This window comes from Sorex fumeus, unplaced genomic scaffold, assembly GCF_029834395.1.
Source record: "Sorex fumeus unplaced genomic scaffold, SorFum_2.1 ptg000006l, whole genome shotgun sequence".
In the NCBI taxonomy this organism is placed as follows: domain Eukaryota; kingdom Metazoa; phylum Chordata; class Mammalia; order Eulipotyphla; family Soricidae; genus Sorex; species Sorex fumeus.
Window position 1 is genome coordinate 60,633,814 of NW_026606063.1, and position 69,115 is coordinate 60,702,928.

At 41.5% G+C, this 69,115-nt stretch overlaps 2 protein-coding genes and 1 pseudogene across 2 annotated transcripts; all 3 read left to right on the forward strand.

The window, feature by feature from the left end:
• LOC130035676 (40S ribosomal protein S2-like) overlaps positions 1–348 on the forward strand; it is an 885-nt pseudogene extending 537 nt beyond the window's left edge.
• A 26,696-nt stretch (positions 349–27,044) lies between these two features.
• IL36RN (interleukin 36 receptor antagonist) lies at positions 27,045–30,250 on the forward strand. Its single transcript, XM_056128596.1, has 4 exons — positions 27,045–27,073; positions 28,860–28,945; positions 29,692–29,819; positions 30,026–30,250. Exons 1-4 carry the CDS (start codon positions 27,045–27,047, stop codon positions 30,248–30,250), a joined length of 468 nt encoding a protein of 155 aa, XP_055984571.1.
• Positions 30,251–41,286: 11,036 nt separating this feature from the next.
• IL1F10 (interleukin 1 family member 10) lies at positions 41,287–44,412 on the forward strand. Its single transcript, XM_056129824.1, has 4 exons — positions 41,287–41,318; positions 43,549–43,634; positions 43,836–43,963; positions 44,200–44,412. The coding sequence occupies exons 1-4, from the start codon at positions 41,287–41,289 to the stop codon at positions 44,410–44,412; spliced, it is 459 nt and encodes a 152-aa protein (XP_055985799.1).
• Positions 44,413–69,115: the final 24,703 nt, after the last annotated feature.

The following is a 69,115-nucleotide window of genomic DNA, read 5'->3' on the forward strand; positions in this document are numbered from 1 at the left end:
CTGCCTCCTGCAAGGTGACAGGCAGCTGTGGGTTGGTGTTGGTGTGCCTCATCCCTGCACCCTGGGGCACCCGTGCCCAAGATGCTGCTGCTGATGGCTGGGATCGGACTGCTACACCTCTGCCAGGAGCTGCACTGCCACCCTGGGCAACTTCGCCAAGGCCACATTGGATGTCATCTCCAAGACCTACAGCTATCTGACCCCAGACCTCTGCTCTGGAAGGAGACCTTGTTCACCAAGTCCCCGTATCAGGAATGCATGGACCACCTGGTGAAGACCCATACCAGGGTCGCCATGCAGAGGACCCAGGCTCCAGCGGTGGCCATCACATAACCTTTTAAATAAAGGCAAATAAAACGACAAATAAAGTGACTAAAGGGGACCAAAATAAATAAATAAAAGTTCTACAGGGGAAGCAGAATATTTTTATTTATTTAATTAATTAATTTATTTTTATTGAATCGCTGTGAGCTACAGTTACAAAGCTTTCATGTTTCAATCATACAAAGATCGAACAACCATCCCTCCACCAGGGTACAGTTTCCATCACCAATGACCTCAGTATCCCTCCCCTCCCATCCCCCATCCAACCTCTCCCCTTGCCTCTATGGCAGACAATTTCCTCCATACTCTCTCTTTACTTTTGGGCATGGTAATTTTCAATACAGACACAAAGAGGACATTATGTTTGGTCCTTTATCTACTTTCAGCATACATCTCCCATTCTAAGTGATCCCTCCAACCATCATTGACTTAGTGGTCCTTTCTCTATCTCAGTTGCCATCTCCCCCAGCTCATGAGACAGACTTCCAATTATAGAGCAATCATTCTGGCCCTTGTCTCTACTGTCCTGTGTTAGTCTCATATTTTGACATTTTATATTCCACAAATGAGTGCAATCATTCTATATTTGTTCCTCTCTTTCTGACTCATTTCACTTAGCATGATACTCTCCATGACCATCCAATTATAAGCAAGTTTTATGACTTCATCTTTCCTAACAGTTGCATATTATTCCATTGTGTAGATGTACCAAAGTTTCTTTAAACAGTCGTCTGTTCATGGGCACTCAGCTTGTTTCCAGATTATGGCTATTGTGAACAGTGCTGCAATGAACATATAGGTGTAGATGTCATTTCTACTGTGTGTTTTTTGTACATTCGGAATATATTGCCAGAAGTGGTATTTTGGAGTCAGATGGAAGTTCAATTTCTAGTTTTTTTTTTAAGGAATGCCCATATTGCTTTCCAAAAAGGCTTTATCAGTCGGCATTACCACAAACAATGAAAGACAGTCTCTTTCTTCTCACATCCGCACCAGCACTGGTTGTTCTTGTTATTTTTGATGTGTGCCAATCTCTGTGGTGTGAGATGATATCATATTGTTGTTTTAATTTGCATCTCCCTGATGATTAGTAATGTAGAGCATTATTTTTTCTTTTTTGGGTCACACCTGGCATTGTGCAGGGGTTACTCCTGGCTCATGTATTCAGAAATTACTCCTGGCGGTGCTTGGGGGAATATATGGGATGTTGGGAATCGAACCTGGGTCAGCTGCTTGCAAGGCAAACCCCCTAACCACTGTGCTGTCACTTCAGCCTCCTTGTATTTCTTTTTTGAGGAAGATTCTGTTCATTTCTTCTCCCCATTTTTTGATGGGGCTGGAGTTTTTTTCTTGTACAGTTCTACTAATGCCTTTTATATCCTGGATATTAACCCCTTACCTGATGGGTTTTGGTAAATATTTTTTTCCCATTCTGTGGCCTCTCTCTGTGTTTTGGTCACTGTTTCTTTTGAAGTGCAGAAGCTTCTTAGTTTAATTCAGTCCCATTTATTTTTGTTTGTTTCCACTTGCTTGGTCTGTGGTATTTCATCCTTAAATATGGCTTTAACTTCAATGTCATGGAGGGTTCTGCCTACATTTTCCTCCATGTACCTTATGGATTCAAGTCTAATATTGAGGTGTTTAATCCACTTTGATCTGACTTTTGTGCCTGGCACTAAATAGAGGTCAGAGTTCTTTTTTTTTTTTTCAGGTAGGTGTCCGGTTTTTGCAGCACCACTTGCTAAAGAGGCTTTCCTTGTTCCACTTCACATTTCTTGCTCCTTTGTCAAAGATTAAGTGATCATATACTTGAGAGTCTGTGACAGAATATTCAACTCTGTTCCATTGGTCTGTGGGTCTGTTTCTAGCCCAATACCATGCTGTTTTAATTACTACTGCTTTGTAGTACAGTTTGAAGTTGGAAAAGTGATGCCACCTATCTTCTTTTTTTCCCAAGGATTGCTTTAGCTATTTGTGGGAGTTTATTGTTCCATATGAATTTCATAAGTGTTTTGTCTATTTCTTTGAAGAATGTCAATGGTATCCTGATAGGGACCGCATTAAATCTGTATAGTGCTTTGGGGATTATTGCCATTTTGACAATGTTAAGCTTCCCTATCTATGAACAGGGGATGTGTCTCCATTTTCTAGTGTCATCTCCTATTTCTTGAAGTAGTCTTTCATAATTTTCTTTGTATAAGTCCTTCACCTCTTTAGCTAAGTTGATTTCAAAGTACTTGATTTTCTGAGGGATTTTCTGAGAATATATATATTCTCTTTCTTTTATTATTTGTATATAGGAAAGCCATAGACTTTTTGGTGTTGAATTTGTAGTCTGCCACTTTACTATACACAACTATTGTTTCTAGAAGCATTTTTGTAGAGTCTTTAGGATTTTCTAAGTAGGTATGTAGTATTTCATATCATGTGAAAATAGTGATGACTTGACCTCTTTCTTTCCTATCTAGATGCCGTTGATTGTTGGAGTACAAGGAGCTTAGGTTTATCAGGTTGCACCCATCATAGTGCTCCCGAGTCACTCCCATTACTTTGTTTGTCAGTAACTACTTCTTTGTGCTCTTTTCCCCAACCACTTTGTAAGGTCTCATCGTTCTTGGACATTGAACTTGTACTGTAAGTTAATATTGCCTTTCTCCTCTCCTTATGTCTTTTGAATAGTTTGCTTTAATGCAATGTCCTTTTTGTATAGATACAGGAAGACAATTAATATTATGCTTTATAACTTAGGATTTAATTGGCTTTGAATATTATTCACTCCCGGGCATCTGTTTTCTCAACCTAAGCCTCAGTTACCCTCACTTCCTAGCACCCCAAAAGCAGGGTCCCGACGTGGGACTGGACGGAACCAGGGCGAGCCGGTAAGTTATGTGCTACCCTAGCTTCGAGATGGGCCAGGCCAACGTGCCACGATTCTTAGCTATAAGTTAAGAGTTTGATCATAGGCAAATGCTGTCATGATCCAAAAGTAACGACGAGACTAGGACCCTGCTGCTAGGAATAGGAAAGATATCTGGCCTGAGCACTGCAGTCTGAGATTGAGATGGCCCTGGGAGAGCAATTCTATAAGCTCAAAGTATTTCTTACTGTGTCCATACAAAATGATTTATTTTATGTATGCTTATATGTCGGTCGGACAAGGAGAGGAGAAACACATCCAGGGAAATCTATTCTAGGGTCGGTTGATCTGTCCTAGAAGCAGTTTTCCTATGTGTCCTGACTAGCTTGGATGAGATTGAACCTTTCTCCCCTTCAAACTGCCTTCAGTAAATGATTTCAGTATATTGAGGCAGTTTCCCTTATCTCACAGGAACATAGCTGGTCTTAGGTAAGCAGATCTCAGGTGCTAAGCCAGGCCTGATCTTGGGGATGTAGATACATGGCTCCAGACAGGCTGATCTTTGAGATGTAGTCTTTAAGCTCTAGCAGACTGGTCTTTGATGTGTTAATCCAAGTAGCTTGTAAAAGGTGAGGCCAAGATTACTGGACTGCGGATGTAAAGAAACAATGTAGATGTAAAGAAACTAGGTATGTTTGTTGCCTCAATGTTCTTTCTGTAACTCCTTTTGATGACATCACTATATTGGCCCTTCAGAGGTACCATGATGTATATAAGGGGATTTTCGGGGCTCTTTGGGGTTCTCTCTCAGGGTGCATGTGCTTGAGGACTCCTGAGGCCTCCATGACATACATTTCTTGCATGTAATAAACTGCTGCTAAAACCAACCAGCTTAGCCCTTGTTTCCTTCCTTCGCCTGACCATCGCCATTGACCTCCGTGGAGTGGGGAAACGGCCTGAGACTACCGAACGAGGGCGGCGGGAGAGATAGGCTGCTGCCCTCCCCTTAGCCAGTCCTTTTTGTGTGTTTACACAGTTGATATATTTTTCTTTCCTAACTACTATGACTAGAACTTCCAGTACTTTATTGAATAGTAATGGTGAGAGTGGGCAACCTTGTCTTGTCCCTGATCTTAGAGGGAAGGCTTTTAGTTTCTCCCCATTGAGAATGATGCTTGTCGTGCATGGGCTTGTGGTAGATGGCTTTGTCTATATTGAGGAAAGTTCCTTCAATGCCCACTTCGAGTTCCTTCAATGTTCCTTCATTATAAATGGGTATTGGATCTTGTCAAATTCTTTTTCTGAGTGTATCATAATATTTTTTATCTTCTCTTTTATTGATATGATGAATGATGTTGATTGACTTGAGAATGTTAAACCATCCTTGCATCCCTGGGGTGAATCCTACTTGCTCATGGTGTAGATCTTTTTGATGAGTCGTTGGAATCTGTTTACCAGGATTTTGTTGAGGATCGTTGCATCTGTGTTCATCAGGGGTATTGGCCTGTAATTCTCTTTCTTTGTGGTATCTCTGTCTGCTTTTGGTATCGGGGTGATATTTGACTCACAGAAACTGTTTGAGAATGTTTCTGTTTCTTTAATATCCTGGAAAATCTTGTAGAGAATTTGGAGTAAGTCCTCTTTAAAGATTTGGAAGATTCACTAGTGAATCCATCTGGGCCAGGAATTTTGTTTTTGAGGATACATTTTATTACCATTTCAGTTTCCTCGATGGTGTTAGGTGTATTCAAGTACTCCTAGTCCTCTTGGTTAAGCCTTGGAAGGCTATAGGAATCCAGGAATTTATCCATTTCCTTGAGGTTTTCTTGTTCCGTGGCATAAAGATTCTCAAAGTAATCTCTGATGATCCTTTGAATTTCTGTAGCTTCTGTTGTGATGTCCTCTTTTCATTTCTAATCCTCTTAATTAGGGTTTTCTCTCTCCCTTTCTTTGTGAGTTTTGCTAGACATTTATTGATCTTATTTATTTTCTTAAATAACTAGCTCTTCGTTTCAGTGATCTTTTGGATTGCTTTTTCAGCTTCCATCTTGTTAATTTTTGCTCTAAGTTTTATTATATCCTTCCTCCTGCCTGTGTTGGGCTCCTTTTGTTGGTCATTCTCCAAGATCTTAAGCTGTGAGGTTAGGTTACTTATGTGAACTAACTCTTACTTCTTGAGAAATGCTTGTAGAATTATAAACTTTCCTCTTAACACAGCTTTTCTGTGTCCCCTAAGTTCTGGTAACTCATGTCTTCATTCTTGTTTGTTTCCAGGAATCTATTGATTTCCTATTTGATTTCCTTTCAAAATCACTCGTTGTTCAATAGTGAGTTGTGTAATTTCTAGGTGTTTGATTTTATTTTCTGTTTGTGTCTGTGATTCACTATTATTTTCAGTGCATCATTGTCTGGAAAGATCGTTGATATCTCTATCTTCTTAATTTTATGGAGATATGTTTTGTGGCCCAGCATGTGATCTATCTTGGAGAATGTTCCATGCACACTTGAGAAGAATGTATATTCATATTTTTGAGAATGAAGTGTCCTATATATATCTACAAGTCTCCTTTTTTCCATTTCTTCCCTCAGATGAAGTATCTCCTTGCTAATCTTGAGTCTGGTTGATCTACTGACAGATGATAAAATAGTGTTGAAATCTCCAACTAGTATTGTGTTGCTATCGATGTCTTTCTTCAAGGCTATGAGTAGTTGTTTTAAATGTTTTGCTGATCCTTTATTAGGTGCATATACACTTAGGAGTGTGAGTTATTCCTGATGTACATATCCCTTGATCAATAAGAAATGAGCTTCCCTGTCTCCAGTGACCTTCTTCAGTCTAAAATCAATGTGGTCTGATGCCAAAATGGCCACCCCATATTTGTTTGCCTGTAGAATTGTTTTGCAGCCTTTGACCTTCATCTGTGTTTGCTCTGACTGCAGATGTGTTTTTTGCAGGCAGCATAATGTTGGGTTCAATTTTCTGATCTATCCTGACAATCTCTGTCTTTTAATGGCGTGTTTTAGCCCATTGACATTGAGAGAGATTATTGTTATGGGGTTTTGTCCCATCTTTCTACCAAAGATTTGTGTATTTGCAGGGCTTGTCTTGTCTTAGAGTAGCCCATTTAGTTGTTCTTGTAACCATGATTTTGAGTCTATGAAGTTCCTCAGTTGTTGTTTGTCTATGAAACTGTGTGTTGTTCCTTCTGATATGAATAATAGTGTAGCTGGGTAAAATATTCTTAATGAGGCGTTTATTTCATTGAGTTTTTTACTATATCTACCACTGTCTTCAGACCCTGAGAGTTTCACCAGAAAAGTCAGCTGTAAATCTTTTTTTTTAATGTAGCAGTCCTGCAATTTATTCAGCCACTGATTAGCTGATTGAATTGTGCATGAACTCCACATTACTTTTTTTTCATTTTTTATAATCTTATTTATTGAATCACCGTGACAACAGTTACAAAATTTTTGGGTTTAAGTCTCAGTCATAAAATGAAACGCCCGTACCTTCACTAGTGCCCATTCTCCACTCCCAAAAGCCCCAGTACACCCCCATCCCACACCCTCCCCCTACCTGTAGGGCAGATGGTTTCCACATTACTCTCTCTCTACTTTGATTACATTCAATAGTTTGACACCAGCTCCACCCCCATCCTTTGAGGCCCCGTGTGTATTGTCTCTGAAGGCCCAAATCTGACTTCCCAATGGCCACTGGAGGATGGTAGCCACTGAGCCAACTAGGGCGAGCAGGCGGAGGGACAACACCCTTTCCTCCCTGGGGTGTCCCAGTGACAGTAACCTACTGCAGCTCCAGACGCATTTCTGCCAAAAGCCACTGGGTTCCGAGATTTGTTTCTGAGTCTCTGGGATCATGGCCATTAAGCAGCTTGATGGGGAGCCAGAGAGGCTGTTTGTAGGTGGCGACTTGGGATCTCGTTAAGGTGGGGAGAAAAGGGCCGGCTCCACCACCATTCTGTGAGGCCCCACATGTCTCGTCAGTGTGGTCCCAAACCCGATTGTCCAGTGGCCTCTGGAGGATGGTAGCCACTGGGTCGTAAGGGGGAACAAGCCAAGGCACAAAACCTATTCCCACCTGGGGTGGCCCAGTGCCAGTAACCTATTGCAGGGACTGGACGCATTTCTGCCAAAAGGTGCTGGATTTCAAGATTTGTTTCTGAGTCTCTGGGATCATAGCCAGTAAGCAGTTCGATCAGGAACCAGAAGGCCATGCCTCCAATTATATAGCTGAGCCAGAGGTGGTTTGTGGGTGTGTCTCCCACGTACCTAACTTTTGGCTGTTTAATTTCTTGGCAAACTTTGCCCCAAGTTTTTGGGAACTGGCCAAAGTCACAGCAGCAATTTTGGGGTATCTGGAAGTCTGAAGTGCTGATGCACTCACCTCACAGGTACAGATTGACCTGCTGGCGGCACCATACCCCTTCAGCTGTAAATCTTTTTTTTTTTTTTTTGGTTTTTTTATCACACCCGGTTATGCACAGGGGCTATTCCTGGCTCATGCACTAAGGAATTACTCCTGGCGGTGCTCGGGGGACTATATGGGATGCTGGGAATCGAACCCTGGCCAGCCGTGTGCAAGGCAAATGCCCTACCCGCTCCAGCCCCTCAGCTGTAAATCTTAAGGATGCTCCTTTATAAGCCATTTCTTTCTTTGAACTTGCTGCTTTCAGAATTTTATCTCTGTCTATGATTTTTGTCATTCTGATAAGGATGTCTTGGAGTATATTTATTTGGTTTCTTTTAGCTGGTACCTTTCGGGGTCCCTAAATCTGCTTACATGTGCTCTTCAGCTCTGAGAATGTCTCAGAAATTATGTCTTTAACATTTCTTCTTCATTAGGGTTTTCTTCTTCTCCCTCTGGGACTCCAGTGATTTTTATGTTATTCCTCTTGGGTTCAACCCGATTTTCTCTTGGCATCTGTTGGTTTATTTTGACACTCTTTTCCATTTTTCTGCTGTTGTCTGGAGATTCTCTGTATGTCATCTTGGAGCTCACTGATTCTTTCCTCAGCAGCTCTTACTCTGTTGCTGAGGTCTTTCACTGAGTTGAAAAACTCAGAGTCCCATAAAATAAAGGACTTAAATTCATTCTCTCTCTTTCCTCTCTCTATCCTCTCTCTGAAAAGTTCACTTATCAGGTTTTTCTGATCTGTCATTTCTGTGTTTAATTTTGTTTGAATTTTTCTCATTCCTGCTCTCAAATCCTCTTGTATTTTATTGGCAATGCATGGTGAGGGGTAAGTTCCCTAACCACCTCCACCACTCAAACGCGGCACCATTATAGGGTCACCTAGTATTAGAAACTGGGGTGGTGCCTCCCTGTTGTCATTAATCTACCATCTATTGAGTGCTGACTACATCAAAGAATGTATCCAATAGGCTTTATTCCCTAGAATGTACATTTTTATGAGGCGCCTTCTCAGAGAAGGAGACCTTGGTATTCCAGACCTGCCTGTTACTGCGTATGAGGATTCTCATGCTCTCACTGTGTTTCATTAGACAGAATCCCAACCATCACCCATTCTGGAAACACCAGTACTCCAACTTGGCGTGTGCAATTTCTTTCCCTTTAGTTTTACAACACTGTTTTGGAACTGCTTCTGTGTGAACAATCCCTATTCTGTGTGTGTGTGTGTGTGTGCATGTGTGTGTGTGTGTGTGTGTGTGTGTGTGCAGGCACATGTGTGTGTACATGTGAGAGAGAGAGAATAGAGAGAGGAAAGAGAGAGAGAAACAGAGAGAATGAATTTAAGTCCTTTACTTTATGGGACTTTTTCGTGCTCTTTTCCCTCTCATAATTCTTTTAAAAACTTCCTACTTCACTAAAAAAAAAAACCTTCAAAACTTTTTTTTCAAGTAGGAGTACTGCTTTATTCAGCGACTGATTAGCTGATTGAATTGGGCATAAACTCCACCTTACTTTTTTTTCATTTTTTATAATTTTATTTACCCGCTATTCAGGTCTCTCAAAGAGGAATAGAAAGAGCTATGCTTGGAGTATCACGCTTCACTTAAATGAGAGATAGAATCCGGAGTTCCGACCTCCGTCAATGCTCAAGAATCAGGGATGCTATATCAATTGACAAGGCATCGAAAAATCAGATGGGCTGGACACGTAATGAGATTTAGAGACGACGCTGGACTAGAGCAATTACTGACTGGATTCCATGGGACCTCAAAAGATTGTGTGGATGCACACCTACGAGATGGTCAGACTTCTTTGTCAAGACCCTGAATGATTGGTTTGAGACTCTTCATGTTCCTAGAACGAGCAGATGCCATTGGGCTATGCTAGCACACAACAGGGATGAATGGAGACGTTACTGACGCCCAATCGAGCAAATTGATGAGTAATGGGGTATCAAGTGATCAAGTGATAATTTTATTTATTGAATCGCCATGGCAGCAGTTACAAAGCTTTCGGGTTTAAGTCTCAGTCACAAAATGAAACACCTGTACCTTCACCAGTGCCCATTCTCCACCACCAAAAACCCCAGTATACCCCCATCCCACACCCGCCCCCTACCTGTGGGGCAGATGATTTCCACATTACTCTCGCTCTACTTTGATTACATTCAACACATTGACACCAGACCCACCATCACTATTTGGGATTTTACCCCAACAGTCAGATCTGCTGAAAAGGCAACAGTATACAATTTGTTTTCTATTGCTGATTATGAATAACATATATGTTGCGTGGTTACAGTAGTAGCTGTGCGATTTTGAAATTCCTAAATTTTAGCAACTAAATCTGGAGGGATTTCTGCCAAAACCTGCTGGGTTCTGAGATTTGCTCCTGAGTCTCTTGGATCACGGCCCTTAAGGAGTTTGATCAGGAGCTAGAAAGGCCTTTTGTGGGCGGCGACTTAGGGTCTCGTTGGGATGGGGAGGAAAGGGCCGGCTCCAACCCAATCCCATGAGGCCCCACGTTCTCGTTACTGTGGGCCCAAACCTGACTGTCCAATGGTCTCTGGTGGATGGTGGTCACCGACCTCCCAAGGGGGAGCAGGTGGAGGGACAGCACCCTTCCCCCCCTGGGGTGGCCCGGCGACAGTAACCTACTGTAGGGACTGGACGCACTTCTGCCAAAAGGCACTGGGTTCCGAGATTTGTTTCTGAGTCTCTGGGATCATGTTCGTTAAGCAACTTGATCAGGAACCAGAGAGGCTGTTCATGGGCGGTGACCTTCAAAATATTGATATATGAAATAACAGTTTCTCTAAAATATCAACTTAGACAATAAACAAGAAAAAATGAAAGTTTTTCTTAATTGGTCCATAATTCATGTGAAAAGGAAAGATGCTACTATCCCCTCTCTAACTTTAAAAATGTGGTAAAAGTCTAATTCTTGTACAATTTTGCCAGGATTGTTGGTACTAATGAACGTGCTTCTCCCAAGATAGACCAGAGAGACCTAGTATTTATGTTTAGCCAAAAATTACAAATAACACAGTAGTCAAACAGTGCTGGTAAACAAACTGGCATGCTAACAGAGATACCAATAATCTAGGTCAACTGGAAGTAACTAGGGGGCTGACATAGTTCCCCTCTTCAAGATCAGTATATCTAGATGTGTGGTCTGTGTAGATATAAGCTTAGTTCACACCTAAATTCCTTCACTGTCCTTCTGATCCACCCCTGCCAACCCTGGGTAAGCCCTGTTGTGAGGAATGTGGTCTCACCAATTCGCTGTGAGAAACAGCTATCTGAGTCTAGCACAGGCTTTGACCCTTCCCAAGGTCAAGGGCAGACCAATGATGAAGTGCTGAGTCTGGGGTTAGAGCCAGCAGCTCCCCAGGGATTCAGTCACGGAGACACCTCTGAGGAATGGGGTACACATGCTCTCATGTGCATAGTGGTCTTTCTTCCAGCAATGTGGCCCCTAGTCAGCTCACTCTAGGTCTCTGGGTCTCTGACCAAAGAAGCAAGTGGAGGCTCTGCTCCCTAGAAAGTTGCTTCCAGGTGAGACTTTGGGCGGGGTCATGGCAGCTGCAGCACAGGTTGGACTACTTAGAGCTAAGAAGTCAGGGTGAGAGTAAGAAAACATAGGACACAAAAGAACAAAAATATCTTGGGGTAGTGCCCTGAGTCAGAGGCCTGAACCCTGTTCTGGATGAATATCCTGAAAGCTCCTGGCATCATAGACAGTTAGTCCTGGGGCTGAATGAGGGGTTATTGCTGTAAAGTCTTCCCACCAACTGGTCCCCCAGTAATTCAGAGTCCAGGTAGGCCTCCTGTCCTTGAAGACCTTAAAACCCTCCATCAGGAGTCCAAATGAGGGACACAGGTGTGGCTATGATACATGTTTTACCAGAGCCAGCAGCACCTAAAACCTGAGAATGTAGCAGAGCTTTGTGAGGACAAAGGGGCAAACTCCCACCTCAATGCAGAACTCTGAGCTACTTGATAGGGGAGAAAAAAATTCACAGGCTTTCGTGGGGAGAAACATGAGGGTGGCAGGAGACTTGGGACTCTGAGATTGTCTCTGAGGGGCCAAGGGGACCCATGATCAGAGTCCAACCCTGGAAAGAGAATAAACTTGGGAGCTACTAGAGTCCCTCAGAGGGTCCTTAAGGAGGGGGAGAGGCAGGCTAGTGTGACAGGAGTGGTCACACTCTTCAGCAACTCCATACATGTACCATCTAGAAAGGTCAGACTGAACCAGAGAGTCCAGAACACCTTTGCAAACCCAAAGCCTACCCGTACACTTTGTCCCTGTTCTTAGGGACATTAAAAGGTGGGGTGTGGTGGGGGAACAACTTCCTGGAGTCCCAGTATACCTCCCCATTCCTCACTCTATTCCCAGCAACTAAGTTCCAAATAACTCTTTGCCCTGAAACAAATGACAAGAAAGTTCTGACTTTGTCTGGAATGTTGTTATGGGGCCTGTGGCCCTGTGAGAAAGATGACAAGAGTACATAAATATTGCAAGTCACTGCTGAAGGAAAAGAAAGGAGAAAATAATAGAAGTTTGGAGTTCATAGTTAGAGAATTTGGGTTTTTTTTTAAATATGCCAGAAGGGGAAGTAGTTCAAGAAGGAAGATGGCCAAGAAATCATATAGGATGAAGGATCAGAGAGAAATATGGGGATTTCTGGGGTGATATGATCTCTGGGCAAGAATACCTTTCTTGACTCCACATGAGGATCAGGCTAAGTGAAAGGTATTTCTCAGGGGGGTGTGAATGGAAGATAAGAAGACTTTGTACTCATAGTTACACATTTTAAAATTCTATCTGACTTCTGAAAGCAAGCTCTGTGTATCATTATGATAGAAATTAGAATGGATTTTAAAAGATAATTTTTTGTTTTCAGCTTACTCGTGTGAAAAACTCTTTTCTAGTAAGGTGAAAACAAAGTCTCCTAGAATAAGACACATATGGAAAATCCAGGAGGACTTACTAAAGCAAGAAACCATGACGTCTTTACTCTTTAGAAAAACCGTGATAACCTGTAACTTTCAAATCCTGCTCCCAGAAGGGTGCATTTCTGTAGGCATCTAAATAGCTTGATTCCTGGATGGGTCATCCTGAGACTTTCAGAGGCTCTGGAATCATAGATTATAAAATTTTCAAATGCGTAAACCCTCAACCCTTCTCATATTGCCTCCTCCTGATTTCTTAGCACTGTAGCACTGTCCTCTCATTGTTTATCGATTTGCTCGAGTGGGCACCAATAACGTCTCCATTGTGAAATTTGTTACTGTTTTTGGCATATCGAATATGTCACGGGTAGCTTGCCAGGCTTTGCCGTGCGGGTGGGATACTCTCAGTAGCTTACCAGGCTCTCCGAAAGGGGTGGAGGAATCGAACCCAGGTCGGCCAGGTGCAAGGCAAACACCCTACCCACTGTGCTATCATTCCAGCCTGATTTCTTAAAATGGAGAATCAAGGGATTCCTTTCCTGATTTACTCTAAGTGGCAATGTTGGAATTCCAACCTTAGTAACTCAGTTAATTAAGGGAGACTATATCTGGGGTGCACTATCCCTGTCAACTGCCCTACCTGCCCTTTTCTATATTTCTCCAGTCTTTAGAATGGAAGAGAATCACAGTAACTATAGCAACATGATTCAAGTCTGTCACTGTCACTGTCCTCCCGTTGTTCATCGAGCGGGCCCAGTAATGTCTCCATTGGAGACTTTGTTGTTACTGTGTTTGGCATATCGAACACATCACGGGTAGCTTGCCAGGCTCTGCCATGCGGGCGAGATACTCTCGGTAGTTTGCCGGGCTCTCCGAGAGGGGCGGAGGAATCGAACTCGGGTCGACCATGTTGACTGTGTGCAAGGCAAATGCCCTGCCGCTGTGCTATCGCTCCAGCCCTGATTCAAGTCTAAACCTGAATATAGTGAGTTGAGAAAATCTTAGCTTAGAATTTCTCCCTCTTACTTGTTAGCATGTTTAAAAGTAGAAAATGAAGACCAAGTTTCATCTCCTACTATTTCTTTGCACAAGGAGCAGGGGTGACTGTGACTCTGTGACCATCTGGAGGTGTCTCTGGCACTCAAATTCTATCTTGTCCAGGTCATTTTCTGTCATGGGCTCAAAGGATCTATCAGTGTCAAGACTCCTTAATGTTACTGGGAGTTCTCTTGACATTCATCTGGGATTCCCCCACAGCCCAGAGTTTAACCTTGCATTCTTTAGAAAATACCATTCCTGTGAAAAACTCACCTGGTTCAATGTCTATGGTTATCTTCATTATTCAAATCACTTTAGGAATGATGAGATCCTTCTGTAACCTAAGTGTTTCATTTTTTTGTGTGTGATTTTGAACACATAATAAGCACTTTTTATGTAACTGGCTTTAGTACAAAAACATTTTATAGAAGTTAATTCTCATCAGAGTAATATAATGAATTTTATATGTTGATTTTATTATAGATCTCATTGATTAAATTCACGTAGATAATTTTATGTTTCTTGGTCTATATTAATTTATGCATCATAATTAGAATAGTATGTAAAGAGAGAACGCCTTTGGGCATTTTCCTTCTAGAGAGAATGAATAAGGAGAAGGTTTCAGAGAGTCTTTGATGTTGAAGTATTTTGTTTTGAAGTTCAATAGTTCCTCGCCAGGGCAAGTCTTCCATTTCCTTTACTAGAATTTTAGGTGTGGCTCATCTATCCTGAGAGGATAGAATGCACTGAATACTTGGGTTAGAGATAACTTTAGATCTAGACTTTGTACTTCCCAAATCAAATAGATGCTTTTATTCTTACCACAAGGTTGTGAGTGATAGCACAATGAGTAGGGTGTTTGCCTTGCACATGGCTGACCCGCATTCGATTCCTCTGTCCCTCTTGGAGAGCCCAGCAAGCTACTGAGAATATCCCGCCTGCACGGCAGAGTCTGGCAAGCTACCCATGGCATATTTGATATGCCAAAAACAGTAACAACAAGTCTCACATGGAGATGTTACTGGTGCCCACTCAAGCAAATCGATGAACAATTGGAGGACAATGCTACAGTGCTATGAGCACCAAAGGACAATACAAAAGAATAAACAAAAGAAAAGAATATATTAAACTATATTAAAGTCACTAAAATGTTCTGTGAATTAAAAAGTAACCCATTGATTTGGATTAATATACCTGATATTAATATCCAGAACATGTAAAGAACTACAACTCAATAAGAAAAAAAGCAAACAACCTACCAAAAAATGGGTTTGGGCTGAAAAGAGTACAGCAAGTAGAGCACTTGCCTTTCATGCAGCCAAACCAATTTGATCCCTCGAAACTAGCAAGGATTCCTGAGCACCTCCATAAGGATTCCTGAGCACATCAAGGAGTGATTTCTGAGTGCAGAGCCAACAGTAACCACTTAGTCACTTACCATTCCCTGTTGTGCTCACCAAACCAAACAAAACAAAATTAAAAAAAAAAAACCCAAACCAATAAACAAAAAGCCTCAGAAACACCAACTACAAAATGGGCAAAGAAATTAAATAGATGGGACTTGTTCACTAGGCCTGCTCTCCAGATTCATAACTAAAATCTTTGAGGAGATGTAAGCCCAGGCGCTACAATTAATGGATATACTGGTCTTGTGACTGAAAACTCTGAGGCATCCTTTGGAGGAGAGTGGGCTGAATCCTGTCCTGACAAAGCCCCAGCTGCCTCTCCCACAACTCACAGCTGCTGCTACACCAATGCCCAATTCCACTCCTCATGAATAATCTCTGGGGCAACACCAAACTGTGAAAATTCCAGGTGCACACTGTTTTTCAGGCTGAAAACTCTGGGCTGGGGATGGGCATCCAACCCCCAGTATCCCCTACTTCTAGAAGCTACACCCACCCTCACCCTAAAACCCATCCCCTGGCCCCCCTCCCCCAAGCCCCTGCTTTGTTAACTCATGACCCGGTTTTAGAGATACTAAAATTCTAGATCACGGGACATCTCCAAATTCACAATGCTACCATTCTAATAGGAGCACGCCAAATTAGATGGGAAAAGAAGCCGACTAAACAAAGACGTTGCAGCTAGCAACAAACAGCTTAGTCAGCATTAACAACCTTGTGATGAGATAGAACAATTTTCACAAATTTTCTTTTACTATATAATATGCTTGATAATTCCATTAGTCTTTTATTTTCAATAAACAATATAAAATAAATTATTGTGTTCCTGCTAAGGGAGCAGGCTTGGGAGTGGTTGGGAAAATGGGAACAATTGTGGAGGGAAGGTCATTCTCATGGTGGGATTGTTGTTGGAACATTGAAAACCCTTAACAACAGTATTATGAACAACTTTGTACACCACGGTGTTTAAATGAAAAAGTTTTAATTAAAAAATAAGTAGACGTATTTTTGAAAGAGGATATTCAAATGACCAATAAAAACATGAAAAGATACTCAGTTTCACTTATCATTAGGGAAATGTAAACTAAAAACAAAATAAGATACTATGTCATATTTGTCATTCACTGTATCACTGTCATCTCACTGTTCATCGATTTATTCAAGTGGGTTCCAGTAACGTCTCTATTCATCCCAGCCCTGAGATTTTAGCAGCCTCTTCTTACTCATCTTTCCCAATGATTGGAGGCTCTTTCAGGGTCAGGGAAATAAGATCTGTTATAGTTACTGGTTTTGGCATATCAAATACGCCAGGGGAGCTTGCCAGGCTCTGCCCGTGCAGATTCTCTCAGTAGTTTGCTAGGCTCTCCAAGAGGCAAATATATATATATATATATATATATATATATATATATATTTCTCTCTATGAATTGTTGTCTATTGTCTGAACACCATCAAACATGGTGTGGTAAGTATGGAAAATGGGTAAGAAGTATATTATGATGTGTCGCTCGGCCGCTGGAAAGTGGTCTGGAGTGTGGCGGCAGTTGGGTAGTGGAGATTAACTCCCGGGGTTGAATTCCATGGGGCGGGGAGGGCTCTCACCCGCCCCCCACTCTGGGGCGCCCGGAGTGAAAACAGCCTGGTGCGAAGTCCGATAGCATGATTATGGGGGCTTCCTTTTATACTCCTGTCTGGGAGGAGCAGTCAGTTCTGGAGGGTTGCCTATGAGATTATCAGGTGCCAGCAGGGTGTGGCTTATGGGTGTGACCTCTGGGTCACGGGAGACTGGGGGAAGCAGGCAGAAGATCTCTGCTCCCAGTCGGTTGAGTCCAGAGTCCAAGGTCACAAAGTTCCGCATTACCTGGCTTCCATGGGACTTCACTCCTGTGTGAGGTTCTAATATTTGTCATTAGAAAAAAAAATACCAGAAATTGATACATGTTGACAAGGATGTGGAGAGTTTAAAACACTTGTGTTGTTAGTTGGATACAGTCATGTGGAAAATAGTATAGTGTTTCTAAAAGTTAAAAACATAATTATTATACAAACCAAAAATTTACTTCAGGTATATATGTCAAAGAATTAAAAACAGGAATTTGAAGATAATTGAACATTCAGGTTAGCAGCAGAATTATTCACAATTGTTCAAAATAGCCAAATATGGTTAACGTATCCTAGGTATATGTAGAACAGATAAATAAATAAATAATGTAGGGTATATCCATAGAATGGAATATGATTTAATCAGATATCAAAAGGAAAATTTGATGCATGCTTCAACATGGATGAGGACATTATAGTTAAGTAAAACAAGCCACAAAAGGACAGGTGCTGATTTTACATAAGTGAGGTGCTTAGAGTAGTCAAATTTAGAGACACAGTAGAATGGTGGCCTCTACAAGTTGATGGAAGGAGAAATAGGAGTTTCTGTTCAACAGATATAGTTTTTATGTTTTGCAAGATAAAAATGTTCCAGAGATGGAGGGTGGTGATGGATGCATGGAATATGTATGTACTTAATAGCAATAAACTGTGCTTGAAAATGATGATTTGATGGCAAATTTTGCTAAGAATAATTAGCTAGAATTTAAAAAATATATTAGTAAAGGCAAATTCCTAACAAAAGACAAAATCCAAACACCTATATGATAACTTCTGTAATAACCAACCTTCCCAGGGATATTAATTTTAAGAAGCAAAATAGTCTTTGTTGTTGAAAAATTTGTGAAAGAGAAACCTATCATTTACAAAGCAAAAGAAAGTTTGGAGCTTTCTCTGGGGGATCTCTATGAAACTCCCCTTGGCCTGTCTAGTTCTCGGTGGGGCTTGTGTCAAGGCAAGCTTTTCAAATCCCTTGTGAAAAGAGAGGAAAAAAATGAAGGAAAGATGGGCCAAGGTCGGTCTCTTCAACGTTTGGAGTCATGCATCTAGGAGTCTGGTCTGCTAGATCCATTGTTACCAAAAAATGTGCTATTGGGTCCATGTACAGAAGGGGACAACTCCTGGTCAAGGGAGAATGAGCCAGATCAGTACTTACCTCAACCCAGTGGATTTTTCTTACCACATTTGGTTTGTTTCTAGTTCTAAGTCCAATTCTAAGACTAGTTGAAGTAAGACCTAGATGTTCTGGAGGCAGAGGTCCAGCGGTGACAAAACCACACTTTCTGGTTGCTGTCACAGAGACCTCAGTCTCTGAAAAATGTCTGAGCTACAGAAGGAGAAGCAAGTGGACACTCAGGAGGGTCTCACCTGGACCCAAAATAAGGTTGTCAGTGGCTCTGGCCTTTGTAACTCAATCAGGAGAAACTGCCTGTGGGTGTGACTGGAACAGTACCTCACCCTGATTGTGGGTTTCCCGCCCATTGTCCCTGATCCTAGCTAGTAGAACTGGCCCCCACCCTGGAAAATGCCATGAACCCGAGGGAGGTCAAGGAAACGATGTCTGGTTCAGCACCCAGCTGTAGCACCTTGACCCACAAACTTCTCTATGCTTTCAGGAGGGGTTCCAGTGTTTCTGGAATGTGCTATGAGCAAGTTTTACCTCCCCCCTCCAATTTGAGTCCCTTAATAACTACTGGTGTGTCTTCTAATTTATATAGACATAAGTACACAAGGCTCAGTCTTTAATAACATTTTACTAATCTCTTGTAGAAAGGCTTAACAGCTCTGGGTGAAATTCAACAATCTTCACAATTTTCCTCTAGGAAACAGTTTTTTTTTGTCTCAGTTTTAGTGGATTATTCATAACAAGCAATGCAAAATAAATTATTTCAGATCTGCATTGGGGGCAGGATTTGACCCCAATTGGGGGTTTAGAATAGAAATATGGTGGTGGGAAAGTGTAACGGTGGTGGGATTGTTGTTCAAATATTAAACATTATCAAATATTGTGGATAACCTTATAAAATAAAATTAAAAATTAAAAAATAAGAACTATTGGTGTGGTTGAGGTGAGGAGCAAGTGGTGATGAGGGTTATAGTAGGATGTTGTCTTCTACTTACAGCCGCCTGGAAGCTATGTCTGTATTCCACCACTATCCCTCAAGGGCTAGGTAGAAACTTTGAGGAATGTCTTGGCCTGTGTCCCCCCAAAGTGAGAAATATTCTCCTCCCACCTCCCACAAAAAGAGAGCACTGGAATTATCCAGGGGTTGTAGCGGCCTTGGGTGCAAATGCAGTTGGGGAGCACTAATGTAAGCTTTATATTCACAGTGGAAACATGGGGTGGGGAAATAGTATGGAATGAAACTGCTGGAGAGTCAATACTAGCTCGTGACCTTTTGAGAGTTTCTAGCCTCTCTTGGTTTTATCTTATCAGTTAAGTGGAGATAAAGATAACATTTACCTCCCAGGAGGATGGTGCAATGCTGCACTGCTCTGACACTGCCAAACAGAGGCAATGGGCAGGAAATGGAAATCTTTCTTGTAAGCAATTAAGAAAAGCCCTCAGTACAGCCGGAGGAGTTAGGGCCTACTACTTGTTAGAGTCAGGTATGCCACTGTTACTACATACGAAGAAATGTAGGTGTCCATCCAGAGTGAGAATTGGGTCAATGTGAACTTTGTCTCTGCTGTATTAACAGAGTTCTCGTTATAGCTCTTTGAGGAGAGCAGAGGTGAGAAGCACAGAGTGGACAGGAAACTGAGGTCACAGTGTTTGTGGTAAGTGCCAACCCAGCTCTGCGTCATCTAGTCCCCATGACAACCAAGAGAACTGGGCATTACTTCCCTCTTTATAAAGAACAGAAAGGAGAAAAGTTGAAGCTTCAAATCAGAGAGAGGAAGCACATTTCCCAAGGTCGTGTAGATGATGGTGATGGTGATGAGCTAACTTTTAAGCATCTACGTGTCAAGCATTGTTCTAGATGCTTCAGATTGATCCATTTGATTTTAATAACCATGCCTGAACAAATGATAATTTTTTCCCCGTTTTACAGATGAGAGCTCTCAAATACAGAAAGTTTAAATAACTTGAATGAAGACACCTATTTATGAAGAGATAGTACAGGAGGCCTTGCCTGTGATTGACCCAAATTTGGCCCCCGTAGCTCCTTATGGAACCCAAGTCCACTAGGAGTGATTCTGAGTACTGAGCCAGGATTAAGCCCTGAGCATAGCTGGGTATGTCCCCAAAAATCAAAAACAAAAAAGAAAGGAAAAAGATGCTTGATAGTAAGGGAATCATTTATGATTTGAATCAAGATAGTCTTGACCAGAGTTCAGCAAATTTTTTCAATAAATATGATAAAGGAGCCAATTCAGTAGCAATGCAACATTACTTATGAAAACAAACATACCATATATCAAACACCAAACAAACAAAACAAAAATCAAAACAAACATACCATATATACAATTACTTGGAAATTACTTGGAACAAACCAATGAACAAAATAGACAGGAAATATCTCCTTTTGTATGAACTTATTTTACAACTGGATGGAGGAGATAGAAAAATAATAAGACTAATACACAGGTAAATTTTGCCATATTCTTAAAAGATGGCGTGTGCCCTGCTAAGGAAAGGAATATGGTAAAGGCAGTGTGAGAACGAAGTGTAAGACAGCAAATGGAAGTCTCACACTGAGATGATATTTTATCAAAGAATTAAAGGAGGAGGGGGTAAAGTCTGCCAATATATCTTGGAGAAAAGCTTTTCTGGTGGAGAAATTGGCTAGTGCAAAGTCTGGAGGCACATAACACTTGGCTTGTTGAACCTGGGGTCAATATAGCTTGAGAGTACTGGGTGAGATGGTAAAAGAACCAAGGTAAGCAAGAGACTATGGCTAATGTGAGCCTGCTTTGGTGGGACCCTGAAGGTATGGTGAAGACTTGCCTGTTACTGGCAGAAACTCCAGGGAACACGGGTGGAGGCTGGGGATCAATGGCTTGAAACGCAGAGTTCCCAGCTTTGATTCTGACCCCAGTATTAATTATGATCCACTACTGGAAATGACGGTCACAGTCCTCCCATTGTTCATCGATTTGCTCGAGTGGGCCCAGTAACATCTCCATCATGAGACTTGTTGTTATTGTATTTGGCAAATAGAATACGTCACGGGTAGCTTGCCAGGCTTTGCTGTGCAGGTGAGGTACTCTTGGTAGCTTGCCGGGCTTTCCGAGAGGGGTGGAGGAATCGAACCCGATTCAGCCGGGCTGGCTGTATGCAAGGCAAACGCCCTACCACTGTGCTATCGCTCCAGCCCACTATTGGAAATACAATTGGTAATTCTCTGTTTGGCTTTTACTTCCATGAAATAAGATAATATTTACCTTTTATCTACTACATGGAGTAAATTTATTAAAATGAGGACATTATAGATAAAAGATTAAATACGGTCTTAGGGACATAGTGAACACCAAATAAAAAGATATAATTTTTGGGCTGGAGCGATAGCACAGCGGGTAGGGCGTTTGCCTTGCGTGCAGCCAACATGGCCGACATAGGTTCGATTCCCAGCATCCCATATGGTCCCCTGAGCACCACCAGGCGTGATTCCTGAGTGCATGAGCCAGGAGTAACCCCTGAACATTGCTGGGTATGACCCAAAAAGAAAAAAAAATTTAAAAAAAAAGATATAATTTTGATACTGGAGTTAAATTAAAATTGTCATTCCAGGAAAAATTACTACTTTACTCTAAAAACTGGGTGTGTGTTTGCAAAAGAATATAAGCATATATACATGGCTATCTACATCCTCATCTTTAGTAAGAGGGAGGATCATACTCACCTCCCAGGAATTTTCACTCTTACAAGGGAGATCTTAAACTCTCTGTAAGATGAAGCAGCTTCTGGGGTACCACAATGGTCATATAAGGTCTATGAAAAATTGAGATGTTTTCTAAAATTAAGATTCCCATTGAAAATTGTGGAGAAGGGGAAAGCAAAAGTAGATACTGCCAATTGTGATGACAAGGTTTATTAGTCACGCAATGAGATTTAAAGACGACCGCTGGACTAGAGCTGTTACCGACTAGATTCCACGGGATGTCAAAAGACCGCGTGGCTGCCCACCTACCAGATGGTCAGACTTCTTCATCAAGATCATGAACGATTGGTTTGAGGCTCTTCATGTTCCTAGAGCGAACAGATGCCACTGGGCTACACTAGCACGCGACAGGGACAAATGGAGACATTACTGGCGCCCGCTTGAGCAAATCGACAATTAATGGGGAGTCAAGTGATCAAGTGATCAAGATTTTTTTTAACAATGGCAGTCTAACCAATTATCCCAAAATCTCAATCTCTTCAAACATTATTTCACATAGATTCCCAGAATCAAGGATGGAATGTAGCACTAGTTGGGTCAAGATGACAGTCAAGATATCTTAAGGTTTGACTAAGATTATTTCTACTGTTGCTCACCCACAAGGCTGCTGGCAAGAGTTTCAAAACCTTGTTATATGAGTCTCTCCACAGATTGCTTGAGTATCCTTACGACATGAAGTTGACTTTCCCCAGGTGAATATTACAAGAATGATGAAGAGGAAACTGTATTCTCTTTTGAGCTCTAACTTCAGAAGTGATACACAACTTCTTCCATAGGAAATATTTGCTAGGAACAAGTCATAATATCAGTCCACACTATAAAAATAATTAATCCCCATCTCTTGCTGGTGATAGCTTCAAAGAGCTTTTGGATATTTTTTTAAAAACAGGTGCACACTATATGAGTTTGAAACAAAATATCTGTCTTTAGGTAGTGACTATGTGTGTTAATTAAAAAATTCAAAATATGACCTTCATATAGATAAGATTTAAATCTTTATATCAAAGATTTAGCACTGCTAATAATTGAGGGATTTATAGTGATAAGGAACAAAGTGGGATTTAGAGTGATAAGGAGCAAAGTACTACTGATTAGTCAGGAAACAATGGTGGTCAATTCTGATTAAAAAAATAAAAACAATTTTATAAATTGCTAAGCAATGAAATTGTACCTCCAGGGGTTTTCTTGTTATATCAGAAATAATTTGCAATTTATCAGTCTTCTCTTAGTGCATATGGAACTTCACAGAATTTTGGATTTAATCCATAACTTAATTTAATATAACATAACATAATTTAATCCATAATCAATAAACTGAACAAAGGTACACATTCCCTGGACAACTAATTGTCAATGAGGCTTAATTGAAGATGTTCCAAAAGGATTAGAAAGAACATATAATCAACATTTTCAGGCTTGGAGAACTTTTCTTAACAGAGATTTTTTCTCTTTATCTTTTTTATTTTCTTAACTCATTTATTAATCCTTTCACCCATCCATTCTATAGTGATCTCCACTGAAGCAGTACAGAATAGATGTAAACAAAGCTAGCAGAGACACTGTCTTGTGCCTTCAGCAAGTTTTCCTTAATCTGATAGGGGACAGGGAGATTCTGTCATATTTCTTAGTTCCATCTCAAGTGTATAACTTATGAGACCCACAGACGTGTCATGTGGGCCCACACCTGGGGTTGATCAGAGAGCAGGAAAGGCAGTCTGTGCAGGAAGCATTTTACCTTTGCAGATGAAACCCTATTTCTTTCTCTATATTCATTTTGTAAATGAATATAGCTTATTTTTTAATTAAAAAGTGTTCTGCCTGTCTTCCAACTCTATCTGGCCTTTCTTTATATTTATTTATTTATTTGTTCTCTTTTCTATCTCCAATTTATTTCTATCTGGTGAGTATACAACAGTCAATAAATTTGCATAAGTCAGATTCTACGCTTAAAAATGTTTCAAAATATGTTTAAAGCATTAGTTCACTTTATGGATGAGAGGCTCTTTTTATCCATTAAATAGCTTTATATATTTTTTGAATTTTAATCTCCAACACAATTTTTTTGTTTTTTCTTTTTTTTAATTGAATCACCATGAGATACAGTTAACAGACTTACAAACTTTCATGATTACATTTCAGTCATACAATGATTGACCACCCATCCCTCCACCAGTGTCCATTCTCCACCACCAATATTCCCAGTATCCCTCCCGCCACCCCCACCCTTTCCTATCCCCTGCCTCTGTGGAAGGCACATTCCCTATTTCTCTCTCTCCTTTTGGGTATTATAATTTGCAATACAGGTACAAAGAGACCATCGTGTTAGATCCATAGTCTACTTTCAGCAAACATCTCCCATCCTGAGAGATCCCTCCAACTAACATTTACCTAGTAGTCCCTTCTATATCCCAGTTACCTTTTCACTCAGCATGTGAGGCCAGCTTCCAAGCGGTGATGCAATCCTCCTAGGCCTTATCTCTACAGTCCTTATGTGTTATGTTACTATTATTTTACTTTATATTCCACAAGTGAGTGCAGTCATTCTGTGTCTGTCCCTCTCTTTCTGACTCATTTCACTTGGCATGATATTCTTCATGACCATCCACTTAAATGCAAATTTCATAATTTCCTCTTTTCTAACATCTGTATAGTTGTGGAGATATACCAAAGTTTCCTTAACAAATCATCTTTCTCGGGCACTCGGTTTTTTTTTTCTACATTCTGCCTATTGTGAACAGTGCTGCAATGAACATACAGGTGCAAATGTCATTTTTACTGTATTTATTTGCAACTCTGGGATATATTCCCAGAAGTGGTATTGCTGGGTCATATGGGAGCTCAATTTCTAATTTTTGGAGGAATGTCAATATTATTTTCCAAAAAGGCTGGACCAGGCAGCATTCTTAACAACAATGAATGAAAGTTCCTTTCTCCCCAAATTCGCGCCAGCTCTGGTTGTTCTTGTTCTTTTTGATGTGTGCCGGTTTCTGTGGTCCAACACAATGTTAAAATAATTTATGGCTTAACAGTGGCTGACAATGGTACTCAACATGCATAATTAAATTGTTTGTTTTTCACTAAATCTTGTTTTAACTCAGGCCTATCACTGGTAGCATGCAGACTTATAACCAGTGCAGTAATTTCACAATAATATGTTACTTTTCTAGTTAAGTACTAAAGAAAGATCTCTCATAAATTGTATGAGCTAGGATTTTATTTCCTAAGAAAATAATCAGTATTTGAACAAAAATATTAATTCAAAGATGCAATACAATTTCAGTAAATTAGAATATAAAAACCCAATTATAACTGGTGCCTACAAATAAATGATGCTCTAACTATTCAATACTAAAAGTAATGTATAGCTTGATCACTTGATCACTTGACATCCTGTTACTCATCGATTTGCTTGAGTGTGCACCAGTAATGTCTCCATTCTTCCCTGTTGCGTGCTAGTGTAGCCCAATGGCATCTGCTCACTTCAAGACATTGGAAACTCTTGCCCGGTCTGCCTGTTGTTTGTTGTCTACAAGCTGTTCACTTGAGTCATTCTGAATAGGATTGGCAGTACACTAGATGAAGGACAATCATGAGAGCAAGCCAGGTTCCAGAAAGGATTCAGCATGATCGACCATATCCAAATGGTAACCAAGCTCATTGAGGTTTCTGCAGAGTTCAAGATGCCGCTTTGTATAACATTCATTGATTTAAAGAAGGCCTTTGCTTCTGTTGAGACTGAAGCGCTCATCGAAGCCCTATCCAAACAGGGCATTCAAACTCAATACATCAGGATCCTCCGCGAGCTGTATTACGGATTCACTACCAGGATCTCACCATTCTACAAGGAAGTGATCATCAGCATCAAGAGGGGGGTTCTGCAGGGTGATACCATTTTACCGAAACTCTTCAGTACCACCCTCGAGAACGTCATGCAATGACTGGAATGAGAAGGAATGGGAGTGAAGATAGATGGTCTGTAACTACACCACCTCCATTTCGTTGATGACATCATTCTAATAACACCAAACATTAGCCAAGCAGCACAAATGCTGGCCAACTTCAGCCATGAGTGTGGAAAGGTCGGACTGCAGCTGAATCTCACGAAGACAATGTTTATGAGAAATGGTCTCATTCCTGACGTTCCGTTCACTCTCAACAGAATGATCATCTCCGAATGCAGCAGTTATGTGTACCTAATATATAGCTGTTTTGTTATAATACCATTATTCGGACTTGGTGTGGAAGGATTTTCCTATGCAAAGAACTCAGATTGGAAGGAATTTAGATTCTATTATTCAGTTGTATGAAATGTGTCAAAAGCACACCTCAAGGGTGGTGTGCAGAGAAAAAAAAATATATATATGTACAGAAAAAAGTTTTCATTAGTTTTCTGATGATATACTAACAGGAAACTAATGGATTTTCAGGTTTTTCTGCAATGATTATGTAGATCAAATATCCCCTAAGCAGGAGAACTTCATCTCTAGCATTTTCCACTGGCTTGACCAAGACAGGAGAACTAAAAGAAGGGAGGAAGTGAGAGAAAGAAAAGAAAGGAAGAAGCAAGGAAGGATGGGAGGGAGGAGAAAGGAGGAAGGGAAGATGGGGGAAAGGATAGAAAAGGGAGAGGGAAAAATGAGGGAGAAAACAAAAAGACAGAGGGAAGATAAACTGGAGAAAAATTTTTCCCTAGTTTACTTTCCTTCAGAAGAGCTGCCTGAACCACTGCCCTTGGCATTGAATCACCTGAGGGCCAAGGACTGAGTGCTCAAGAAGACCTGGAAAGATTCTGGAAGTTCTTCATTGTTGCTGGAAGGAGACCGTCGCCAGAAGCCTCCTTGCCTGAGGAAGATAATAAGCAGCAGGTGTTTCTGGATGATTAGGATGATGTGAAATCACCCTGGAAGCACTCCTCCCAAGTTGTGCAATTTCAGGCCTCCTCCCTCATCCATTATTAAAAGGCATACTCAAAGGAGCAGGCAGACAGCACCTGCTCTGCTAGGAGAAAGGGGCATTCTAAGATGCTCTTTGGAGAATTCAGTTCATCCTACTTGCTTGTGCTACAGCTGTCTCCTGACGCCAGACGTAGAATTCCCCTTGGAGGCTGTTCATATGTTGCAGGACTCAGGAGATTATTTTTTTAGGAGATTATTCTTAATAGCCCTGGCAGGAGCCCTGAAAATCCCAGAAGCTCATTCTCACCTTTGCTTAAGTTTTTCTGTTATTTTAAAATAGGAAGATCTGCATCCGAAGGAGCTCACAATGGTCCTGAGTGGGGCACTGTGCTTCCGGTGAGTATGAGTCTGATTTGGCTGCACTTCTTGGGAGAAGGGAGCTCTGTGTAAACCAGTTGTTCAGCCTTTCCTGGGTGGGAAGATGTGGCAAAGAAAAACTTCAGAGTTGGAAAGGGTAGCTGGGAAGTTGGGAATAGGACCTCTCTGCTTTGAGAGAATGTCTTGCAGTCTTTTCAAACTGGGCTTAGCTTCCTAAGGAGCTTCCCTTATTCGAAGGGAGAATGAATGGATGATCCAGTGTGGACCAGGCAGCAGCCTGGTCGGTCTATAAAGAGAATAGAAAAAAGACAGGCCAGCCAGAACCCTACTGTCACCACCCAGTGGCTGGATGTGTGCAGCCACTACGCATCCTGATCTCCTTGTACCCCTCTGGGACAAAACAGCAACAAAATAATATTCTTCAGCCTGCTGTCTGCCCACTGGCATGGGTGGACTCGGGTACTCTGCCATACTCTGGGCTTTACACCATGACTGAGAATGACTCTGGATCTCTGAATCAGGGTCCAGTGCAGCCTTTCCCAGAATATGTTTAAAGGGAACCCTATTCCAGGGCATTGCTATAAGCATGGGGCTCTGCTTAATTATGTAAATACAGCTGATCCCTGAACAACATGGGTTGGAACTTCTCTGGTTTGCATACATGCCGATTTTCCTGTAAACTAACAGATTTGATATATATCATACAATGTGATAAATGTATTCTCTTTCTTAATGACATTTTCTTTTATTTCACTTCCTTTACTATAAGAGAATAACATATTCTACATACTCCATATAATATATGCATTAATCCACTATGTTAAGTATAAGATTGCTAACCCCAAACAAGCTGCTGGTAATTCATGCTTGAGGGGAGTTCAATGTTAAACATGGATTTTCATCTCCGGGGTGGGATGGAGAAGTCAGTGCCCCTAACAGCATCAGTCTTCCAGATTCAACTGTCTTGCTTTCTGGTGTTCCCCACAATAGTGGTGAAATTCAACATATTAGTGACTTTGAAGGAGTCTTATTTGAATTATGCTTAACGAACACTGAACCAACTTTTACACAGCACACATTTTCACAATTAATCTCTGCAGAAACTTACTTTCACTTCATGGAATATCAGAAAATCAACTGAGATCATAGATATGAAGAAAATTCAAAAAACAAAATAATTTTAACTTAAAAGAACTTCCCCATTTTGTAGGGATATTTGGCTAAGAGGAAGTAGATGCACCTTTAGGTCTTCAATAATAATTTAAAAATCAGATGTTAGGACCAGAGAGATAGTACTGTGGGTTGAGTGTTTGCCTTGCACACGGCTGACCCAGGTTTGATCCCCTGCACCCCATATGGTCCCCAGAGCACCTCCAGAAATAATTCCTGAGTGCAGATTTAGGGGTAACCCCTGAGCATCTCTGGGTGTGACCCTCGGAAAAAATAGATGTTTATCAGGAACAGAGTGCTATTTAACCCAGCATCTTATTCTGACAATGCAGATGCTTGGGGCCAGAGACAGACAGTAGCTTTCCTGTTGTGACCGAGCTGCAGGTGGCAGTGCCAAACAAGAACTCAGACCCTTGCCTTTCCAACATAACACATGGAAGAGATTTGATAGTATAGAAGTTTGATGAGGGTGAAGCAGCAAGCTCAGTCTCAGATGGGAGACTGGGAGCCTATGAACAGGGAAATCTTAGGACAAAGGGTTATGGTGCCTGAGACAGAGATATTTGCCAAGGCCCAGGCAAACTGGAGTCTTCTCTTCTAATTCAGTGTTTCACATATTGTCCTGATATTTCAGAATGAAAGATGCGGCATTGAAGGTGCTTTATGTGCAAGACAACCAGCTTTTCGCTGGAGGGCAACACACAGGAAAGATCATTAAAGGTTGGTAACAAAACACAAACCTACTTTCCTAATTCTGATTCTGAAAGGGCTGAAAGGAGTCCTGTTCAGAAATTGAGAAATTTCTGAAAATTGAAAATCAACTCCAGGCCTAATGCAAGGTATAGGACATTAGAAAATCAGACTCTGGGCAAAGACAGGTAAAATACTTCACCTTCACACAGGCAAAAATGTATCACAGTGCTTCATGATACCTCTAAACTGGAGTGGCAATATTTTCCAAGAGGAATTCATGGTCATTCCCTTCTTTTTGGACATAGGTCAAACATGTTTTCCTGGTACCCTGACTGTAGAAAAGCCTGAAGAAGCTTCCCTATGCCTTTAGTCCTTATGGGGATGGGTTTCTGCTCCTATCAGGGCTTCCTCTTCTTTCTGGTGTCTTGGTCACCCAGAGTGGAGGGACCCTAAGCTCCGGTGTCAATAACTGACCTCAGGCTCCTTACTATGCACATCTGCTCATCCAGGAGAACCTTGCTAAGACTGTAAGGCTGTGTGTGTGCATTTGCTAAAGAGAAAGACAGAGAGAGGAGAAAGAGAGAGAGAGAGAGAGAGAGAGAGAGAGAGAGAGAGAGAGAGAGAGAGAGAGAGAGAGAATGGTTTCTAAGGAGGTTTCTTTCCTGTCTGTATAGCCTAAAGAAATAATGTGCCTGCCATTCAGGTTCTGTTCCCTAAAGTACAGGAGAGGGCAGGACAGGTGACTAAGGCCCCTGCATCTGATCTCCATCTAGGTGAGGAAATCAGTGTTGTCCCCAATCGATGGCTGGACGCCAGCCTTTTTCCAGTCATCTTGGGTGTCCAGGGAGGAAGCCAGTGTCTGTCATGCGGGACAGAGTCGGAACCGACTCTGAAATTGGAGGTGAGTCTTATTGGGGATCAGGAATTGTTCCTGTATGGTGACTAATTCAACAGATGAGGAGCACGCTGAGGTGTGTCCTCTGGAGCCCTGGTGCCTGTTCTGGGGTGCCCTTGCAGGCTTCTGCCACAGCACCTCTGCTTTTCATGTCCTTGGTTCAAACTCCTCACAGTCCTTGACTCTCACCCACTATGTCCTTCTGCTCTCAGCCAGTGAACATTATGGAGCTCTATTGTGGGGCCAAGGAATCCAAGAACTTCACCTTCTACCGGCGAGATACTGGACTCACCTCCAGCTTTGAGTCAGCTGCCTACCCAGGCTGGTTCCTCTGCACCATGTCCGAAGCCGACCAGCCTCTTAGACTCACCCAAATCTCTGAAGATGCCAGTTGGGGTGACCCTATCACTGACTTCTACTTCCAGCAGTGTGACTAGGGTGGTGTGTCTTAGAGAAGTTCCCAGCAGGGGCAGGGAGAAGAAGTCACCATATAATCCTCCCTTCTCTGCTCTCTGGGACCCCTCTCCCACTGGTTGGGTGCACATGCACTCTCTTACTTCCCAGTTTGGTCAAATCCTTCTGAGGTTTGGGGCTTAATCTACAGTTTCATTCCTATTGGGTGGTAGTACTGGTGTGGAACTTTGCAAAAGCATGCAAGATTGTGGAGACAATCAGAAGGTAAGGGGTTTTCTTATGACATGCAGAGTTCCTGTGCCTCCACACTAACACTTCTACAGCAGACATGTGAGGACCACCAGCTGCCACACAAATTCCTGCCATTCACTACTGCTTGGGAGAGGTGGGTGGGCAGAGAGTTATGGACCAAGTCTCCATATTTTCAGTCTCTTAAATTAGACTGCCATCATATGCTGCCTTTCCCACTTCTGCAGGAGAGGAGAGTGGTATTAGAGGAATGCCTCCCTCAGAAGGTATAAGTGGGGTGCAAGGCACAAGGCCTGTCAGATCTTAAAACCTAAGTAGTCACAAACAATATATGTTAGTTTCTACTCACATAGAAAGGTAGTCATAATATTGAGAAGAGCAAACTACAAAGCAACATATTACAAATTACATAGCTCATCACTCCATTTTAATAATTTAAAAAATGCTATCTAGAGAAGGAGAGATAGAGCAGTGGGTAAGACATTTGCCTTGCATGCGACCATCCTGGTTTGATCCCCCATACCATATATGGTTCCCTAGTAGTGCTAAGAGTGATCCCTGAACACAGAGTCAGGGGTAGACCCTGACCACCACTGGGTGATACCCCCAAACTCTAAACAAATAAAGATTTAAAATAATATCTGTAATTTTTGATAGAGAAAATAAAATTCTACAATTTTTGTTTTGTTTTAATTTTAGTGACAGCAAGACAGTATTGCTGTAAGTGACTTTTTCAGGTTGTTTTTTGTTTATCTGTATTTTTTTCTACAATAAACATTAGTATTAGAAAAAAGAAAATTAATTTTCAAGTAAGCATGGTAAACATTTTATGTCTGATTTTCTCAAATTCTATTTCTCCTGAATAAAATTTGAATTTCACTGTATACTTGAGTGTTGGTCAACAGCAGAAGGAATCAGAAAGCAGATCTCAATAAAACAGTGAAGAAACGCATGGCTGGACTCTCTTAGGAATGGATATTACAAAATGGAAAGCTCTGATGTTTCAACCCAGAGTGGTCACACTCCCCATAAAATGTCATGGGACGGGATTTATTCTGTAAGGTGGCTGTTATGTTGGTTGAATGACTCTCTCCCAAAGGAAAAATAATCCATGTTCACCCAGGGTCTAGACTGTGGCTTTATTTGGAGATAGGGTCTTTGAAGATGCACCTCATTAAGAAGAGGCCAGATGGAGTAATATGTGTCCCACATCTCCCATGAGTTCTAATCCTGTAAGAATAGGAAATGACTCCCAAAGACAGAGGAAGAAGGGTTGGGTATGGAGGCAGAAGCTGGATTGATACTGCAGCAAGGCGCAGAGTTATTGAGGCCCCATTCTTTCCTGCTGCTTCATGCTCTCACTGTGGGGGAAGTCAGCCACCATGTTGTGAAGAGCCTTGTAAAGATGCCACATGGTGAGAAATGAGGTCTTCTGCCAAGAGGCACATGAGAAATTTTGGAAGCAGCTCCCTGTCCCAGTCGGGTCTTCATCCTGCATCCCTAGCCTGCAGTTTGACTGCAACATAATGAGAACCGCTGAAGCAAAACCACCCTGTCAAGCTGCCCTAAATACCAATTCCCCAGAACTGTGTGACTGAGTTAATAAACGTGTGCTTCTTTAAGTTGCTATGTTTGGGGATTACTTGTTATACAGCAATAGATAACTAATACATGGGTAAAGAAAAGTGAATGCATTAACTGTGATTGTAATATTCTCCATTATTATGTTCCTTTTAAAATTAACATAAAAATAAAAATGAATAAAATTAACATCTTCTCCATTCCCCCCAACAATCCTACTGAAGAATTGATCCTGGAGATGAAGAGTTAATATAGGGGCTAAAGCACTTGCCTTGCTCATGACTGATTCCGGTTCTATCCTTGGTACACACTTAATCCCCCAAGCACTATCAAGAGTGATACCTAAGCACAGAGCAATGAGGAAGCCCTGAGCACCACTGGGTGCTTAATGTCACTCACCCTCTTCCTCAGTAGCTTATCCTTGTTGTTGAAAATTCTTTATTCCTGGAAGGTTTTGATCTTCCTTACTGATCACTGTGACTCCAGTGCTCCTCCCTACAGCTTGAAGGTGACAGAAAAGACCATAGGAAGAGCCCTCAGGTGAAGAGTTTTCGGAGGGACTAGCAAGGAGGTAACCAGGCCACAAAGGGCTGCCTCAGTGGACTTCACTAGTTACTGCCCAGCTGCAGCTTATTCATGGAAGTAGCAGCAGCAACAGCAGCAACAGCAGAGTTCCTGTCATGAGGTCTTGCAGGGCTGCAGAGAACAAAGATTCTGGGGTGTGTTTCTGAAGATCTAATTCATAGTCTCTTTACCTACTGGATTTACTATGGTGATCTACTTCTTTGCTTTGGCTTGTTGAGGATCACTCTTGTCTGCCTAGGTATCTCCTCTCCTGAAAAGCATTTGTTGTGTGAGATATCTGGTTTCTCCCTCTGACAGGGCTGTGTGCATACCTCTACGCTAATGAACCTGTATTGTGGTGTATTGATTCTACCTCTATCATGTCCTCAAGATCAGGGCTGCATCATCTTGTTACCAGGTGCTTAGATGCATGCTGGACAAATGATTGGGATTCAGTAAGTATAGAATGTGGAAAACCATTTCTCCATTCTGGGATTTTTTTTCTCTCTCCTTCACCCATCTACATGGGTTCACCCTTCAGGAAACCACAAAAGTTCTTCCTCTTTCTTGAACTTTCCTCTAGTCTTAAGTAATTGATTCCTCATTTACAAGATGCTAGAGCCCAAAAGGGTTTTATTTATTATTTTTTTAAATTTTTATTAGTGAAACACCATGAGGTAAAGTAGTAGATTTACAAATTGTTGTGCTTGGGTTTCAATTATACAATGATCAAACACCCATCCCTCCACCAGTGCCCATTTTCCACCACCACGGGTCCCAGTATCCCTCCCACCCACCCCCATCCCACCCTGCCTCTGTGGCAGGGTATTCCCCAAAAGGGTTTTAATATGGATGAGTTTATAGGATTCAATATAAAATAGGAACGTTGAGGCTGGAGCGATAGTACAGCAGGTAGGGCATTTGCCTTGCACACAGCTGAGTTCGATCTCCAGCATCCCATATGGTCCCTCAAGTACTGTCAGGAGTAATTCCTGAGTTCAGAGCAAGGAGTAACCCCTGTGAATTGCTGTTTATGAGCCAAGCAGTGAAAAGAAAAGAAAAGAAAAGAAATTAATAAAAGGAAAGAAAAGAAGAGAGAAGAAAGGAAAAGAAAGAAAAGAAAAGAAAAGAAAAGAAAAGAAAAGAAAAGAAAAGAAAAGAAAAGAAAAGAGGAATGTTAAAAGCTGACTTTAGGAATGTGTGACTCGAGATCATGGCTGTTCAAATAAGAGAAATAATGAGTTTAGAATTTTTCAGTTTCATTATAAGCTTGAGTTTGTATTTACAGAGATGTGATAAACATATCACTTGGAGTTAGTTCCTGTATTTGCACCTTTAGAACTAACTGTGTGTTCACCACTTCAGGACTGAGTGTCACAGAGAACCTAATCTGAAAACTTCAGATATATGGATCTTTGTGAATGAAAACTCCAGACCTTCTTGAATTTGGGATAAGCGACTTCCCCTCACACCCCTACACTTCTGAAAGATTCAGCAACCAGACCATCTCCATCTCTGCCACCATGTAAACCCACATACCAGCCTTGCTCCTGAGACTCACAAATAAATCTCAAATGAGATCACCTAGTCGCAAACATTTCTTGGATACCCATTTGCGGGTGAGACATCCAGTGCACTCTTAGAGGTTGGCACAAACAGAGCCCTGGAGACTGTTCCCACGCCACAAAGTTGCCACCATGCCTCCTGCCAGTCAGATTGCCCAGTTAAATATTCTGAATTTTCTGGAGTTCTAATCACATTCATAGCTGTGCAACATCTTCACAAGTCTACAACACTTTCATCCTCGTAATAGCAACATATTATATGGGAATGTAATGTAGAAGCCAACCAATCTTGACTAACAAAAACATTAGCACAGAAGGCTTAACTTGCAATAGCAGTTTAGTAAATCCTTAGACAGAAACTTATTATCCCCATGGTGAGATACAATAAATTTTACAAATTTTTTTCTACAGAAATATTTTTTTGTTGATTCCATTAGTCATGTGATGGTAACAAGCGATATAAAATAAACTATTGTGGACCTGCTACCCACAATACTTTATTTTATATTTCCCAACCACCCCTAAAGGGTCAGACTTTAGGGGTAGTTGGGAAATGGAGACAATGGTGAAAGGAAGGTGACAGTGATGGTGGGATTGATGTTGGAATATTAAATGCCCATAAGAGACCTTTGTAAACCATGGTGTTTAAATAAACTTTGGGAGCAAAAAGAACTAATTGTATGTTCATAGTGGAGAGGACCACAAGACCAAGGTATAATGAAATAGATTAAGAAATTGAGCTTCTTTATTCTCAAGATGTGAGTACTTAGAGATTTCCCTTATCGTTCAAAAGTCTGCCTAGAAAAGAATATGCTCATTTTGTGTAATTCCACAAAACACAACAGGACTATGAGTGGAAATTATACATGACCACAAAGTGTTAGCCATATGGGTCACGTGTATCATTATGGTTTATTTAAGAGGTGGTGAGGTCTTTGTCTTGGAAATATTAAAACTGAGCTGACTAATTTCTCAAGGATGCCATGGACCAGAGGTCTCTATTTGGAGACCAGGATTTTATTCTAAGATCTATTAATTTCTAAAAATTTAGTATATTTTGGCTCACAGATCACAAAATATGGATTTAATTTCCTTTTCAAATATTTCCTTATTAGATTCTCAGCAGGATCATAAAATTACTTAACAACAGCAACCATGTGCTGTATGTCTTTGTTATACTGCAGTGCTAATGGATAGTAAACCTTCTTTAATTGTCTGGCATAATATCACATGACAGATGTGTGCTGAAAGTAGACTATAGACCAAACATGATGGCCATTTAATACCTGTATTGCAAACCACAACACCCAAAAGGAGAGAGAGAGTAAAAGGGAATGTGCCTGCCACAGAGGCGGGATTGGGGATTGGGGGATAGAATAGGGGTGGTGGGAGGTATACTGGGATCATTGGTGTTGAAGAATGGGCACTGGTGGTGGGATGGGTACTCGATCATTGTATGACTGAAACATAAGCACAAAAGTGTGTAAGTCTGTAAATGTACCTCATGGTGATTAAATAAAAATAAAAATAAAAAAATAAAAAATATAATATCCCATAGACTTTGCTTGAGCAGGCCCAGTAACATTGTGAGTCTTGTTACTGTGTTTGGCATATCGAATATGTCATGCTGGAGTGATAGCACAGCAGTAGGGCATTTGCCTTGTGTGCAGCCAGTCCGGCCAAGCTGGGTTCGATTCCTCCACCCCTCTCAGAGAGCCCAGCAAGCTACCGAGAGTATCTTGCCGCATGGCAAAGCCTGGCAAGCTACTCGTGACGTATTCAATATGCCAAACACAGTAACAACAAGTCTCAAAATGGAGAAGTTACTGGGTTTGCTCAAGCAAATCGATGAACATCGGGAGGACAGTGACAGTGATAATATCCCATAATCCCTTTTGAAAAAGAGGCATGGGACTGTATGAGGGTGTGAAGAATTATTATTGCTCTTTAAAAAAAAAACAAACAGATATTTGGGTTAGGGATGTAGATCAGTGATGGGGCACTTGCCTTGTGTTTGATCCCCAGGACCACAAGAAGTGAAATAGAAAAAAAACTAGAAATATCCCATCTTTTCTCATATTTTTCTCATCTCTCACTCTGTAGCATATGGATATTGGACTATCTTTTCCAACTTTTACACTAAGCCTTTTGTGGAATTTTGCAGATGTCTTAAGAGGGAATTATAATGTGGGTCCTTCAAATTACTATGCTCAATGTTCTATGCAGCATAGTGATATATGGTTGGCTAGATGACACTCTATTTAGTTGGATGGAAGGTTTTGTGGGTAGATGAAAAGAAAAGTGGATGGATGTAAGTATGATGGCTGGCTGGCTGAATGAATAAATGAATAAATGAATGAACTTAGCTAAGTAGTGTCAGAATCCTGAGTGTTCTCTACCTTCTCCCTGCTCATATTGTATATGCAGTATGCTTTAGTAGTCTGGGACATAAGGAGCTTAGTGAGTCCCAGTGTGGATATAAGGGTAATGTTTTCAGTACATGTGTTTCTTCAGATATTCTGTCTCATCAAGTTGATGTCCATCCTAATAGTTCTAATAAATCTATTGTAAGGCAGAAGTTTTTGTTCATACTCCAAACAGGGTTAAGATATACAATGCTGGGACTGGAGCAAAAGCACAGAGGATAGGGCATTTGCCCTGCATGCGGCCGACCCAGGTTTGATTCCCAGCGCCCCATATGGTCCCCTGAGCACCGCCAGAAGTAACTCCTGAGTGCATGAACCAGGAGTAAGCCCTGTGCATCACTGGGTGTGAACCAAAAAGAAAAAAAAAGATATACAATGCCTCTAGCTCTTGCTCTTACTCTCCTAGTCACCATAATCTAGCTTCAGTTACCAGAGGCCCCTCTGTCCTTTGGTCCCTCAGACAACCTGACTCTTGTATGTTTCACCTCTATAAGATGAGGATGAAATACCATGGGACAATAAGAAGAAGGTTAAACAAAGACATCTAATCCCTGGACTGTTTATCTGACTGTCCAAACCATAATTAACACTGTCAATGACAGTAGCTACAGGTATAGCCCAGTGACTGGCTTCTGTGGAGGTTTTATAGGTGACTCTCTCCCCCTTTAACAAACACTCATTAATGATCCCACCTTCTTATTATCCATACTGTACTGAAGACATTGTGAAAGCCCTAAGCTCTTTTTCCCCATTCTAGAGCTAATTATAAAGATTGCTGCAGGCCTGACCCAACCCAATCGGACAGTATAAACTCAGCTGATGCCCTGGATAAATCAGTCGGAGGTTCCAGCATCCAGGATTTGCAGGTCAGTAATAGGGAGGCAGTAGCATCTCTTGTTCTAATTATTTTTCCTCTTTTTCTGTCAATACCTCTGATAGGTCCTCTCTCTTCAACTCTTTCTGGAAAGCTCTCTGCCAAAACAAAATTCTCATCCATGAAATACAATGGAATGCTAAGTAAACCTAGGGGCACATAGAAGGAATTTAAGAAAAAGGTTAAGCAAGTTTTTAGAATATTTAGAGCCATTGGTTTTAGAAAGTAAGTTCAGAATAAATATGATAGAAGAGTGGTATTCAACAGTGTTTCCTGAAGCTTTGGTTGTGTATGTGGGGGGAGAGTGCGTTGTGTGTGGGTGCTTCTTCAAAAATGAGTCAGCTTTAGAAGTCAAGAAAAAAGCTAGCAGAATTAGAGCACCTCTACCATTTCATGTGTCAGGAAAAGCAGCTCTCTCTTATCCATTTCACCTTCACTGGGTTTTGTGCTATATTTCATTATGGAACTTGTATGATCTTGCCACGCTTTCAATTAATTATCAATAAATTGGAGGTCCATGGATAAAAGAAAACTTTTTAAGGTGGAAAGACAGGCTAATTATCTACCTAGGTCAACCTTGCCATTCAAATCTGCAATGGTAGTTTTCTGGACTAGTCATAAACACCAATATGCATCAGAGTGTTTAGAGAGAGCTATATGCCATATCTCATAGCTTCAAGACCTTTGCAACTTTTAGTTAGGAAGGGAAACACATATCTCTATGAATAACAATATACAATGTTATGAAATTTAACAGGAGTTCAGAATAGAGCTGCAACAGTAAAGATTGTTAAACTCTGAGTCCTGGAATCTTAGTTTGATCTGGAAGGAATTTGAGAATTATAAATCAAGCAATATAACCTTGATTGTATGAGCTGTTATTTTTTTTCTTTTTCGATCACACCCAGTGATGCTCGTGGGTTACTCCTGGCTTTACACTCAAGAATTGCTCCTGGCTGTGCTTGAGGGACCATATGGGATGACAGGGACCAAAACCGGGTCGACTGCATGCAAAGTGAATGCCCTACCCGCTGTGCTATTGCTCCAGCCCCATATTCTAAGATGAAAATTAACTTGGAAGAACTAAATACTCAACCTATATTTAATGATACAATGATACTATACTAGTGAATCTTACTGCATGGAGATGAGAAAGGTTGACTTGTGAGGCAGGAGAATCAAACACAACTGTGCATGTACCCACTAAAATATATGAAAGAAATAATCTGCCTATAGGGGTGATTTTATGTCCATAAAGAAGTGAGATAAAAAAATCATACAAGTAAATCAGGGCAGATGGTGGTGCAATGGGCATTCACTGTAAATTCTAGAGCAGGACAGGAGGTGGTGAAATAGTACTTGGAATGTAAGCTCAGGTACTTCACACAGCTTGGGCTGCATTGAAGGTAGAAAAGCCAAGAACACATAATTCCTATGATTATTCAAAAAACAAAGTAATATTTTGAGGGAATATTCTATTGGGATAAATTGACAAATATGACATGGAGTCATGATCACTGTATCACTGTATCACTGTCATCCCCTTGTTCATCAATTTGCTCGAGTGGGTACCAGTAACATCTCCATTTGTCCCTGTCATGTGCTAGTGTAGCCCAATGGCATATTGAGGGCTCTTTCAGGGTCAGGGGAATGAGGACCATCATTGTTACTGTTTTTGGCATATTGAGTACTCCATGGATAGTTAGCCAGGCTCTGCTGTGTGGGCGGGATACTCTCGGTAACTTGCCAGGCTCGAGAAGGATGGAGGCTTTTGGGGGCAGCCTCTAATCACCTTTACAGGTGTTCCCAGTCAGGCATATATGCGGGCAGGATACTCTTGGTAGCCTGCCAGTTTCTCTGAGAGCGAGAACTAGACAATAAGAGGTTGAGTGGCCACGAATGCAGCCATGCACTTCCAGGAGCTTGGTTTTATAGTCTCTGGATCTTGGCCATTGATGAAATTACACGGCAGTTGGTGGATATAACTGTCTAGCTACTATAGGGGTGATTTTATGTCCATAAATGGAAGATGGGGGATCTGGGTGGAGGAAGCTCAGTCCCGATCTGAGCAGGCTCGGAGATCTCAGCCCTGGGTCCTGCACACCTGGGTTCCTCTGCTGGGTCTTTCATGTATGAGGCTCATTTGAGAATGTGGAGAGTGGTCTTAGCGTGGCTGTGGCTGGGTTCCAGAGGTCTTTAAGCTGCTGGGGCTCTGCTCAGGGCAAGGAGAGAAACTCAAGGGAGTCATGATATTTACAAGAATTTTTCAACAACTCCCTGGGTTTTGATCTCCTAACTAAAGAAAGATTTGGCCAGAAAGAGATGAAATTTGGAGGAAAAAATAGTGCTGGGATAAGGGGAAGATTAAATAGTGCTGGGATAAGGGCTGGAGCGATAGCACAGCGGGTAGGGCGTTTGCCTTACAAGCGGCCAACATGGCCGACCCGAGTTCGATTCCTCCGCCCCTCTCGGAGAGCCCGGCAAGCTACCGAGAGTATTCGATATGCCAGACACAGTAACAACAAAGTCTCCAATGGAGACGTTACTGGGCCCGCTCGAGCAAATCGAAGATCAACGGGAGGGCCTTTACCTTTTTTTTTTAAGGGGAAGATTAATTTGCTCTTTATTATATATTAATAAGCTATTAAGGCAAGGTATCAGCTCTCCTGGAGATAGACTTCTGAATGTAATGAAGGATGTTCAGTCTGTGCTTAGAGGGCATTATATATGAATTATAATTGTGATAATGAGGAATTACTACCCCATGGGATCTGGGACTACAAAAGAGAAGTACTTAGGATTTTTACTTATTTCCAATGTCTCTATTGCCAAAAATATAATGCAAGGAATCGCCTTAAAACAAAATATTTTGACAATCTGTTATTTTTCCTTAGAGTGAGGGGTACAGGAACGTTTCTAACTACATAGAATCCTTACTCATTCTTAGCCTATTCTCCTTCATTCTTGCCAACCCTTAAACTCTCAACATAAGACCAGGGATAGGAAGTGACTTTGAACAAGGTGGCAGATCTGGACAAAAAAATTCCCTGGAATCCAGTCACCTTTGGAATTCAGTGTAGCTAAGGTGGCAGAAAGTTCTGCCAACAGTACCAACCTGCTCTTCCTTCCCCCTTGGAAAACATGTCTCAGTGCCCCTTTCTTCTGAGCTCTGCTCTTTTCTTCCACTCTCCCTCTCATCTCTTAGATTAGCTTTGTCATTTTTATTCTTTTTATAGTTTCCCTTCTTACTGGGTAAGAATCCAATGTACTTCATAACTCCAGGCAGGCCATCCTTGCATTTCACTCTTCTGTGCTCTTCTCCAAGTCCTATTCCTCATGGCCTGCTTGGCTCTATTTTCCTTTCGTGCCAAGAAGCTTGTATCTAGGCCAGACCAGGAAGTGAGATTTGAGCATGGCTCATCCTTAATGTGTCTGTTTGAAACCCATCCCACAAGTTTCATCCTTGAGAAGTACTGCTAGTTAAAAGATTTGAAGAAACCTGTTCTCCAGTTTCCCAGGGAGAGGTGCTGTGCTCTGATCACTATCTTACCCCTTGCCAGACTGGTTATCAAATGGCACCAAATATGATAGAAATAGACAACCTGCAAGTTAGTGGATAGGGAAATTTAGAGGGGTTCCACAGGCCAGTATTGGAAAAGAGCCTCAAGGAATCTCTCCATCCTTGATGAGATGACTGAAGTGGGTGGGTATCTGCCATCACCCAATTCCAGTCACCCTACTTCTCTAACAATCCTCTCTCCCTCTCCCTCAGCAAGGACCTGCCACTCCTGATTGCAGAAATGTGCTCCCTCCCCATGGCAAGATACTACATGTAAGTCTACCAGAAGTTCGATTTCTTCCCTGAAGGTCTGGGGATGACATAGAAAGGGAAAGAAGGCTGAGTCAAAGGTACACAGCTCCTTCTCACCTTGGAAATCCTAGTGCACCATTCTTAAATCATTATCACAATGATAATGACCCTGAGCATCTGCATGATGCCAGTCTTCCATCCTGAGAAATCTGCAAGGAGAGTTTCCATTAAAGTCTTTTAACATATCCAGAAACTGAGACTCAAGGAGGTTACATAAATTACCTGATGCCTCATGGAGCCAGGAATCAGACTCCACCTTCTCTGCTGTGCCATCCTCCTCTTTCTAAAAGTTGAAGGACAATGTTGAGTCTCAGTAGAGCCTCTGGTTTTCTCCCAGGCTGGGCTTCAGTTTGTCCATGCCTTATATCTCACTCTACATTTACATCTTTATTCAGAGTTTGGTAATTTTTGTACTAAACCACTTTGACCCTTTGAGGAATGAGCAAGGGGATGAGAAAATAGAATAGAACCAACCTCTAACTTCACTGTAAACCTACCTGGTCCCAGACATAGGATGCTTACCTGGACCCTGGAAACTTTAACTTTGGGTGGCTGGAAGGTGCAGGAAGCACACAAGTGACCAAACAGATGTCATCACATTGGGAGTGGCTTGAATTCTGGTCTCCAAATAGAAAGTTTCAGCAGAGAAGTCCATTTCCCACACATGCTGGCTGTCCAGGCTGGTGGGATGATACCAGCTGTTCAGCCCAGTCTTATTTCAGATCTTTATTTCTACTGAACAAGTGTGCCTACTTTAAATGAACTCATTAGAGAAGGGCATTTTTACTCATTCTTATACATAAAGAAAAATCTACTAGAATGCCATTGACCCCAAGTTTTGCCCTAAAAGGGTAGCTATGTCTCCATAGTCCAAGAGTGGCTGATGGGCATCTTTGAAACCAGCCGGGCCCCTGAGTGAGGAAGCGCAAGACTTTGATGTTGCACATCAGGAAACCAGGGTTTCCTCCTAGTTCTTCCAGCATGTATTTACCCTCCCAATCTGATCATTAAACTGTTAAACCCACAGCTAACCCCAAAGAACTATAATCAGGCCCTATTCCAGCTCTCTGTGCCCTCCCACACATGTAATCACCATGGGGCCTACCCAGCACACAACTCCCCCGAGCCAGCTGGCCTTGCAGGCACACTTCCCATCACATCAGATTGCATTTCTTCTGATTTGTGGGTTTTCTGCTATGAAACAAATAATTATTTAAAATATCCTAAGAACAAACTACAGTTCATGATGAACTCCCTCACATCATATGTGTGTATGTGTGTGTGCATGTGTGTATGTGTGTGTGCACGCACGCACACACGAGTGCGTGTGGATGTACATGAGAGATATTCCCCCAAGCAATGCCCTGAAACTCTTGAGTCCACTCCCAGGTATAAGGTGCTAACCTGGAAGTGTAAAGTACTGGGGACCACCCCCACTCTACAGTGCTTCGAGACCACACATTGACAGGGTTCAAACTTGGGCCTGCATACTTGCAAGCCGTGTGCTTCAGCCCTTTGAACTATCCCCTTGGTACTTGAGATTAAATGTGTTTAAGAACTCAGGGCAGGCCCAGAAAATCTGGGATCATGATATATGATCTCAAATGTTTCTGGAGAATAATAAAGAAGCGTGTCAATCCATCTGGGCTATTGTATCACAGATATACCCGTCAGAAAGCTCTTTCCCCTTCTGGAGGAAGGCATTGCGTTCCTTGTTATCCAGGTCATCTTAGTGGATACAGCCATCCAAGGAGGTTTCTTCCAGCCTTTCGGCTGATTGCTCCGGCGGGGGGGGACACCACTTTTCACCTATCTAAGAGAAAGAATTTCCCTATTGAAGTCTAAGAGTGCGTGTGTGTGTGTGTGTGTGTGTGTGTGTGTGTGTGTGTGTGTGTGTGTAAGCACGTGTATGTACAAAGGGAAAGAAGCAGGGTAGGATTGGGGGGATGGGGGTGGGAGGGATACTGGGATTAGTGGTGTTGGAGAATGGGCACTGGTGGAGGGATGGGTACTCGATTATCATATAACTGAAACCCAAGCATGAAAATTTGTAAGTCTACAACTGTACCTTATGTTGTTTCACTAATAAAAAATTTAAAAAAAAAAAAAGGAAATGCCTTGACTGGGAGGAAGGGCTTGGACTCAGGACAGCAGATGGAAGCAGGCCATCAGCCCTTCCCTCTTGTTCCAGAATCAAGGACAAAGACCAGAAGGCTCTGTACATAAGAGGTGACCAGCTCCTGGCAGGAAATCCTGAAACGGACAACTTCTGTGCTGGTGAGGAACTATAGGGACTCATTCCCCTTCTCCTTCTCACCAGCCCCCATGGGAGAGCGCTGCTGAGCACCAAGTCCCAGCAACCATCAAGGCAGGCTGAAGCCCTGTAAGCTTGACCCCATTCTCCTCCAGAGCCTCAGCCCATGAAAGGTTGCCATACAGGGACCCTGATCTCTGGCTCTTCTATCTCTTCCTATGCAGAGAAAATCTGTGTACTTCCCAACAGAGAGCTGGAACGCTCCAAGTTTCCCATCTTCCTGGGGACCCAGGGGGGCAGTCGCTGCCTGGCATGTGTGAAGACAGAAAAGGGGCCCTACGTACAGCTGGAGGTGAGAATTTGCATCTCTTTCTGGGGGACCCTGAAAGCTTTCCTCCCCTACAGGTCCCTTGCATCTCTTTCTACACACAGAGCCAAGACCTTTGACCTCTGCAACCTACAGAAAGCAGTTGTCTGGGCAAAGACCCTCTCTGCCAAGTGCCTTGCTGGCAACATCCTGGAGTGAAGGTCCCTAGGGCTGGTGATTCAACCAGCTCCCTTTTGAAGTTGGCTACTTTACCCCCACAGGATGTGAACATCGAGGACCTGTACAAAGGTGGTGAGCAGACCACACGCTTCACCTTCTTCCAGAGAAGCTTGGGATCAGCCTTCAGGCTCGAGGCTGCTGCATGTCCAGGCTGGTTCCTTTGCAGCCCAGACAAAGCCCAGGAGCTGGTAGGACTCACCAAGGAGACAGAGCCCTCCACTCTCACTGAGTTCTACTTTGAACAGAGTCGGTAGAGTAGCTGGGGACTGAGTTCCAGTCAGGGGTCCTCAGACCCAGCTCAGCCTGTGAGGCAGAATCAAGGCCTCCCAAAGATGCCTAGGCTCTAATGCCCAGAGCCTGTGAAGATGTTCCTTTATGTACCAGAAGATCCTTCGCAAGTGTGATGAGTATGGGGGACTGTGTGATGATTGATCCCAAGGACCCACTGTCATCCAGGAGATCCTCTCCTGGGTGGGTGGGAGGGAAGGGGTCAGAGAGAACTAGAAGATGTGAAGTTGCTAATACTAATGAAAGTGGCTAGGGAGCCAACAAAGGCTGTTGGTTTCTATAAGTGGGAAAAGGCAAAGGCAGTACTATTCCCCTGTAGACACTCTGGCCAGTGAAACCCATTTCAGACTCTGGAGCAGTAAAATAATAAATTGAGCAGTTTGAAGCCACTACATTTGTGATAATTTGTTACCATAGCAATATTTCTGGACCTTCTTGGCCCTTGTGCAGGGTCTAATGCAGGATCCTAGGGAATTCATAAGGCTAACCTCAGTTTCCTTTCTGGTGCATCTATCCTAAGAAATATCAGTGGACACTGTGTTGGACTGCTTCTAATTTAAATTTAGTTCAAGATTTAGTATGTCCCTCTCAAGTGCTTTGCAGTGAATCCTTTGGTGGATGGAAGTATTGATTTTTGTCTGTTGTTTTTGGTTATGAGAAACAATGAGGGAGAGGCAGTGTGTTTGTTCTGGATGTATTGAGTTTAGGGTAACTGTAGAATTATTAAATAAAAGTAACTCATCAAAATAGGGACTACATGGCTGGAAATCCACTGAGAGTTTGCAGTTGGACCTGACACAGGTCCACAGAGTCCAAATCTTTCTCATTTTGTAGAGAATCCATGGTCAGCTTCTAATAGTGCAGGGTTCTCTGGTAAAGGGGTTCAGAGATGGTGTGGGCTATTGTTCTTCTTCCTCTATAATGCAACTATTCAGTGTCCATTAAGAAACAACTCAAATGCTGGGATTATCTTGGGCCCCTGGTGTAATGCCAGGGCACTAGAAGCTTTGTGTCTCCACCACAGAGTCTGCCAGGCAAGCATTCATAACCCCATCTAGAAGTGAAGCAATTTGCAGAAGGTTGCATGGATCATACACATTGGAGCTCAAGATAAACCTGGCCCAAAGAATCCAGCGCCATTCCTCAAGTTTTTATCCTGCTTTTCATCACATAATTTTTTTTGCAAAAAGTTTTTTTCATAACAATTGGATTATGATGATTATGTGAGCCTAATTTTTTTCAAGAACAAATAATTGTGCCAGAAAAACTAAACAAGATGCAAGAAATACAGTATTCTAGAAGAAGGGCTTAGGATGGAAAACTAAACTAAACCTTGATGCTTATAAAGAAGAGAGACATAGTAAGCAAGAAAAGAAAGAGGAGCAATTTATTTTTTTAATTTTTATTAGTGAAACACCATGAGGTACAGTTGTAGACTTACAAATTTTTGTGCTTGGGTTTCAGTTATACAATGATCGAGTACCCATCTCTCCACCAGTGCCCACTCTCCACCACCATTGATCCCAGTATCCCTCCCACCCCCTATCTCCCCCATCCCACCCTGCCTCTGAGGCAGGGCATTCCCTTTTGTTCTAAGAGGGGCAATTTAGAGTGAAGCTGCAGGTATTCAATGATAATGTTAGAGAGGTTTGCAGGGGAAATGGCAGACTTTTTTTTTTTTTAATGACATTTGATCTGAGTTTGAGGAGTAGGACTAGAAGTACAACCATACAACCATATCCATATTCACAGAGGTTTTGATAGAAAGTTATGTGACATGTTCAAGTGGCACTGGACAGCTGGATAACCTGGAGCCTGGTGTTCCCAATTTTGGTGAGTTACTGCGACATCAATTCCAAAGAATGAGAAAAAGGGTTAGAAGGTAAGCAAGGCCAGCAAAGGCTACATATTGGAAAGCATTGAAGGGAAAAATAAGAGCTCTGCTTTATTTATTTAATCATTAATTCACTCATAATTTTTGGTTTGCAAGCCACATCAGACAGTCAGTGCTCTGCTCTCAGGGATCACTCCTGATGGTTCTTGCAGGACCATATGAGGTGCCAGGAATCATGATATGCCCTACCCACTGTTCTACCCCTCAACCTCATCCATTTGTTAAAAAATTAAAAACAAAACAAAACACTTGAGCTCCCTACTCCCCAGCAGGCATGAGGGCCTGAGATCACACCTGGAAATTCTCAGCTTGGCTATGTGGCCTATTAGTTCAATGCTTTTGTGCTACAATGCATATTTCCACGAAGAGCTTTTCAGGAACAGTGGTAGTGGGAGTCATCAGGGATAAACCCAGTGGGGTATGAGAGGAGTGAGGGGTTTGCAATGCTGGGGATTGAGCCCAAAGTCACACACCTGCAAGCTAGTGCTTCATCTTGTTGACCATTTCCCTGATCCTTCAAATATTCTTAGATTCAGTGAGAATATGAACAGTTTTAAGGGACACAGGAGATCATGCAAAGGGCTGGAACTCATGTCTGACATGAGTACATCCCATATTGATTCTCAGCAACCAATGGTCCCCCTAGCGAGTACCATCAGGGATGCACTGGTTGCCACATGACTGAAGTGATCCTAGACACCCTTAAGACAGCTTGAAAATCTCTCCCCACTCCCACTAACCCCACACCAAAAATAAATCTGAAAATCTCAGCAGTGTTTTAAGCAGAAAATAGTGGGACCCTTTAATACCTTGCAACAGCTACATTTTATACAGGAACGCTAGAGGAATTATACCAGTATCTCAAGTGGGCCCATATTTTAAGCAGGGGTTCCTGAAGTCAACTCAATTGCTAACATTGTTGTAGCACCTCTCAGCTTCCTCCCTACTGCCCACTTAACCTAAGTTGCCTTTTGTTTGGCTCAGTCCTGAGATCAGTTGGGGTGCTGGTTCCAAGGTCAGTCTGACCCCTGCTTCATCTTCTCTTGATGAGCTCATCTTTTTAATCTATGGTACCTCATGTTTTATTCACATTGGAGCAAAACCCAGGTGGGAGATGGGAAGAAGCCTGGATGATTTTGGACATAGTTCACAAGAGAAGAAACGAAAGTTATTTCTGTGCTTACAAAATATTAAGCAGCTTGTACACATCTATTCTGAGCTAGTGCTGGGGAAAAGAAGAAGGTACAAAGAGACGCAGAAGATATAGTCCCAGTCAGTGAGGGCATATAGTACAGGGGGGCAAGGAAAAGAGTCAAGGCTTATATGAACATAAGCCAAAAGTTGTCATAGTTTATATGGAATAACTAAAGGACATTCCAGATAGCACATAGAAAAATATTGAGCTGAAAATTTACAAGTACTTCAGGGCACCCATAGAAATACTGATGGGACCTGCCATAGCCATGCCACCAGACTCCACACCAGGCTGTTTCACTTGGGGCACCCCAGAAAGGGGCAGGTGAGAGCACTCCCCACCCCAAGGGATCCAGCCACGGCAGTCGAACACCTCCAGAACCCAACCACCACCATGCTCAAGGCTTCTCCCCACACAAACGACTCTGGCTGAGCCTCACGCATGAGTGAAGTCCTGCAAAACCCAGGTAATACGGAACTTTTTGACCTTGGACTCTGGGCTCAACAGGAGTGAAGATTCTCTGCCCATTTCCCTCAGTCTCCGGGGACCCAGTGGTCACACTTATAAGCCACCTCCTGCCGGCGCCAGATAATCTCATCATGGGCCATTGTCCAGATCACATGGCTCTTTCTCCTGGAAGGGAGCATAACAAGAAGCCTGCTATAGCCATTCCACTGGACTCTGCGCCAGTCTGTTTCACACAGGGAGCCCCAGAGTGGGGCAGGTGAGAGCCCTCCCTGCCCCAAGGAACCCAGCCCCAACAGCCAAACACCTCCCGAATCCAAACACCAACGTACTCAAGGCCACTTCCTCACACGCTTGGGCCAAGCCTCACACATGAGTGAACATATTCTTAGACCACAAGACCTTGAATGCATCATAAGATACTCCCTACCCATTTTCTATAAGTACCACACCACATTTGATGGGGTTCAGATAGTAGGCAACAAATCATAGGGGGAAATATACTTATGCACATATACATATTTTCATATGTGTATATATATATGTATATATATATATGAAAGCTCACATCACTCAACCTTTAACAACATGTTAGTGATATCCTCAAAAATGTCTTAATAGCTCCTGCCAAAATAGAACAATCTTCACACTGTTTCCTATATGGACATTTTTTTGTAAGCAATTTCAGCAGTTCTTCATAACAGACAATACAAAATATATTCTTTTGGTTGTGCTTTGGGACAGGGACTGGGGCTAGAGATGGAAACATCCCAAATTTGGTGGTGGGAAGATGTAATGGTGGTGGGATTGGTTTTTGAATATTAAATGTAATCAAATATTGTGAACTACCTTATAAAATAAAAAAAATTGAAACAAAAAAAAAGAAATAATGATGGGATATTCAGACTCTGGGCAATTAAGATTAAGAAATGGAAGCAACTTCTGACAGGCACAATTTGGAGACGCTAAGAATATTTTATCCAACCTCCCACAGCTTGTCCCTAAAATATTTTCCTCCTCCCTGGTGACTACACCAAAGACTTCATTCCTCAACCAGCCCCATTGGGGCTGTTATTATGTAAATATCTAGGAGAGGCACTTTAGATCTTATCCATGTATATATCTAGGTAAACCGGTTGTTCTGGAGCCAAAAGACTACTAAGTAGCCCACTGAACATGACACCTTGTGTCATTCCTTCTTCAGACAGTCCCTGCTGGTTTGGAAGATGAAGGGGGGAGAAAGTGTTTAGTGTGGGTGAGGTATGCATGAGGGCTGTCTGGGGGAGGGGCCAAGAGTGGCCTGGGGGCCAATAAAAATGGTCAGGCAGAAGGGAGATTGTTACAGAAAGTCACAGGCCAAAGGAAGTCCTGAGAGTGATTTTGTTCAGGCACACTCATGAGCATGAATACCTACACGTGAGTGGCATGTAGCATGCGTGGCTGGGAGGTGTGTGCCAGGTTGTTTGTGGATGCCCACATAGGCAGCAACTGAGCCCAGAGGAACTTGTATATATTCCCGGAGACTTGGGCCAATATTCTACAAAAGAGGAGTGTGTTCATGGTCCCCAATAAACCATGTGTCCTCAGTCCTTACAACCACGATTGAAATATCTAGCTATACTTCCTTTTTTGCCCAAATTGTCACCTCCAGATCCATGTCCACACTTTATGAGCCTCTGAAAGTAATCGCTGAAAATTTCTTACACAAAGATCCATTGCCACCAGCTACAAAAAGCAAGGATGGGCCAAGAAAATCCAAGCCCAGGTTTAGGGAGGAAAAATCAAAGTGAAGAAGAAAACTGCAAAGCATTCTGCTAAAAAACATACAAACTTTCTGTAAATGAACGGCACAGAAAGGAACATAATGAGCATCAACAGAAAAGAGTAGATACTAACAGAAACACTGGCATTTTATTTATTTGATGTATTTCCAGTGAGATTTTATTTTTGTGATTTTATATTTTAAAATAATTTGCTAACAAATTCCAGTCCCTTTAAAATTTGCAGGCTCCAAGCAGTTTGGGCCCTGGATCCCAGAGCTCATTTCTCAAGTCAAGAGCCTGCAGTGATGTACTCAGGCTGCAGGGGGCGACAAAGATTAACTCGGTGCTGCTTTGGGGAGATTGGAGGGTTGTAACTCATTTCATCCTCCAGTATTTAATTTTTCTGTTTTATTAAGATAAAAGTTTGAGATATACAGCATTATGAACTGAATTACATATACTGTGAAATGTATCCCTACGTTGTATCTCAACTTTTATAGATTATACTCCCTCCCCCCCTTCCTCCTCCACTCCACCTAAAAGGAACTATCACTATCAACTATCACCCCGTTGTTCATCGATTCGCTCGAGCGGGTCCAGTAACATCTCCATTCGTCCCTGTCACGTGCTAGTGTAGCCCGATGACATATTGGGGGCTCCTTCAGGGTCAGGGGAATGAGACCCATTGTATTTAATGTTTTGGGCATATCCAGTACACCACCACCAGCATTTGTGCCACTTAGCTAATGTTTGGTGTTATTAGAACAATGTCATCAGCAAAGCAGTGGTGGTATAGTTGCCGACCATCTATCTTCACTCCTGTTTGGCATAGCCTGTACATATCCATGGGTAGCTTGCCAGGCTCTGCCACGAGGGATAGAGGCTTTTAGGGCAGCCTCTAATCAACCTTGCAGGTGTTCCCATGGTTCAAACCATATTTGAATTCTATCAAATATGGTGCAGTAATCTTGGAAGGTGGGTATTGAATGTCTTATGATGTGTCATAGACGGAAAGCATCCTAGAGCGTGGCGGCAGCTGGGTAGTGCTGGTAGTGGATAACACATGATAACCAAGTTCATTGAGGTTTCTCCAAAGTTCAAGATGCTGCTCTGTCTAATATTCTTTGATTCGAAGAAGACCTTTGATGAGATTAGGACCAGTAATTTTGCTCCATGGCTTGGAGGCCAGCCACACATGCTAAGGGAAAAGGGAGCTCAGATAGAGAAGGGAGCATCAAATAAAGGATATTGGGAGGATCCTCCCAGGATGGGAGAAGCATGCTGAAAGTAGACTATAGACCAAACATGATTGCCACTCAGTGCCTCTTTTGCAAACCACAACACCCAAAAGGAGAGAGAGAACAAAAGGGAATGCCCTGCCACAGAGGCAGGGTGGGATGGGGGGATGGAGGGTGGGAGGGATACTGGGACCCGTGGTGGTGGGAAATGGGCACTGGTGGAGGGATGAGTATTTGATCATTGTATAATTGAAACCCAAGCACAAAATATGTAAGTCTACAACTGTACCTCATGGTGTCTCACTAATAAAAATTAAGAAAAAAGAAAGAAAGAAAGAAAGAAAGAAAGAAAAAAGAAAGAAAGAAAGAAAGAAAGAAAGAAAGAAAGAAAGAAAGCCTTTGATTCTGTTGAGACTTAAGCGGTCATTGAAGCCCTATCCAAACGGGGAGTTCAAACTCAATACATCAGAATCCTCCGTGAGCTATATTGCGGATTCACTACCAGGAACTCACAATTCTACAAGGAAGTTATCAACAATATCAAGAGAGGGGTTCGGCAGGGTGATATCATTTCACCGAAACTCTTCAGTGCCACCCTTGAGAACATCATGCGATGACTAGAATGTGAAGGAGTGGGAGTGAAGATAGACCGTCAGCAACTATACCACCACTGCTTTGCTGATGACATCATTCTAATAACACCAAACATTAGCTAAGTGGCACAAATGCTGGCAGACTTCGGCCATGAGTGTGGAAAGATCAGACTACAGATGAATCTCATGAAGACAACGTTTATGAGAAACAGTCTTGTTCCTGATGTTCCATTCTCTCTCAATAGAATGAACATCTCTGAATGCAGCAGTTATGTGTACCTAGGTCAATAAGACAACATGATGAATGACCTGGCACCTGAATTGCACAGGAGGAAGAGAGCAGCTTGGAATGCCTTCAAGAGCGTTGAAAAAATAGCTAAGAGGATGAAGAACCTCCAGCTCCAGGCACATCTCTTCAATTCCACTGTTCTTCCTGTATTAACATAAGCCTCAGAGAACTGGGCCCTACAAAAACAGGATGAGAATGCTATTCGGGTCTCCTTTAGAGGAATCGAAATAGTTATACTTGGAGTATCATGCTTCACTCAAGTGAGAGAAAGAATCCGGAGTTCTGACCTCCATCGATGATCAAGAATCAGGGACACTGTCTCGTTTGCCAAGCATCGAAAGTCAGATGGGCTGGACACGTAATGAGATTTGGAGACAACCGCTGGACTAGAGCCATTACTGACTGGATTCCATGAGACATCAAAAGATCACGTGGCCGCCCACCTACAAGATGGTCAGACTTCTTCATCAAGACCCTGAACTATCGGTTTGAGGCTTTTTGTGTTCCTAGAATGAGCAGACACCATTGAGCTACACTAGCACACAACAGGGATGAATGGAGACGTTACTGGTGCCCGCTCGAGCAAATTGGTAACGGGATGTCAAGTGATCAAGTGATCAAGTGATGAAGGAACATTTTCTATGAAAAGAGAGCCTGAATCTCATTCAAGACTATGTCCCCTTCATATCATCCAATTCCTGCATCCAGACTGAGATAGCATAAACGCATGCTTTGCTATGTTAAATCATTTTCTCTCAGTTTTAGAAGTCCTAGATTCTATTGACCTGATAGTCTCTAAACATAAAGATTTACTATAGTTAAAAGTAAAGGTTACTGAGCCAGAAAGATAATACAGGAGGTAAGGGACTTGCCTTTCACAGTCAACTGAGTTTGATCACCTGGCCTCACTTTTGGTTCCCTGAGCACTACCAGGGATTGAGTTCAAAACCAAAAGTAAGCTCTGAATGCCACTGGGAATAGTCCCGATTCCAAAACAAACAAACAAACAAACAAACAAACAAATGGGGGGAAATGAAGATGCCAAGCTCCCCACTTCAAAATTGCTGACTGAAAATAATGGAGTTTGCTTTTTCTATTTTCAGTCATACAGAAATTAGGTCATAGGCCTAATATGTAAGTGACATACTGTAAGTGACACTCCACACGTATTTTGTTTCTATGACTAAAGGGAATCATTAAAACAGGAAGTTGGGAATCAAAACATAACTACCTTTACAGAAACATGTGCTGACAAATGTGACCAAGGCTGTCACTTTCTGCTTGGGTTCAGTCGTCATAGAACAGTTTGGAAAATCTTCCTCAATGTGAGAGACTGCTCGTCAATCAGTCATTACTTTGTCATGCACCCGAGGCAGAGGGGAAGTGGATGGGTGATCAGCATCGACAATCAGGGAAGCATCAAAGCTTTGAAAAACTCACTAGAATAAATTTCACTAGGAACTGGGTATCCATGGATGGGGTTAGGAGCTTGTTTCAGGGATGAGGACTTAATGTTGGAGTTAACTCCTTCTCTGTTATGGAGGTTGGTATCTCTCCCACACTGTGTTGTCCTTGATTATACTCTTGTTCTACTTGCTGATGGCACTTCCTAAGTCTTCCCAATGTTTAACTGAAGAGACACCATCTCAGATCCAAAAATAAGACCCTGATGATCTGGATGGATGTGGATGTGACAAAGCCCGTTCCCAATCACTTCGAATACTCTGCTGGTAGTATGAAGATGGTTGTCCTTAAGATAGTTGATATTCTTATCCCATGGTGCCAGATTATGAACTCATAAGGTATTGAGACTAAGCATTTTAATTTATCTCTGCTCAGAAACAAACACAAAGCTGCTCAGATCCCTCATACAGATGTGTAGGTCATACACAGAAGGTATCTAAGAGAAACCACTTACATTTTGATATAGACTTGGATACCTATTCTACGTGTTATAGAGGTTGGCAATAAAATGCTTCATACTAAAAAGGCAGGTATTCTAATTACTTTGTAGCTGATGAGAATAGAATCAAAATTGAATTGAATTGACTTCAAATTTCAACTCTAAGGCCGCTGCCGACGGAGATGGCAAGTGAGGCTGCAAGGTAGCTTGCGGACCAGGACCAGTTCATCTGCAACCAGCCCGCTTACCTGAACAACAAGAAGACCATCGCTGAGGGCGGGAGGAACCCGATGAACAAGGCTGTTGAGAACCCTACAGCTACAGTGATTCAAGATGTGTGCTCAGCAGTTGGACTCAATGTCTTTCTCGAGAACAAAATGTACTCTCGAGAATAGAACCCTGATGTCCAGAACAGGGGCCGGATCCAAGTCCAGCTCAAGCAGGAAGATGGCAGTCTCTGTCTTGTCCAGTTCCCATCATGTATGTCAGTAATGTTATATGCGGTGGAAATGATCCCTAAACTAAAAATAAGGACACAGAAAACAGGAGGTGGGGACCAAACTTTTCAGCAAGTAAAGGGAAGTAAAAAGGGGAAAGGAAAGAAGAAGTGACTGGGGTAAGAGTCAAGTGTGCCATCCAGCAGTCAGCGATGCAGAGAGGCTTCTCATCTATACCTGAAAGAAAACAGCTTTCTGTGTGCATCATTCAACTGAACTGCGGACAGAATCGGATTTGACAGTGACATTTTCATCAGAAGTCACATGTTGCTTTTTATGCAGTATAAAACATTTATTTTGCCTTTCAACATATTTGTTATGGAAAAAAAATTTTAGATGAACATCTGCCTGTACCATAAATTACTTGAAATCCTACATCTATTTGTCCTCTTTGTAAACATATTTCAGATCAGTGAGTTTAATAAGATCTGAACTTCATATTTTGTTCACCTTATAAGTTAAATAAAATGTTTGAAACTGAAAAAAAGAATTCTACTCTACTAATTACCATCTACTACATTGGCATGTCACAATCACATGCTTTCATATTCCCACAGTGCATCTGGAAGAAAATTCAAGTGCTAATATTTTAAGTGTTTATATTCTTTAAGAACATGGAAATGCTTTTACAACATTATGTCCAAGATAACCATTTCACTTCTATATTGTTCTGAAATAATGTATCCCCAAACTCTGTCTTTTTAAAATTTTTTAAAGGTAAAAATATTTTTACCTTTGAATCTGCTGTTGAGTGGGTTTCAGTCTGGGGCTCAGAAGGAGGTAACTGAAGGAACTGAATGCTTCTTCCCTCATGGGTTAGAGGTGAGCCTTGGTTCCTTAAGGAGATTTGATCTAAATGGCTCTGCTCTTAACGTTTCACTTCAGCATGCTGACTGGTGGCCAAGAGTGCCTTGAGAACCAAGCACTATTTGCCAACTTTAATTACCTCTCTCTGGAAGTCATTCAGCATTGTCATCATTAGAAGTGCATGGCTTCTGATGCAACCTACCTTCAGAGGCAGAGAAATTAGACCCTATCTGGTGATAATAAAAACCTCAAGTACTTTGTGGGGGTATTTTATTAACTTTTTCTCTCTTTTGGGGGGGCACACTCAACAGTTCTTGGAAAGAGATGCAGTGGGGTGGGGACAGCTTTCCGGAGCAGGATCAATCCCAGAGATTCTACCTACAAAACAGTAACAACACATGGCCAATTAGGACAACAAACTAAATACAGTTCTATTTATTTATTTATTTATTTTGGGGCTTTTGGGATCACATCCAGCAATGCTCAGGGGTTATTCCTGGCTCTGCACACAGGAATTACTCCTGGCGATGTATGAGGGACCATACAGAATTCTGGGGATCAGACATGGGTCAGCTGTGTACAAGACAAACACTCTGTTTGCTGTAATATCACTCCAGCCCCTAGGACAACAAATTAAAATTACAAGTTTCTTTTGAGGAGTTAATTTTACAGACCACGGCAACTTCTTATACTTTCAATATTTTATAAAGATACTCTTGTTCAAGTTATATTTGCAAGGGCTTATTTCTCTTAAATAATAATAGAAAAGTTGGTGACAGTAATAAACAGTAATGCAAGTATTATTAATATATAGGGGTAAAAGTGATATTTTTTTATTGATCTCAACATAGCGCATTATAAAATGAATAACTAGAATTACTTGATACTGCAGAATGACATCTTTCCCTTTGAATCTGTAAGGGAGAGAGAACTCCTATATCACTGAAATTCGCTAGTTGTGAAGACTAATCCTATGGGCAATTCATTTGTATGACAAATAAGCATCAGGTCTTTGGGTTTGATTTTACGAGCAGAAATCAAAATAAGACGAAAGAGACTTCAGTTTATTATTGGTGGAAGAAGGAGCACAGAGCTTCTCTCTGACCTTGACTAAACTTGAACAAGAAAAGGGGAAATATAGTTGGGACTGCACAGTAGCTTCCAGGAGAGTACTGAGCACACCAACGCATGCTCTCAGCACAAGGCCAGCTACAGAGGGTCTCATTGTCAGAGACAGGAACTAAAGATATGAAGAACTTAGGGAGGATGAGTGGGATGATACCCAAAACAAAAGTGTATGGACAAACACTGTCTCACAGTATGGCTCCTGTTGCTGCTGGGGATAAGACAAACAGAAAGGAGAAAGTTTCATTTGTTTTAATGTGAGTTGAAGATCTATTGAAAAAGTTTTCTACTAGTTTCTGTCATTTTTCATTGAGCAAGGGAATAGAAGGTAGGGTCGGGGACTGAAGAAAGAGAAGAATATTTTAAATATTTTCTGTAAAAACAAGACAGCCACAAAATTACAGAGACAAGAAAGAGTTTCTAAATCATTATAAAGGTCAGCTGAATTAGGTCTTTGTCACCGTGTATCAGTGCCACCTGTCATGTTCTCCCCAGATGCTTGACATTAGTATAGGATGAAGGAGAGTAGACATTGGATAGATACAGAGTTTTGTCAGACAGTGAAATTAAAGGACAGGTTGTGGGGTGGAGGGGGGAGAGTTTGGGGGTGGGGGTATCTAGCAGTGGGCAATATTGACAAAAGGTCCAAGAGAGGATCTGGAAGAAAGTGAGAACAGGAGGTAATGTAGCACAGTTAAATGGGTAAAATAACTAAGCAGGGGAGAAAAAAGGAGAGAGCGTGAGATAGAAGAGGGAAAAAGAAAAGAACATACAAAGTACTGTGCTCAGAGCAGACTATTTTGCTTTTGTTCGATCTTGCAGTGCTGCGGATTGAAAGCAGCTAGTGCTAGGCTTGAACTTATTTACCATTGAGCCAATCCCTGGGCCATGCTTGAACTTTTAGAGGAGAAAATTCTGTGAATGATCGCAAGACCCTAGGGGTGTTAAATTTGGGAGAGTGGAAACATAAATCACTAGAGGATAGAAGTCAAGAAAATAGCAGGTGAAAATTACAGAGAAAAGTGTAAGATGGTATAAATTTCAAAGAACCAAGGCACAGAAGGCTCAGAATGGGGGAAATAGGACTATTGAATGAAGACTAAGGGGTATAGGGAAGAGGCAGGGATTTATTTGTCAAAAAATTGTCTTCTACAAAGGAAATGGAGGATGATGTGGAAGTTGTGTCAACTGTAAACCCAGATTAGTATTTGCTAGAATAAATAGCTTTGCAGAGTAGCAGATGAAAAAAAGCACATTAAGTTTGGCAGACCATCATCCTGGGGTACATGATTTTCCAAATACAGCATTCTGGCTTTTCACAGAAATTCTTACCTTCTGAAGGAAATTCTTACCACCTGGGCAGCTGTGACCAGTGCATGACCTCTCTGATTTCTCTAACCAAGCTGATCTCAGGCCAATGAGAGAACATTTGCAACCCCTACTCATTGGTGCCCTCCACTGGAAAGCAGAGCTGACACTTGACTCTGGAGAAAGGTAGTCTCAGGGGCAACTCAGATCTCTAGGCAAGCAGCTCAGGAGACCATGGTTTTCCCAAGACTGAGTAAAGGGAAGTGGCTAACACTTCAGACATGGTACTTGTTGAGGTTCTGAGAAAACATTTTTAGGACAAAGAAAAGGAAGTTTTGATCAATCAGGGGTTAGGAAATTTGCTATCTTAATCTCTAAATTCAGTTGAAAAAAGAACAGGAAAATATCTAGGGAATAGAGATGTAATTATCTGATAGCGAAAACTAGAGTCGCTGAGATTGTGGTAGTTTCAAAAGCTGCAGCTCTTTGGGCTGGAAAGATAGGTCAGCTGCCAGTAGGACAATTACCTTGCATGTGGTCAAACTGAGTTTAATCCCTGATACCCCATATGACCATATGATCCCCGTTTTTTGCATGTAGCTGTCTAGTTTTGCCAGCACCATTTGTTAGAGACTTTCCCTGCTTCGCTTCATATTTCTTGCTCCCTTATCAAAGATTAAATGATCATATATTTGAGGGTACGATATTCAACCCTATTACATTGGTCTCCAGATCTGTCTTTATTCTAATAAGATGCTGTTTTAATTATTACCACTTTGTAGTACAGTTTGAGGTTGGGGAAGGTCATATCTCCCATCTTTCCCCCCACCCCCAAAATTGCTTTAGCTATTTTAGCTATTTTCTTGGGGTCTTATCGTTCCATATGAATTCCAGGAGTGTTTGATCAATTTCTTTGAAGAATGTCCTGGGTATTCTCTAGGGATCATATTGAATCTGTATAATGCCTTGGGGAGTATTGCCATTTTACAATGTTGATCCTCCCAATCATGAGGAGGGAATGTGTCTCCATTTCTTAGTGTCCTCTTTTATTTCTTGAAGTATCATTTTGTAGTTGTCTATGTACAGTCATTTACCTCCACAGTTAAGCTGATTCCGAGGTACTTGATTTTCTGAGGCATGATTGCAAATGGATTTTTTTTAATATCACTTCTCTCTCATTATTTGCATATAGGAAAACCATGGACCTTTGGGTATTGATTTTGTAGCCTGCTACTTTACTATACAAGTCAACTATTTCTAGGAGCTTCTTGGTAGAGGTTTTAGGATTATCTAAGTACAGTATCATGTTATCTGCAAATAGTGAGAGATTGATTTCTTCCTTTCCTATGTGGATGCCTTTGATATCTTTTTCTTATATAACTGCTATGGCAAGAACTTCCAGTACTATATTGAATAGAAGTAGTGAGACTGGGCATCCTAGTCATATCCCTGATCTTAGAGGGAAAGCTTTTAGTTTTTCCCCATTGAGGATTATGCTAGTCGTGGGCTTGTGGTAGATGGTTTTGACTATATTGAGGAAAGTTCCTTCAGTGCCCATTTTGCTGAGAATTTTCTTCATAAATGGGTGCTGTATCTTGTCAAACGCTTTCTCTGTGCCTATTGATATGATCATATGGTTTTTATCTTTTATTTTATTTATTTGATGGATTATGTTGAGAGACTTACGAATGTTAAGTCATCCTTGCATCCCTGGGATGATCCCACTTGGTCATGGTGTATGATCTTTTTGATGAGTTTTTGGATTCTATTTGCTAATATTTTGTTGATGATCTGTGTTTATCAGTAATATCAGCCTGTAATTTTCTTTGTTTGTTGTGTCTCTGTCTGCTTTTGATATTAGGGTGATACCTCATAGAAACTGTTTTGGAGTGTTTATGTTTCTTCCATTCTCTGGAAAAGCTTGAAAAGGATGTCAATAGGTCCTCTTTAGTGTTGAAAGAATTCACTAGTGAATCCATCTGGACATGGGATTCTGTTTTTGGCAAAACTTTTGATTACTATTCCAATTTCCTTGATAGTGATAATCTATTCAGGTATTCCAAATCCTCTTGGTTCAGTCTTGGAAGTTAGAGGAATCCAGCAATTTATCCATTTCTTCTAGGTTCTCTTGTTTCGTGGCATACAGACTTTCAAAGTAATCTCTGATGATCTTTTACATTTCTTTGGTTTCTGTAGTGATGTCCTCCGTTTTATTTCTGATTCATTTTATTAGGGTTCTCTCTTTCTTTGTGAGTCTTGCTAGTGATTTATCAATCTTGTTTATTTTTTCAAAGTACCAACTTTTGGCTTTATTGATCTTTTGGATTGTTTTTTGGGTTTCCATGTTGTTAATTTCTGCTCTAAATTTTATTATTTTTTTCCTCCTGCTTGATTTGGGCTCCTTTTGTTGGTGGTCCTTAAGATCTTGAGCTGTGAAGCCAACTTACGTATGTGGGCCCTTTCTTCCTGATAAATACTTGCAGAGCTATGAATTTTCCCCCTTAGCACTGCTTTAGCTGTATCCCAATAGTTCTGGTAGTTCATGTCTTCATTCTCATTTGTCTACAGGAATCTTTTGATTTCTTCCTCAATTTCCTCTCTAAACCACTGGTTGTTCAACACTGAGCTGTTTAATTTCCAGAAGTTTGATTTGATTCTATGTTTCTGTGTGTGATTAACCTCTATGTTCAATATATCATGGTCTGAAAAGATAGTTGGTACAAATTATGTCTTCCTGATTCTATTGAAGGTTGTTTTGTCGCCCACTACGTGGTCTATCTTGGAAAATGTTCCATGTGCACTGGAAAAAAATATGTATTCTGTTGGGGGGGGAATGAAAAGCCCTGTATGCATCTCTTAGCACTCTCTCTTCCATTTCTTCCTTCAGAGCCACTACCTCATTGTTGAGTTTTTGTCTTGTTGGTCTATCAAGAGGTGATAAGGCAATGTTGAAGTCTGAATACTCTTGTGTTGCTATCAATGTCCTCCTTGATGTCTATTAGCAGATGTTTTAAGTATTTTGCTGGCCCCTCTTTGGATGCATCTATGTTAAGAATAGTGATTTCTTCCTTATGTACATAAACACAAACAAAACAAACACTGTCCTCCCATTGTTCATCGATTTTGCTCAAGTGGGCCCAGTAATGTCTCCATTTTGAGACTTGTTGTTACTGTATTTGGCATATTGAATACATCATGGGGAACTTGCCAGGCTTTGCCATGTGGGCGAGATACTCTTGGTAGTTTACTGGGCTCTCCAAGAGGGGCGGAGGAATCGAACCCGGCTTGGCCAGGCTGACTGCATGCAAGGCAAATGCCCTATCCATTAATTTTTAAAAATGGCTTTCGCTGGCCCTTCTAATACTTTTCAACCTGAAGTCTATGTTGTTGGATACTAGTATGGGCACCCTGACTTTTTTGAGGGAGTTATTTGCTTGAAGGATTTTTTTCCATCCTTTGAATTTGAGTCTGTGTTTGCTCTGACTGTTCAGATGTGGTTTTTTTTGTAGGCAGCAGAATGTTGGATTTAATTTTTTTTTTTATCAATTTTGCCATTCTGTATCTTTTAATTGGATCATTTAAACCACTGACATTGAGAGAGACTGTCATGGGGTTTTCTGCGATCTCTCTGTAGAAGTTTGTTGTGCTTGTGGGGGTTGTCTTTTCTTATAGTAGCCTCTTCAGTCTTTCTTTTAAGGTTGGTTTTGAGTCTATGAAGTTCCTGAGCTGTTGTTTATCCATGAAATAGTGTATCATTCCTTTGAGTATGAATTGGAGTCTAGCCATTTAAGTATTCTTGGAGAGGCATTCATTTAATTTAATTTTTAAAAATATAATTTTGGTCTTCTTTACAACAAAATTCTTGAAATTAAAAGGTATATAAGTTATAGGATATTGTAAACAAAGAATTATACTCCTGAAATATAAAAATGCAGCTTGCGATCTAAAATCATCTTCCAGCATTGCTCAGAATCCTTGGGAACACAAGTCTATACAAGGCTTTAAGCATTGGCAATAGTTATGTGATAAACCAATCGCTACTGACAGATCCACATGTATTAACTTAGGTCCTGTGACACAAGTGATGACCACAGACTCAGACAAATTAAAGCAGAAAAATAGATTATTTTTAAAAGATTAGCATATTGTTCCCAGAATCAATTGATGGGACTGAGAACAGATGTGTAAAATGAGCAGAAATCAAGGGAGAAACATCACAAAGAATTATAGAGTGGGATATTGAAGGATAAAAGGTAAAGCTCAGCCACTCACAAAAGAAGGTGCTTTTTGATGTTATTATTTCTTTTTTTAAATTTTTATTTATTTATTTTTGTATTAGTGAAACACCATGAGGTACAGTTATAGACTTATAAACTTTTGTGCTTGGGTTTCAGTTATACAATGATCAAGTACCCATCCCTCCACCAGTGCTCATCCTCCACCACCCCCTATAACCCCCCGTCCCACCCTGCCTCTGTGGCAGGGCATTCCCCCTTGTTCTCTCTCTCTTCTTTTGGGTACTGTGTTTTGCAAGAGAGGCCTTGAGTGGCAACCATGTTTGGTCTATAGACTACTTTTAGCATGCTTCTCCCACCCTGGGAGGGTCTCACAACACCCCTTATTTGGTGCTCCCTTCTCTATCTGAGCTTCCTTTTCACCTAGCACATGTGGCTGACCTTCAAGTCATGGAGCAAAATTCCTGGTACTAATCTCAGCCATTCCTGGGTGTTAGTCTCCTGTTTTGTTGCTTTATGTTCCCCAGATGAATGCAATCTTTTTGTGTCTATCCCGCTCTTTCTGACTCATTTCACTTAACATGATACTTTCCATGTACCACTTGTATGTAAATTTCATAACTTCATCTTTTCTAACAGTTACATAGTACTCCATTGTGTAAATGTACTCAAGTTTCTTTAACCAGTCATCTTTTTTCTTAAAATCTGGCCAACTGGAGATTTTGAAGTTAGATATATTTATATTGATACCTAGTATTAGTTGGGGGCTGGAGCGATAGCACAGCAGTAGGGTGTTTGCCTTGCACGCAGCCAACATGGCCAACCCGAGTTCGATTCCTCCGCCCCTCTCGGAGAGCCCGGCAAGCTACTGAGAGTATCTCGCCCACAATGTAGACCCTGGCAAGCTTCCGTGATGTATTCTATATGCCAAACACAGTAACAACAAAGTCTCCAATGGAGACGTTACTGGGCCTGTTCTAGCAAATCGATGAACAATGGGAGGACAGTGTTCTGGACAGTATTTGTTGAGTCCTGTCTTGGGAGAAGTAACTTACAATGAGATGCCTTGTCAGGATTCTGTCAGGTCACTGACTGGACACTCTGTGGGAATACAGAGGAATGAGTGTTGGTACCATGGATGTGGACCAAATGGTAACTTGTGAAGAGACTGAGCTGAGTGCATTACCTTAGGGTCATGTTTATATCTCACAACACAAAGGAAGAACTGAGGCTCAGAGAAGTTAAGCAACTTAACTGAGCTAGAAAGTTGCACAGACAGATCAAATTCAAACTTTTTTAAATATAAGAGTGTGTCTAACAATCCTAGCCAGCCGATTTAGAGAGCACAAAAAGACTCAAATAGCCTGTGAGAAAAAAGAGATGATACGTGACTGGGGGAATCAGGAAGACTCCAAAAGGAAGTGGTTTTCCCTAAGGTCAAAGAGGGTGTCCTGGGATTTTAACAGGGAAACATGCATTAGAAGGAAGCAGTGACAGTCTGCTAAAGTCAAGTATACTAAGGTTCAGGGAGGATCTCAGAGATGAAGAGTCGATATGAGGTTGTGTGCGAATGCATGGAGGGTTGAAGGAGGGTGACATATTATGAGGGAGGGGTCTCTTGTTTTTCATATTTTTTATTTTATTTATTGAATCACTGTGAGATACAGTTACAAAGCTTTCGTGATTGAGTTTCAGTCATAAAATGATCAAACACCCATTCCTCCACCAGTGCACATTTTCCACCACCAATGTCCCCAGTATTCTTCCCACCACCCCACTCAACCCCATTCCATGCCTCTATGGCAAACAATTTCCTTCTTACTTTCTCTCTACTTTGAGGCATTGTGGTTTGCAAAACAGATACTGAGGGGTCATCATGTTTGGTCCTTTATCTACTTTCAGCACACATCTCTATCCTGAGCGATCCCTCCAACCATCATTGATTTAGTGATCCCTTCTCTATACCAGTTACCTTCTCCCCCAATTCATGAGGCAGGCTTTCAACCATGGAGCAATCTTCCTGGCCCTTGTGTCTAGTATCCTTGGGTGTTAATCTCCCATTCTGTTATTTTATATTCCATAAATGAGTCAGTCATTCTATGTCTGTTGCTCTCTTTTCGACTCATTTCACTTAGCCTTATACTCTCCATGTCCATCCACTAATAAGAAAATTTTATGACTTCATCTTTCCTAACAGCTGCATAGTATTCCATTGTGTTTATGCACATAGTTTCTTTAACCAGTCATCTGTTCTTGGTCACTGGGTTTATTTCCAGATTCCGGCTATTGTGAACAGTGCTGCAATGAATATAAAGGTGCAGATACCATTTTTACCGTGCTTGCACCTATGGGCTTCTCTTGTAAGGCCTTGGATTGGATTGATTTTAGTGATTTGGGAAGGTTACTTAAGCATCATAAACACAAGCTTTTATGTTTCTTTGACACCAAATAGTTCTCCATACGCTGTTGGATATGATCCTGGTGGCTGCCAGCACCATTAGATCTGAGTATTACCACATCCTCCAGCTCAACCACTGGACTGTCCAGCCAGGTTGGCTGAGCATCTCACAGAGCAAAGTGATCCTGGATCTCCTGAGCACTGCATGGAAGTCCACCACCACCACCATCAAAAAATAAACAAAATTAAAAACATTCTGTTAAATAAGCTGTTTCCTTCTATAGAAGGGGACTATTCACACTCATTATTTTTTTTTAATTTCTTTCTTTTGTGTGTGCATTTTAGGACATACTTCTGGATCTGTGATCAGTTGTGCTTTGGGGACCATATGGGTGCCAGGGATTGAACCAGAGTCACCTCCCTCCCTGTGCTATCTCTTCAGCCCTATTCACATTTTTTGATTCTTAGAGTGCAGAAGGCTTAATATGATCACAGCTATGATTTAAACAACCCTTCCAGGCTGTTGGATAATCCATGCCAATATTTCGGGGGGTAGGGGACCATATTTCATTTTACTGTTGTTTAAATTTGTTCCCCTTTCATTTTTATTGTTGCTGCAATGACCATTATTTGTACACTTGGTTATGGTGCTCACACACACTTTGTCACAATGTATAGGAGAATTAAATGCTTTACTGTTGTGCATGGAATGCTAAAGAGCAGAGCCACTGAGATCTTACTTGGGAGGTGGAATAGTGCCAGGGATTGAACGAATGGCTTCATGCTTACAAGGCAGGTCCTCTGCCTCTGATCCATTAGTAGGCCGTGGGAAACTAACTTTTAATTTTGATACAAGTATTAATAAAAATAACAAGTTGCATTTTTATATCAATTATTTCACAAAACAAACACAGTTTGTACACTTCCTGTCCCCCACAAAAAGATATGACCAGGAAGAAAGGACACCATTCTCAAAAAACAACAACAAAAAAGAGTTGTCAAAGTTCTTATGTACCTTATTTACATATGAAATACAGAACTTTCACTTTTCTTATTTTATTTGTCCAACTGTCATTGATAAGTAGAAATTACAACGCTAAAAGATCTGGCATGGGTTGGAGCTGAAGAAGAAATTATAGCTAGAGGACAGATTTTCAATCCTTAGGAAGCTCGATATTGTGGCCTGTGGTTCTAACTGGGAATGGGCTAGGAGGGGCATTTGAATGTGTGAGTAACAGGGATGATAGGGATGCACTCCCTCCTATGACCACAGGAAACATGACTAATGGGTCCTTGTGATCCTAGTCACAGATGCATGGTCCTCAGCACCCAACTCCTGTCAGCTGTGCCAGTGCACCAGAGTGGGTTGCAACCTGAAACCTTTTTGCTCTGTCTGCACTGGGTAGTGGAACTGAGAATAGATGTTATTGGCATTTCAAGACTCTTTTTACACATAAGTATCTGGGAAAATATGACAGTGGCAGATTAAGTTATGTTCTCCAAAGATGCCCATAGCCTTCTGTATGAAACTAATTGTCATGTTTCTTTGTATGTAAAGAAGCTTTGCAGATAGGAGAAAAGGTCCCAAAACAGGATGATTGTCTTGGATTATTCAGATGGACCCAGTATAATCACAAAAGTAAGCAGAATAGAAAGAAGAAATGTGAGTCAGAGTAGACTCTGGCAGAAGATGCAAGAGAGCTAAGGCACAAGCCAACAACATAGGTGCCGCTAGAAGACAGACAAGGCCAGGAAGGGACTTTCCCAGAACCTCCAGCAGAAGCACAGACCCACTGAAACCTCGTTCTCCTCCTTGCAACATCAGTGTCATACTTCTAACCTACGGAAGTGCAAAATTATAAATTTATATGGTTAGGCATTATCTTTGTGGTAACTTGCTGTTGCAGTACTAGTGAACTACTGCAAGGAAGGATGTGCCATGAGTACAAATGGAGAAATCTGAAAGGTGGGTTAGGAACTGGTAGAATCTGTTTGGGGTGCTCTGGTGCCATATGTAGGATGTACAATATTGGTGAGATGTCTACCCAGCAGCTGTAACTTTGAAGACAGAAAAGTGAAACATATTTTTCTGAATAATATTTACATTGATTGTATAATTAATATGTTTTTATTAATATAGGGGCTGGAGCAATAGCACAGCAGGTAGGGTGTTTGCCTTGCACATGGCCGACTCCGGTTTGATTCTTCCGGCCCTCTTGGAGAGCCCAGTAAGCTACTGAGAGTATCCCACCTGCACGGCAGAGCCTGGCAAGCTACCTGTGGTATATTCAGTATGCCAAAAACAGTAACAAGTCTCACAATGGAGGCGTTACTGGCGCATACTCCAGCAAATTGATGATCAATGGGAGAACAGTGCTACAGTGCTACAGTATTAATATAGATTGTATAACCATATAGCTTATACATGTATCTGCAATGCATATATATTGTACACACCCTATTACTATGCATTTATATATAATATACCTTTTTATTTTGTGTATATTTTTGGTTTTGTAAGAATCTTTTAATATTTAAAAATTTAGTTATGATAATTTAGGTCACATCTTTACAATAATGCTGGCACTATTTTAGTGTAAATAGTTACCACACCTCATCATCACCAAAGTGTCCAAGACCCCCCACCATTGCACATATGTTACTTCTAGTCTACTTCATAATTCTTCCCATCCCACCCTGATATTTTATCAGCTCTGTGATTCAGGGCCAAAGGTTTGTTATGAATTGATTATTGTCTATTCCCTTACTTTGTTTATCTGTACTCACAGATGGATGAGATCATCTAGTTTTTATTCTTTGTCCTCTGGCTTATTTTGCTTATATTCTATCCACGTTGGAGTGAGCTCCATGATTTCACTTTTACAGAAGGCTGCATAGTATTAGGGGAAAGGTTATGTATATATGCCACAACTTCCATTTATCTGTCATTGGACATTTGCGAAACAACAATATTTTGAAAGGAAGAGAAGTAGACAACCAATATTTGTTGAGTACCTGCAAGTTTTATAATTTTTTAACCAAGTGATTTTATTTTACCTTTGTAACAAATTAGAGGTGGGTTTTTTTAAAATGCAATTTCACAGATAAGTGTCCAAGGCTTAAGAGATGAGTTAAAGGGGTCAGAGAGATAGTACAGCTTGCCCATATAATGCTTGTCTTGCACATGGATGACCTGGGTTAGATCCCCTGTATCCCATATGGTCTCTCAGGCACTGCCAGGAATGACTTCTGAGTGCAGAGGCAGGAGTAATCCCTGAGAATTTCCAGGTATGCTCCCCCCCCCCCACCCCGACAAAAGGAATGAATCCAAGATTATTCTTCTCATTACCAGAAATCAGACTCATAGCTGGTTCCAATCATCTAGATTATGGGATTCTTGTCATTACATGGTCTTAGGTTACTACTGCCTCTGAGGATGGATACAGCTCTCCTAATCCGTTTTTAGCAATAGTAAGAGATGAGGTCCCCAATAAGCAATTTTGGGGTCAAGAGTTTATCCTAAGAGCTTAGAGGTAAATAAAATTCAAAGAAATACTATGAAGAAAGAAGTTGAATTTTTAGTATGCTGGAGGTGATATTTCTCAGAAGGAAAGTATTTTCATGTAAAGACCAGTGGGCGTAGAGATCATGTCAGCCATGACTCACTGTCTTTTGACACATCAGGGAGAGTGGGCAGGAGCCTGAGAAGTGGCTAAGGGATATGACTCCACTTACACTTACAGGATTTATGCCCTGGTCTCCTTATTGTGGGGGAAGGAAGAAATAAGTAAAGGGATTCCCCCAATATTGGAGGACTCCAAAGGGATAAGAGAAGCAACTCGTAAGTTCCAGGCATGAGCTGAACTCTTGATGATCTAAGGTTTCGGAGAGCTCTGTGCCTCACATAGCCTGTCTCACATATGGGTGTGGTGCTGAGTTAGGAGTCCCTAATCCTGTGGCTCATAGTCTTGGGTATACAGTTTACATTTATTGGGCCAGTAATGTATACCAGTAAGTTGTGTAACAGGGCATTTGAGGTTGTTTTTTTTAAATTTTTACCCCCTACTGTACTGATAAAGAAACAGGAAAATTAGGAAGTTCAATAACTTGTCTAAGAACACAGAGTTTGTCACTGGTGAGACCAAAACCACCATTATCCAACCAGCATTATCCAACCCCACATTGATCCAATTAGTTATGAATTAAACCTATGATTTTTAGAAACTCCCACTGGGAAAACATGGAATAACAATTTAGCATGGCATACTATAGATATACATATACATATAGATATACATATACATATAGATATACATATACATATAGAAATTTCTAGAAGGGCATGAAAACCCTGGGAGGAAGCTGCAACTCTGGCAGAAAAAGAATGGGGGTTTCTCAGGGAGTGCTGTGAGAGTCACAAGAGAATGAGTTTCTGTAGATGGAGAGATAGCACAGGAAGTAATGCGTCCAACCTGGATTTAATCCCCAGTACCCAATATGGTCCCCTGAGCTCACCAGGAGTAATCCCTGAGTGCATAGCCAGGAGTAAGCCTTGAAAATCCCCAGGGGATGGCCCAAAAACAACATCAAAAAAGAGAATAAATTTCTGGCAATAAGAATGGCATTCTGAAGACAAGTACCATGCACAAAGATATGAAGATCAAGGCTATGTTGGAGAAAATTGGGTAGGTCTGTGGTCACAATGATGAGTCAAGGACTTATGACATCAGGGATGAGTGTAGGCACAGATGGTTATTGAATATCCTTCATACAGTAACCCTTAACCTTTCCAGCTGGGTCCTAAAGCCAAGCTGACTCTTCATCATCATGATTTTTCTCATGACAATCAAGTAGGTGGAGATGCTTGGCTTAGTCTACTCAATAATCAGATTGCTCATCAAGAATGCATCAGGGTACTGTTTCTCTTGAGATTTGTTTTGATCTGGATGGTACACTATA

Bases quoted from the DNA above. Each gene is read 5' to 3' on its own strand.
- IL36RN (XM_056128596.1), top strand. From the start codon at position 27,045: ATGGTCCTGAGTGGGGCACTGTGCTTCCG. The intron at 27,074-28,859 runs GTGAGTATGAGT...CTGATATTTCAG, and splicing joins AGTGGGGCACTGTGCTTCCG to AATGAAAGATGCGGCATTGA. The intron at 28,946-29,691 runs GTTGGTAACAAA...ATCTCCATCTAG, and splicing joins CACAGGAAAGATCATTAAAG to GTGAGGAAATCAGTGTTGTC.
- IL1F10 (XM_056129824.1), top strand. From the start codon at position 41,287: ATGTGCTCCCTCCCCATGGCAAGATACTACAT. The intron at 41,319-43,548 runs GTAAGTCTACCA...CTCTTGTTCCAG, and splicing joins CCCATGGCAAGATACTACAT to AATCAAGGACAAAGACCAGA. The intron at 43,635-43,835 runs GTGAGGAACTAT...CTTCCTATGCAG, and splicing joins AACGGACAACTTCTGTGCTG to AGAAAATCTGTGTACTTCCC.